At 32.7% G+C, this 72,089-nt stretch overlaps 2 protein-coding genes, 2 long non-coding RNA genes and 1 other non-coding gene across 9 annotated transcripts; 4 read left to right on the forward strand and 1 right to left on the reverse strand.

Annotated features, from left to right (window-relative positions):
* Window positions 1-7,322: 7,322 nt before the first annotated feature.
* LOC128042723 (small nucleolar RNA R71) lies at window positions 7,323-7,429 on the forward strand. Its single transcript, XR_008198236.1, has one exon. It is a non-coding gene; the product is annotated as a small nucleolar RNA R71 (small nucleolar RNA).
* Window positions 7,430-22,105: 14,676 nt separating this feature from the next.
* Window positions 22,106-24,267, forward strand: LOC105799694 (uncharacterized). Of its 5 annotated transcripts, none has more exons than XR_001135649.2 (4): window positions 22,106-22,243; window positions 22,424-22,501; window positions 22,725-22,841; window positions 23,987-24,267. It is a non-coding gene; the product is annotated as an uncharacterized LOC105799694 (long non-coding RNA). The 5 variants fall into 5 exon arrangements; XR_001135645.2 differs by lacking the exon at window positions 23,987-24,267 and adding an exon at window positions 23,869-23,887; XR_001135644.2 differs by lacking the exon at window positions 23,987-24,267 and adding an exon at window positions 23,076-23,541.
* Window positions 24,268-28,522: 4,255 nt separating this feature from the next.
* LOC105763333 (uncharacterized) lies at window positions 28,523-40,693 on the forward strand. The gene is made up of 4 exons (XR_008198009.1): window positions 28,523-29,084; window positions 29,176-29,217; window positions 40,015-40,151; window positions 40,468-40,693. It is a non-coding gene; the product is annotated as an uncharacterized LOC105763333 (long non-coding RNA).
* A 3,602-nt stretch (window positions 40,694-44,295) lies between these two features.
* Window positions 44,296-45,551, forward strand: LOC105799687 (chlorophyll a-b binding protein 151, chloroplastic). Its single transcript, XM_012630361.2, has 2 exons — window positions 44,296-44,505; window positions 44,766-45,551. The coding sequence occupies exons 1-2, from the start codon at window positions 44,360-44,362 to the stop codon at window positions 45,415-45,417; spliced, it is 798 nt and encodes a 265-aa protein (XP_012485815.1). The 5' UTR covers window positions 44,296-44,359; the 3' UTR covers window positions 45,418-45,551.
* LOC105799679 (pentatricopeptide repeat-containing protein At1g08070, chloroplastic) lies at window positions 45,507-47,899 on the reverse strand. Its single transcript, XM_012630352.2, has one exon. It carries the CDS (start codon window positions 47,829-47,831, stop codon window positions 45,783-45,785), a length of 2,049 nt encoding a protein of 682 aa, XP_012485806.1. The 5' UTR covers window positions 47,832-47,899; the 3' UTR covers window positions 45,507-45,782.
* Window positions 47,900-72,089: the final 24,190 nt, after the last annotated feature.

Consider the following 72,089-nt stretch of genomic DNA (forward strand, 5'->3'; position numbering starts at 1 on the left):
TACCATTTGCATGCTTAATTCGGTAAAAAGGACTAATTTGCAAAAGTTGCAAAATGTCAGTTCTATAAGCTAAAATGATTTAATAGCTATGAAATTATATGTTTAAATGCTTTATGTTGTAACTAAACCATTGATATTTTCAGTGGACAATTATGGCCATTAAAAATGAAATTTTAAAGGTTTAATTATAAGGTTATTTTAGTAAATTAATAAATACATGTTAGTAAAATAATTAAAAAAACAAAGGTCATCATCATCTTTATATCTTCATCTTGAACTAAAATTAGGCTTAAGAAAAGCCATTGAATAAGCTTTAACATTCGGCCATCTTTGATAGCTTGCATGGTATGATTTTTCGTCTCGTTTGTAATGATTTCTATGTTTTTAGAGTCGTTGTAACTTAATCTAGCTAGCTCAGGGACTAGTTTGCAAAACTATTAAAGGTCTAGGGTTTTGCCATGAATGAATACATGTTGTTTTGATTTTTAATGGGAAAAAATGAACCTTTGTAGTTAGATAAACAACTTTTGTAAAGTGAATTTTGTTGAAAATGTCAATTAGGGATTAAATTGGAAAATGTGAAATACTCATGGTGTAATTTCTCGAGAGCTACACGGCCCGACACACGGGCGTGTGGCTTGGCCGTGTGACCCAAGTTAGAGAGTTACACGGGTTAGGACACGGCCATGTGTCCCTACTTCGAATGTCCACACAGCTTAAGACACAGGAGTGTCTCTCAACCGTGTGAGTCACACGGCTTGGCCACAAGGCCGTGTGACCCCTACAGTATGGAAAATTTTCAAATTTTTCCCAAAAATTCTATATGTGTCCGATTTAGTCCTGATTCATTTCTAAAGTATTTTTAGGGCCTCGAAGGCTTGTATAAGGGACAATATGTATGAGATTGATTGGTCGATTTCGCAATAATTTATGATATAATTTGAATCTTTTGAATAATTGATTGTTTGATATGTAAACTTCTGGTAATGCTCTGTAACCCTATTTCGGAGACGGATACTGGTTAGGGGTGTTACAGTCAGGCTCAGGGTTTAAGTTCTTCTTCTCCCAAATAGCTAACCCACTAAGAAAACCCTATATAATAATTAGTTAATCTCACTTCCACTCACTAACCTCCCATAAGAGGGTTAGTTCCTCATGAAATCAATAAACAACATATACTTGATAAAATAAATAAACATTAATAGCAGATCAAGAATATAGTTTAAAAAGAATCTTGAATCTGTATTGATTGATGAAGCATAAAATCCACAAGAGTTTGGTCGAATCTACAAATCAGATTCTTTGAAGAACAAAAACGAAAATAACTGAAAATAAATCTAAAGCCTAAAAGAAAGAAAAACTGAAAACTAATTACAGAGAAAATTCTGAACCATGAATTTTTTCCCTAAACAAGTGCCTAATGAGCCTATTTATAGAGTTAGGGTTGGTCGTCATCCTTACCGTAGGTTGACTGCCATTTTTACATAAAAATATGTTGTATGGACCAAAACACCCTTCACTTGTAATTTCTCCCAAACAGAGCTAGTGTTGAGACACTAAAGGCAGTATACTTTGGGCTTTAGGTTTGGCTTCAGGGGCGTGTCACGACATACTCTGGTTGTGTCACTAAACCGATGATAGTATTGGAAATCTTGTATTCTGCTCCCTATGTTGTGACATTAGACTTCCCGTGCTGTAGCATGACGAACAACCTTGAGCTATTATGCCTTTGAATGATGTCCTACAGTACACACTCTCTAAGTACATTAGCCCACCTTTAGGACTCTTTCAGCCCCTATTGTCATAAAATGACTCAAAATGCACTTTTTTATTGAATTTAAAGCTAAGATAGAAAAACTAAATAAAAACATAATAAAGTTGTTCACCTTCAAGCTCCTTAAGCATGAAAACTAGTTTAATCTGCTACACTGAATTACAGTAGATCAAACTCCCCAACAATTAAATCATTGCTTGTCCTCAAGTAAGGAAAACTAAAAATGATACAAAGATTGGTTTTGGATTACATAATTAGGCATATTCATATCTACACATAATCCTGGCACGATATGTAAAGGACTTACCACTTTCAATATCAAACACCTAAGTTCAGTATATTACAAAGTATGCAAACAACAAGGTCCTCAAATATAAGGACCCATCAATAAATCATACAAGTAATTTGATTATCCTAACAGAATACAAACAGTCGTTATTCAAATTATTTAATACAATGTCAATTCATGAATAGGTTTACCTAGGTCACATAGAGATTTTTGGCTTGTAACATTCTGAGGCTTAGGATAGGTATGGAATTCAAGAACAGGAAGCATCAAAATAGTTTCAAGCACGAAAGTAGTTTGGGACATCGTATTGCTCCCTATTCTCCTCCTTTAGTAACCTTTTCCCATTTTTCACCTTATTTCTCCTTCTCTCACCTTCCTTATTTCTCCACATAGGAAGTTACAACATAATAGCACTAGAACTAGCTCACAAGTTTTTATGCACTAATGATTGAGATTTTCTACTTTTGTTACTTTGTCACCTTTGATCCTTTTCAATACATCTCACTCAAAATTCTTTTGTTTTTCACGTACTTTTTTCTACTCGTAATGATTTTCTTTCTAATTTTTTCTTTTGTTTCACACATATAGGCTAACCTATAGTCACTATATCATATTTCTTTTTCCTATTTCACTCTGTTATTACAAAATCCACCGTGATATATCTACTTAACCCTTAATACGTATGGTTGGATGTCTAAATTCGTACATTTCAAGACCAAATAAAATAAGTAAATACAAATTAATACTTTTTGCTCAGGTTTTGCATTAAGGTTCATAAAGAAGTGTTTACTAACTCAGCATAGGTACTAAGGATTGATAAACATGGTTAGTTTTTTTGCTCTGAATTTATACCAAACAATGCCTTAGCTCATCCTAAATATCTCAATATTCATAAATTTAATCAATCAAGCAATCAAAATTTCAACTATTTATCATACATACTAGCATGCTCATTTTCTTGTATTTTCTATATAATTTGGTATATTCAATTACTCAATCCCTATTTACAGTGTAATATATAGAACTTAGTAGTCTAATAATTGAAATTTTAAAATCATCCACTATCATGCCTAATTTATTGTAAACACAATCAACTTATGTCCATGCTCCTAACCAATCACTTGTATTTTGACAAGCTAAAGCACACTTTGACAAGAAAAATTAAAAGAAAAGCATCAAACTCAAAAACAAATTTCCTATGTTTTTCCTTACACTTTAGATAGCACATTGTCCCTAATGTGCAACCTTGAATTGATAAGGAAAGAAGTTACTTGATTGATCGTGACATTTTTGTAGTCTAATGGTGGGTTGCTTCCTTCCTCGTTCATTAAAAGCTCGAAATTGTCGTGCTTCTTTCATGTGGGGTTCCTACAAAGAAAACTTGAAACAGAAAAGAAAACAAGTATAAAAAATTCTATTGTTAATCCTACTCCTAAAACAATAAACTAAAAATTATCCAAATTTAATTACAATCCAAAAAAATGAAATTAAAAGTTTTGAGTTCAATCATTCTCCTCCTAAAATCCATCTCATTTCCTTCCTCTTCTCCTTACTCATCCTTACTTTCTTCCCTTTCCTCATTTCCTCCTGGCTTGGGGTGCTTTGGGCTGAACATATCCAATGGGTAGTTTGGTACTCTCATGTTATTCTGCCACGCAAATTCTTGAAAAACTAGGTTTGTCTCTTGCATCTATTTTATCATCTAATACAATTTTGAATAGCTACTCTCGCTAATTTATTATTGAGATGTCAATTTTTCTTGCCATTTAAGCAAAGCTAGGACATCCATCTTCTCTTTTGTTCCAATCCCTTATCTATTTTTGTTGAAGCTTTGTGTACTGCATGTAAAGGGTGTCTCCTATAATACTTCTGGATGGATTCATAAATTGTTCAATGGTCGTCATTGGAACGTCGACTCTCTTGCACAAGGTTGTCACTAATTAGGGAAGAAAACCCTGACTTTTTACCACTAATGCATCATTTCATGCAATGATAGATCCATGTCCCAATAAACACTTGTTTCTTCTACAAAACAACATACAAGAAAACTGCTCGAAAGGTATTGACATTAAAGACATTTAGTGCACGAGCAATTCGAGTGCATAAGAACTGTATCCATATTTTTGCAATAGGAAACATTATTTCCTAATTAAAGGATGTGGGAATCTCAGCACCAAGGCGACATTTACATTCACCCCTACCCTATATTAAGTGATTTATAGCATTATCCATATTTATATATTTAAAATATTCTAAATCAGTTTCTTCCACAAAATCATTCTCCTAATATAGAGCGTTATAAAATTCACAAGTAGGTCGAGGGGTGACTTTTACCTTCTTCCTACGTACAGAGATCGTTTCCCATGTGGCACCCTCTGGTCTCCTAGAATATTGGTCCTTTGAATATGCATTAAATTCTTGCACTACCAGAACCACGACAGATTCTTTAGGGATTATGCAAAAGTTTTCCTATCTATGATATCAGACCAGAGGTTTTATTTCCTGACATAGACTCATCGACAGTTCAAACTCTCATTCTTGGAGAAATGTCTTCCCTTGAAGTTCTAGAAAATATTTTTCAACGTTTTGATTTAGGAAATTAGAGGGCTTTGTAACCGTTGATTATTCAAGTTTGTTAGTTCTCCTAGTTTTTCTTGGAGGCATTTTCAATAAATTTCCTAACTAGACAACTACTATCAAGCAATTTATTTCACAATGAATTGGAACAATCCAATAGAACAGTAAAAATATGGTTTGGAACCTTGAACCTAATAAAGAATTTCAAAATCCTCGAAGGGATTTTGTTGCGATTGTCTTGTCGGTACTTTGTTTTTATTTCTTGCACCCAAATGAAATCACAAAAAGTAGAAGAGATATAAAAATTAGTAAATAGAGGGTTTTAGGGTTTAAGAGATTTTTAATTTTTTGAAAGGTTTAGGAATTAAAAGAGGTTTAGGGTTTCAAAAAGTGTTTTTAGGTTTTAAAATTAGGGTATTTTAAGGTTAAATTCTAGGTTAAAACTAAGTTTAAGCTACTGGGTCGCGTAATGGGTCAAGTTTGACCCTGCAAAAAATTGTAGCGATGTCGCTACATAGGGGTTCCGTGTCGCGACACCTCTGGCAAGATGCCAAAGTCGTGGCATCGGGGTTTGATATTGCAACACTCTTTGAAATTTTTTATCTTGCCTTATACTGACTTTTTTGTTGTGACACAGAGGTGTTGTGTTGCGACATCAAGCTGAACTGCTCGATTTATTGAATCTTGTTTCAGTGTTGCGACATGGAGGTTTCGTGTTACAACACTGAATCTATTTTGACCCCTCTTCTCAATTTTCAAAGTGCTCGGTTTAAGATTAAAGATAATTTGAATCAAATTAAATTCTAAACTAATTGTTGGTCTAATAAAGTACAATAATATACAAAATTTATATCAGTTCTAAAGATGTGAGGCTTTGCTGCCGGATTCATTCGTCAGCTCCGTCAAGTTATATATGGATGCATATTTGGTTCATGTTCTATCGGTATTCATCCAGCATCCGTCGTGCCACTCCACCTTGCTATGTTTTTCACACTCTTTAAATTTGTACTTTCGACCTGCATTTATAATAGAAAACACATTTTCTGGCTCAAGGTAGTTAGGGATTTTTTTAGATACTTCAAAACATTGCTTTCCTAATCTTTCCCTATTTACCTCATTATTTTGCTAACCACATTTGAAAATTTCAGTATCACAATTAATCATCATTATTAACTCATTATTTTTTAAGTCAATGGTGGATCTCGATGTACCTAAAAGCGGTCTACCCAACAGAATGGGCACGGTCCTCTTTAAAATTTAAAATATCGAAATCAGCTGGGATGATGAAGTTACGCACCTTAACCAACACATATTCGAGTACTCCCTCCGGTTGTACTAAAGACCTGTTGGCTAATTGTAGTGTTATTTGTGTATTTTTAAGTTCTCATAACCCGGGTTTTTCATATATTGATAAGGGCATAAATTGATGCTAGCTCCTAAATCAAATAGAGCTTTACTAAAGTGAATGTCCCCTATCTCTACAAGAATCGTAAAACTCCTTGGGTCTTTTAGTTTTGGCAGAATATGTTTAGATATTATCGCACTACAAGATGCGTCTATATTAACCTGCTCTCCTATTTTAATTTTCCTACGCTTAGACATAATTTTTTTTTAAATACTTAGCGTATTTAGGAACTTTTTCAATCATTCAATTAGGGACAAATTAAAATTTAGAGATTTGAATAAGTTTAGAAAACTTACAAACTCTGTGTCATCTTGTTTTTGCTTATCTTCTAACCTTGAGAGGAATGGTACCTCGGTTAGTTCGTGTTCTTTGGTTGGCTGAGCTTTCGGTTCAGCTACGTTCTCTGGTTCAGGTTCATTATTAGCTCCTTGATGGCTTTCATTTTGAAGATTATCGATAACCCCTTCATTTTCCTCTTGACTTGGATTCTCTAGGCTACTCAGTATTTTTCCCGATTAGAGCGCAATTACTTTCACGTGTTATTTCCCTTCCCTCTTAAGATTATTCTTGGTGTTGCTTGGGATGTCGGTGCCAATTTACTTTTTGATGTCTCCCATCATGCTCATTAATTCGCTCATTTGATCTTCAAGCTTGGTCAATGTCTTTTTTATGGGTGTACTCATATTGCACTTGTTTTACTTCTGTCTTCATTGATTGCATCTCCCCCTCAATCCGATCCAGGCATTGACCACATACAGTATTGTCATTCAAGCTAGCCCTTTCTTGAGGCTTCTATAGATATATAGGTTGATAATTAGTATATTTAACAAGGTTAGAACTATTACATTCTCCCTGGTTTCCACCCCATCTCAAGTTTGGGTGATCTCTCCATCGGGGTTATAAGTATTTGAATAAGGGTTTCCACCCTATTCTCAATATAGTTCACATCCTAGGTTGGATTATTTAGATAATGGCTATGAGGTTTATCTCTACCAAATATTGAAGACATACTAGATGAGGACTTTATATAGTTGAGTCTGTCAAAAATCTTTTGATATTAGTCATCCTCTTGGACAACTTTTACCATAGATGGTATCTGGTCATAAGTATATCTTTCATTTAGCCACTAGCAGGAATCCATCGCCATGTTTTCTATCAGGTTATACGTGTCTTCATCTATTTTATTCATTAAGGCTCCTCATGTGGCTCCACCAAGTCTTGAGCGTGTGTGTGCATCCAACTCATTGTAAAATATCTGCAGCTTTAACTATTCAGGTAGACCGTGATGTAGGCATCTTTGTATCAAAATTTTAAAGCGTTCCTAAGCTTCGTGAAAGCTTTCTCCTTCTAATTTTTTGAATGTGGCGATCTCTCTTCTTAGTAGGACAGTTTTGCTAATAGGAAAGAACTTTTGTAGAATTTTTTTCGCAAGTTCGTTCCCTGTCGTGATTGATCCTAAAGCCTACGAATCTAACCAAGAAAAAATTTTATCGATCAAGGATAAGGGAAACAACCGAAGATGAATAGCTTCATCAATGACCCCATTATATTTAAATGTATCACAAAATTGAAGGACCCGTTTTAGATGTTGATTTGGGTCATCCGTCATGGTGCCTTTGAATTACAGATTATTCTGGATCATCTAGATCATGGTCGATTTTATTTCAAAATTATTTTTCATAATGGTTGGCCTTGTAATGCTACCTTGAACCATCACCAGATTTGGTAGTGCGTAATCCCTTAGGTTTCGCTCTTCTCATGCCATCGAAGGGTTTGCTGGTAATTGCGGTGGTGGTGGTAAGTCTTGGATGTTAGGTTCGTTTACCTCATCAAACAACGAGTTATCGCATGGTAGATTGCTTGCAACAGGTGATTGGTTTTGCATCTGCTATGGCTATTGATGATTCCTACAGATTATTCTCTCTAGATCAGTGACTCGCTCTATAAATGTTCCACTACTACAAGACATACACTGAAACTAAAAAGAAAATAAAAGATGTTAGTAACAATAAAAAAAATTGTATCTACAATTTATAAATTTCCAAATTATCCTCTAAAACTCAAAAATTAAAATCAATTTAGTAGCGTTGCCTCCTCGGCAATGGCACCAAACACTTGACCGCCTCCGGACATACTAACATCCAAAGTGTAAATATTGCAACTAAATGAATGGAATTGAGGTGGTGTCTACAAGTATACGAGTCAGGTTGTAATATAGTTTTTACAACGAATTAGGTGAGTACTCCAAGGATCAAACCCAAGGGAGGCTAATACTAAATTAACTTTAACTTAAACGAATATAGATCTAATTAGTATAGGTGATTGGTTTTGCATCTGCTATGGCTATTGACGATTCCTACAGATTATTCTCTTTAGATCAGTGACTCGCTCTATAATTGTTCCACTACTACGAGCCATACATTGAAACTAAAAAGAAAATAAAAGATGTTAGTAACAATAAAAAATTGTATCTACAATTTATAAATTTCAAATTATCGTCTAAAACTCAAAATTAAAATCAATTTAGTAGCGTTGCCTCCTCGGCAATGGCACCAAACACTTGACCGCCTCAGGACATACTAACATCCAAAGTGTAAATATTGCAACTAAATGAATGGAATTGAGTGGTGTCTACAAGTATACGAGTCGAGGTTGTAATATAGTTTTACAACGAATTAGGTGAGTACTCAAGGATCAAACCCAAGGGAGGCTAATACTAAATTAACTTTAACTTAACTTAAACAAATATCAATCAAGGATAAGGGAAACAACCGAAGATGAATAGCTTCATCAATGACCCCGTTATATTTAAATGTATCACAAAATTGAAGGACCCATTTTAGATGTTGATTTGGGTCATCCGTCATGGTGCCTCTGAATTGCAGATTATTTTGGATCATCTAGATCATGGTCGATTTTATTTCAAAATTATTTTCCATAATGGTTGGCCTTGTAATGCTACCTTGAACCATCTCCGATTTGGTAGTGCGTAATCCCTTAGGTTTCGCTCTTCTCATGCCATCGAAGGGTTTCTTTGGTAATTGCGGTGGTGGTGGTAAGTTTTGGATGTTAAGTTCGTTTACCTTATCAATCAACGGGTTATCGCATGGTAATTAGTATAGGTGATTGGTTTTGCATCTGCTATGGCTATTGACGATTCCTACAGATTATTCTCTTTAGATCAGTGACTCGCTCTATAATTGTTCCACTACTACGAGCCATACATTGAAACTAAAAAGAAAATAAAAGATGTTAGTAACAATAAAAAAATTGTATCTACAATTTATAGATTTCCAAATTATCGTATAAAACTCAAAAATTAAAATCAATTTAGTAGCGTTGCCTCCTCGGCAATGGCACCAAACACTTGACCGCCTCCGGACATACTAACATCCAGAGTGTAAATATTGCAACTAAATGAATGGAACTGAAGTGGTGTCTGCAAGTATACGAGTCAGGTTGTAATATAGTTTTTACAACGAAGTAGGTGAGTACTCCAAGGATCAAACCCAAGGGAGGCTAATACTAAATTAACTTTAACTTTAACTTAAACAAATATCAATCAAGGATAAGGGAAACAACCGAAGATGAATAGCTTCATCAATGACCCCGTTATATTTAAATGTATCACAAAATTGAAGGACCCATTTTAGATGTTGATTTGGGTCATCCGTCATGGTGCCTCTGAATTGCAGATTATTTTGGATCATCTAGATCATGGTCGATTTTATTTCAAAATTATTTTCCATAATGGTTGGCCTTGTAATGCTACCTTGAACCATCTCCAGATTTGGTAGTGCGTAATCCCTTAGGTTTCGCTCTTCTCATGCCATCGAAGGGTTTGCTGGTAATTGCGGTGGTGGTGGTAAGTTTTGGATGTTAAGTTCGTTTACCTTATCAATCAACGGGTTATCGCATGGTAGATTGCTTGCAACAGGTGATTGGTTTTGCATCTGCTATGGCTATTGACGATTCCTACAGATTATTCTCTCTAGATCAATGACTCGCTCTATAACTGTTCCACTACTACGAGTCCTACACTGAAACTAAAAAGAAAATAAAAGATGTTAGTAACAATAAAAAAATTGTATCTACAATTTATAAATATCCAAATTATCCTGTAAAACTCAAAAATTAAAATCAATTTAGTAGCGTTGCCCCCTCGGCAATGGCACCAAACACTTGACTGCCTCTAGACATACTAACATCCAGAGTGTAAATATTGCAACTAAATGAATGGAATTGAGGTGGTGTCTGCAAGTATACGAGTCAGGTTGTAATATAGTTTTTACAACGAATTAGGTGAGTACTCCAAGGATCAAACCCAAGGGAGGCTAATACTAATTAACTTTAACTTAAACTTAAACAAATATCAATCAAGGATAAGGGAAACAACCGAAGATGAATAGCTTCATCAATGACCCCGTTATATTTAAATGTATCACAAAATTGAAGGACCCGTTTTAGATGTTGATTTGGGTCATCCGTCATGGTGCCTCTGAATTGCAGATTATTTTGGATCATCTAGATCATGGTCGATTTTATTTCAAAATTATTTTCCATAATGGTTGGCCTTGTAATGCTACCTTGAACCATCTCCAGATTTGGTAGTGCGTAATCCCTTAGGTTTCGCTCTTCTCATGCCATCGAAGGGTTTGCTGGTAATTGCGGTGGTGGTGGTAAGTCTTGGATGTTAAGTTCGTTTACCTCATCAAACAACGGGTTATCGCATGGTAGATTGCTTGCAACAGGTGATTGGTTTTGCATCTGCTATGGCTATTGACGATTCCTACAGATTATTCTCTCTAGATCAGTGACTCGCTCTATAACTGTTCCACTACTACGAGTCATACATTGAAACTAAAAATAAAATAAAAGATGTTAGTAACAATAAAAAAATTGTATCTACAATTTATAAATTTCCAAATTATCCTATAAAACTCAAAAATTAAAATCAATTTAGTAGCGTTGCCTCCTCGGAAATGGCACCAAACACTTGACCGCCTCCGGACATACTAACATCCAGAGTGTAAATATTGCAACTAAATGAATGGAATGAGGTGTTGTCTGCAAGTATACGAGTCAGGTTGTAATATAGTTTTTACAATGAAGTAGGTGAGTACTCCAAGGATCAAACCCAAGGGAGGCTAATACTAAATTAACTTTAACTTAAATGAATATAGATCTAATTCATACTTTAAATCAATTATATTACATTTAAACATAAATAAAATATTTTAGGTTTTTATAATAAAGAAATAAAAACTGCATAAATAAAATGAGCTTCGGATACTGAAATCTAAACTTAACCAAACCTAGGCATGGGTGATTAGATCGCTTCGATGGTTATAATTAATTCCTATTTTAGTTTTCTATTCAATCAACTAATGGTCACCCTAGCAGGATCTCTCGATCTTCTACTAAACTAATGAGTCGGTAAGAACTACTTATCTTTTGACCTTATAGTCCAGATCGATTCGAGGCTAAGGTGTTTAGGGATATGTCATACCAATTTTTGGTGAATTCCCACCTAAATGAGTTCCTAGGGTTGTCAGGCTTAGGGTTTAAGTTCTTCCTCTCTAAATAGTTGATCGTCTAAGAAAACCTTAAATATCAATTAGTTAATCCCACTTCCACTCACTAACCTCCCATAAGAGGATTAGTTCCTCATGGAATCCATAAACAACATATACTTGATAAAATAAATAAAAATTAATAACAGATCAAGAATATAGTTTAAGAAGAATCTTGAGTTTGTGTTGATTGATGAAGCGCATAATCCACAAAATTTTAGTCGAATCTACAAATCAGATTCTCCAAAGAACACGAACGGGAATAAATGAAAATAAATCTAAAGCCTAAAAAAAGAAAAACTGAAAACTAATTACAGAGAAATTCTAAACTATGAAAGTTGTCCCTAAACAAGTGCCTAATAAGTGTATTTATAGAGTTAGAGTTGGTTGTCGTCCTTAACCCTAGGTTGGCTGATGTTTTTATATAAAAATATATTGTGCGGACCAAAACACCCTTCACTTGTAATTTCTCCCATACAGAGTCGGTGTCACGACACCTAGTGTATGTGTTGCGATATTGAAGCAAGTATACTTTGGGCTTTAGGTTTGGCTTCAAGGGCGTGTCGCAACATCCTCTAATTGTGTCACGACACTAAAGGTAGTATTGGAATTCTTGTATTCTACTCTCTATGTTACAACATTAGACTTCCCGTGTTGCAACACAGCGACCAGTCTTGAACTATTATGCCTTTGAATGATATCATGCACAGTATCTAAGTACGTTAGCGCACTTTTCGGCCTCTTTTGGACCCTAAGGTCATAAAATGAATCAATATACACTTTTTATTGAATTTAAAGATAAGATAGAAAAACTAACTAAAACATGATAAAATTGCTCGCCTTCAAGCTCCTTAAGTATGAAAACTAGTTTAGTCTACTTCACTGAATTACAACAGATCAATTATGGACAAATAATTGATGATTTATCAAGTTGTATTGATCAAGCTACTAGAGGCTCGTGTAGCAAAGGAAAAAGCTTAGTGGGTGGATTTGGCATCAACTTCCAGGTGAGTTTCAGAACTCAACTAGTAAATAAATGTTTTGTTCAGTTTCACGAGTAGAATAGGCTTACTTCAGTGTTATGTGAATGATAAATTCTTCTATAGTTGAACTATGAAAATGTTATGGCGAAGTAATGGTGTATGGTGGTTGCAAGCAGTGTAGTATGTAAATATACAGATGGTTGTGAACTAGTTATGTTGAGTAAATAAAGTGTTTGGAGTATTGTATTATTTTATATTAAAGTGATATGATTGGTTGGTGGTAAGAATTATTATGACATATTAATGAAATGTTTGGCGAGATATATGTCATATGATCCATAGTTCTTATAGGCGGAATGTATGTATGATATGCCTTTTATTTCTGTGGTTTTGCAGAGGTTCAGATGATCAAGCATGGTTGCATATGCATTTTACGTATGTGGCTTTGAGGGAGGTTCGGTTGGATTAAGCCAAGAAAGGAGACTTGAAATTATACAAAAAATGGTGTGCACCAATGTGAGATCCCTTTATAGGAAGATTGAGAGCCCCTTATGAGGGATGTACGAAAGCCCTTAGTGGGACGAATGGAACTCCATGGCCATTACATTACCGTATATGTGGGAAGTTCGTTAGAACTGTCTAATGTAGAAAGTCCTCAGTACTATCTAATGTGGAAAGTCCATCAAGACTATCTTATGTGGGAAGTTCATCAGGACTACCTAACGTGGAAAGTCCATTAGGATTATCATATGTGGAAAGCCTATAAAGACTATCTAATGTGGGAGGTCCATAAGGACTATCTTTTGGAGGTCCATGAGGACTATCTAATATGGGGAAAGCACTTTAGGACTATCGTTGTGAGGAAAGTTCACCAAAACTATCTTGTGAATATGATTCCACAATATGTCCACTGGTATGAGTCCAAAAAAGGGGTGATCTATTATTATGAGAAGGCTATGATGCATATGCTAGCAAATAAGGTGAAGCGGATATAAGTTATGATGGTTCACTGACTTATTCTTACAGATTTACACCTACAGTAGTTATAGAATTCACTTTGGTAAGAGTCGCAGGAGAATTCGAGGATTCGAATTTAACTTTACAAGTCTGCCAAGAATGAATCCATGTGCTAGTGGCAAATCCTAAGCTCAAGCTCACTGTACATGCAAATTGTATAGAAGTTATATCATACATATATGACAGTCCACTAGTTTCTTTTGGGGACGATACAAGGTATTCTCCTATACTTCCAAAATGAAGAACTTATATATGAAAGATACGGTAATCCACATGAATGTCCCATATGTATGATTCCGCAAATAGAGGATTCACTGTTAAGAATCCGCCTACATGTTATCTATTTCAAAGAGATAACCACCAGGAGTGGATACTTGATTATGGAACAAGAGTAAGATGATGTATTCTCCGATCTATCCATTTGATGGGAATGAGTAGACTTTCTATATTATGTCGTAAGGTTGTTTCCCTTAATGATCCAAAACGATCATAATATGAGTCTTAGTTCGGTAAGACAAAATATTATTAATAGCTCGCGATAGACACTATTCGCCAAGAATGGTCTTATGTGAATATTTGTAGCCATTGATGCAAGGAGTGTCATGAGTATTGTTTACACTTTATCTTTTATCGTTCGTAAGTAGGAATACACAAGGATTTCCCTCTAGAGGAGATAAATGCATATAGGTCATGAAGGCAATAAATAAAAATGGAATTTGTAAGTGAAAACCACCAAAGAATCATCTATTGTAAAAAAAGAGGATGTCGTATTGTCTTAATACAGGCACGAAGTGCAATCGTAATAGCATTGTGTTAGTAAGGTATGGAAACTCATTAAGTTCTTTAGAACTTGTGTTGTTATGCATTGTAGGTGAATAGGGGATTTTGGAAGTTCGAGAAGGGACCAGGCCAGAGTTCGCCATACATCGGCAGATATGTTTATTAGTTGTAACTTGCATACAATGGGCCGACCCAGAGGCAGAGTATCAGGGTCTTTGCTGTAGAAGAAATAAATGGTTAGAATATAAATTTTAGCACAAACTGAATACTTTAAACATGTTAAAGATTAATTGGTGAAATTGTTGTATATTAAGTTAAAGTTTTATTATTGACATAGATTCTTGGAAGTTTTGAATTTACTTAGTAGCAATATTAAATATATTATTGTCTTCATTCTTTTATTATTTGCGGATAACAATGCTCAAGGTCTAAGTTAAATTTTAAATTTAAGTGTAGCATCCTATAGCCTGGACCTGACAATCAAGTCAGGTACAAGGTGTTACAAGTGGTGGCATACTCTACCCACATGCGCAAATTAACTAGGATTTCTTTTTGTAGAAGTTTCAAGAAAAATATATTAGCTAATTCTTCATTAAACAGATGAAAAGAGAGTTCTTAAACCTTAAGCAAGGGCAAATGATAGTGTTTGAATACGAGCATGAATTTATTAAACTAAGCAAGTACGCTTGGGAGTTGGCACCAACGGAGGAGGACCTTTGGGTCCGATTTGAGTGAGGTTTAATTGAAGCGATTCATATGTTATTGGCAGCGCTTGAAATCCTAGACTTGGTTGCTTTGACAGCTAAAGCCTAATGGATGAAGATGATGATACAAGAAAAGAACAAAGCTGAAGATCAAGAAAAAGGTAAACAAGGAGCTACAAGCCCATTTCTAGGCCCTGGAATTAAGAGGACTTGGGATAATAGGGGATTCCAAACCACGTTGTTAGGTAGGATCGTGATAGATGCCAAACCACGTCAGTAGCTAGCATTGGAGGGTCGGGGAGGATGTCCAGCCCCACTTGCGAACAGTGTGGGAAGAACCATAAAGGTAATACTAGAATGTGTTAGGTGTTTGCTTCAAGTGTGGAGAATAGGGTCACTTTAAGAGGGACTATCCATAACGAGCTGATAGAAGCAAATACGTGATGCGAGCCAAGGGAGATACAGAGAGTCTAGGCGCTATTGCAGGTATCTCTTATTTGTTTAATGCTAGCTATTTATGTATAAATTGATATTGGGGTGATGCATTTACGGAAAGAAAAAGCTCCATGATGGAAAAATACTTGCACTTATTTGAAAAGTAAAAAAATTTCGGGGACTAAATTTTTCTTAAGGGTGGAGAGTTATCACACCCAAAACTGTTAAATTAAAGTTTGGTCTTGATTGTAGAGAAAAAATTGATTAAAATGATTTTTTGAAAAATCCACGGTAAGCAGAGGTATTTAATTAAGAAACACTTAGTTCATGAGGGCTTTAGTCTGGATTACTAAATCTTGTGAACCAATTGGTAGACAAATTGAATTTCAATTTGGTCCCATTACATTAGATCTAGATGATATAAGTGGGGAACAACATGATTATAGCTTAAATAATTTTATATTGAATGTTGGAATTGGTGAACGGAGGTAAGAGGAGTATAAGTAGAAGAACTAAATATGCTATTCTTCGATTCTCATGTTCTGGTATTCGTCCTCTTAATTTTTCCTTTTTTTTTTTGGAATTGTAAGGAAGTAAGAAGTAGTTTGCATGAAGGAAAACTAGACGTGTTAGGTTGAGAAATTAAGAATCTAGTGAGCCGGTAACCTTTCTAACCCTTCTACACCTTTTGACTGAAAGGAAGAGGTAAGAAACTTGTAAGTTATGGTAGACTTCATGGCTGTGAACATAAGATCTTAGATAGCTTACAAAAATATTCTGCATGTTAATGGATTTCGATTGTCTTACTTATAAATGTTGTCATTTTTATTGACGAATGGTTATTTTATTTAACTAACCAAGGATGAGGCCAAAGTGACAAAGGAAAGGAAAAAACAAGTGTAGGGTTCTAGCATTTGGGTGTTTTGCGAGTGATTTTTGAACTCCAACTTTTATTTTCATCTATATGCTACAGGGTTATGTTTTGCTCGAAAATTTACTCTATAATCTGGAGATGTTTAACTTTGTCGTTGTTGTGTGAAAGTGTTGTCAATGTTGTTCTATTTGAGTGTGAATATGTGGTCTAAATTTAAGACTAATTATGTATATAATTGTTTTCTGCATAAGCCGTTGAAGTATTAATTAGTAGTGAACTATTATTTATTTGTGAGTCCATGGTTATTGAATGAATGTGGTTAAATGGTATATGAATTGCTCTTGTGTTGATGAGCCGTAAAAGTCGAAGTGGATTGCATGTTAATGTAGAAATGCATATGCCTTCTTGATATTAATTGAAAGAAGTATTAGTGTTATGGTGGGACGTTAAATGAATGAAGTGTAATATCTCGTTTTTCAATGGTGTCAGAAGTAGTGGTTTCAAGAACACAATTTTGACAAGAGAGTCCATAGATATATTTAATTAATATTCATGAGTTAAATATAGTATAATAGGAATTTGTGATTTAATAGATTTTATTAATTGATCAATTAGTCAAGGTACAAGTGGTGCATACCAAAAGTCAAGTGGTTTTGGAAAATGAGGTTTCAAGACCTAATTTTTGAAACTCTAACCCATGAATATTTTTATTAAATATTTACGGAGCTGTTATATAGGTGAATTGAAGTTTGGTCCAAAAATTTTAGTGATTGGATGGTTAAATAAGAAAAAAGGACTAAATCATAAAAATAGTAAAATTTAATCGGTATTGGTTTTTATTAGCTAAAAGGCAAAATTAATTAATGATAAGAGTTTTAAGTTACAAATTACCCTTTTATTTTTTGGTGGTCGGTTGTTAAATGTTTTATTTGAATTTTATAATTAAATTTTTATTTAATTTTAAGGTTAAATTAATATTATAATAGTTAAAACATAAAAAAATGAAAGTTTTCACTTTCATTTGTTTTCTTCACCAAATAAGAAACTCAAAAACCACTATGGGAGAAGCTTCATGGTTCGACAACATGTTTCTCTTGCATCATAATGTTTTCTAAGCCAGTTTTTCATGATTTTTTATGTTTTTAAGATAGTTACAACTAGGTTTATCTAACTCGTATTTCCGTTATCAAAACTTCCAAAGATTTAAAAGTTCCCATTGATTTTATTTGAATTTTTGAATGTTTAAGGTATATTTTGAAGCTTAGAAATGAAATAGGATTAATTTATTAAGTAAATTATGTTAGTTTTGAGTTTAAGGACTAAATTGTGAATATCTTGAAATATGTATGAAATTTTTATAAATTGTGATAATATGAGGTTGTATATGGACATAATTGAAGTGATTTTAAAATTTGGAGTTCAAATTCGAAGATATGATAAGTTCGATTTTATGGACTAAATTGAATAAAATGTAAAAGTTTAGGGCATTTGAATAATAAAATTAAATTGATGTGTAATTATAATAGAATTATATAAGATGTTTAGAATTGATAAATTGAATCGAACTGTTGAATATATCGAAAATTAGACCAAATTGAAGATAATTAAGGAAATGGCAAAAGTTGTTGATTAGTGCTTAGAGAGGTTTTTTTTGTCTTGGCTTGGTAAGTTTATACGGTATGTTTGTGTTAAATTTTTATGCATTTAGAATTATAATTTTAATTATATTTAATTGAAATTTTAATTCTTTACGATTTGGTACAAAAAGGTGAGATATAGGATTAAATTGAATACGATGAATTACAAATTGAAATAATTATGGAATTGACCATAAATTAAACTAAAATGAGATATGTTATGTAATGATGCAATGAAATGAGTTGAATTGATTCGATTTAGACAGTTGATAGTGATAAGGACCAAGTGAATATATGTGAAAGAATGATATAATGTTGTAAACATGAAATTGAATCAGTATGATTATGTGATGTGCTATTATATTTGAGAATTGATTGTTTGGTTGATGAAATTATGTAATGAAATTGAGAAATTGTTACCCTATTAATTATTCGGGCTTAACTGGATATAGTTGGCATGTCATAGGATAGGAAGAGTTCAGGGTTATATGACTACGTGTCAGGGAGTGTTGGGAACCCCATTTGTTGATTTTACTGACCAATGTTGAGCACATCTATTTTTTTATTTTACTGACCAGCGTAGGGTGTAACTTATTATTTTTGGATTTATCCAATAGGCACTGGGTGCCAATTTGGTGTGTTGGGTGGATCCATGTATCCATCCGTGTCTGAGTCAGGTTAATAAGGGCATGTATATTGTAAATGGAATAAATAATATTCAAATTAAGTTGATATGATGATCGGATGATACATATATATATTAAGAATCAATTATACAAGCACAGAAGGTTAATATGAATACGTGACAAATCAATGAGTGTGATTTAGAATTCGTACTATGAAACAAAGTAGTGATTGACATTAAATTGACATTAAATATCTATTTGGTATAAAGATTAATTTATATGACACAGAATAAAATTCATATGGATTAATATGAATTGGATTGAGAATTCAAACAATAAAATAAAATAATGATTGCCATTATATTGAAATTGGATGTATGGTTGACAACAAAATGAAATGATACAATATAATCTTTAGATTGATCGATTAAAGCTTAAATATATTGATACATGTGTACCACTGATATTTTTAGTTGTATTTGTGAATTGAAATGTTAATTAGAATGTTATGAATGGTACTGGGTTGTTGATTTCCATGCGATTGGTATTAAAATTATTTGAAATATTAAATGTTCATATTATTATATGAATGGGTTGCGAGATGAACTCACCTTGTTGATATAGGGTTGTTGGATTTAGGCAAAATCGTCAAGTTGAATAACTTATTGCATAAATTCATAAAATGAGGTAAGTTGTTGTTTTAATAGCTATGAACTTACTAAGCATTTGTAATGCTTACTCCCTTTTTTCCTGTAGATTGTCAATTTGCGGAACATGTCAGGCTGATCGACAAAAACTCACACTATTTCGTTATTGATTTGGTAGTCTTTTAATCGTATTAAGGCTCAGTTATGTGTGGCATGTACTTAAGAGTTGTTTTGGTTTCTTTGTATAGTGATATGGTTTGAAATCTATGTTTACATGATTTATGGCAAAGAATATACATAGTTGAAACCATATGCATTTAGTAGATTATTTGAATTGTGCAAATGACTCATGAAATAGCATTTTGAGTATGCAATTACATAGATAATATGATATCATGTTATGGATAAAAGAATTGGCTGGTGAGGTTGTGTTTATTTAAGTTATTTTGATATGTTTTGATGTCGAATTGTGGAAGGGTTGTATTAGATGGTTTGAAAGAGTGATATATGATATTTTGGCATGTTTTTAGAGTTTAAATGTATATAGGGTTGTTTAGTAAGTGTCGTTGAGTTAAATCTTAATGATCTTGAACCTTTGACATTAAAGGAACATATGAAATGGTTGATATTAGTGCTTATATGATATGTACATAAGTTTGAAATGAACATGCACCTATGATGTGGTGGTCAAAGAATGGTTAAGCAAAATGGTGATAGTGAATGATGATGAATATTTGAATAGAAGGTATTGCTTTGTTATAATGCTAAAAAGGTGGTTATTAGATGGTTGGTATCATTTTGGTTAGTTACAAAGTTGATCGTATATTACAATAGGGATTATTGTGATAGTTGATTAGTATAACATGCTCAATTGAATGTTGATTGAATTGGGTGTCATCTGTGGCATATTGGTATAATAATGGAAGGTGATTAAAAATGTTGTTGATTGTATTGATTGGTAAAACTATGTTTGTATACTCTATTTAGTCTCTGTTTGGTTCATAACTTCTATTATACATGTACACACTACAACAAAACAGGTTTTTAGCGGCACTTTTAGCTGCGTTTGGATAGAAAACGCCGCTACAGATCGAGTATTAACGACGCTTTTTGAAAAACGCCACTACAGATCGAGCATTAGCGGCGCTTTTTGAAAAACGCCGCTACAGATCGAGCATTAGCGGCGACTTTTGAAAAACGCCGCTATAGATCGAGCATTAACTGTGCTTTTTTGAAAAACACCGTCAACCTTTAGCGACGCTTTTTGAGAAACGCCTCAAAAAAATTAAGCGTCGTTTTATGTTGAGCTTTTGTAGCATTAGTGGTGCTTTTTGAAAAATACCGCTATAGATTGAGCATTAGCAGCGCTTTATTAGAAACGCCGCAAAATTTTTTTATCTGTTTTAACTTGTTTATTTATATTAATTAAAATACAATTTATTTTTAATTGAATATTTAAATTCTTCAGAAAAAAATAATGACACGTAGAAAAAATTTGAAAGTAAAAACATAGAAAAATATTTGTTAAAAATGAAAAAAATTAAAATACTATTATTTAAAATAATTTTAAAGTTTTTTGAGTACTTGACTGATTGTTTTTAATTTATATATTAAATAATTTCTTATATAATCGTAAAAGAGATAGTATTAATTTTAAAATATTGAATTAATTAGCATTACAGTTTAGGGTTTATGGTTTAGGGTTTATAGTTTAAGGTTTAAGGTTTAAGAGTTACTATTTTAAGGTTTATGGATCATGAGTTTAGGGATTATTGTTTATGGTTTAAGGGTTGGGGTTTAAGATTTAAGGGTTAGGGGTTAAGTGTTAGGGGTTTAGGGTTTATGTTTTATGATTTAGGGTTTAAGGGATAGAGGTTAGGGGTTTAGGGTTTAGATTAATTAGTGTTTTTTAATTTAGATATTAAATAATTTCTTATATAATTGTAAAAGAGATAATATTAATTTTAATATATTAAAATTATGATTATAGTTTAAATTATTCAAGAGATAATTAATTTAATAGATAAACTTTATATATATTAAATGGTTTAGGAGTTAAGGTTTACTTGATATTTGTTAAATGATAAAATTTTATAATTAATACTTTTATATTTAAAAATATTTAATCTAAACCATTTGATATATTTAAATATTAGATTTAAAAAACATTGATAAATAAATAAAAAAGTAACATATAGATATGGATAGGTAAACTATCTATTTTGGATAGGACCAAATGATAACAAATAAAATTAAATACAAAAACTAAAATTATTTCGGATCGAACATCTAGCAAAATAGTTATATTTTAGTTAGGAAGAAATATCTATAATAAAATAGAGATTAGATCGGAAAAGAATAATATAAAATCATGATTAACGTCTCAATCTTTAATAAAAATTTGATATGTGAGAGATTGATTGCTTACATTGAATAATTCTAACTTAATAATTAATTACGACCATTTAATCATTTGGTTACTTATTAAAATATACGATATTTATTTTGAAAGTACTCAGTTTTTTTATTATAAAAATTCAATTTATAAAAAATAGTAATAATAAATGTTTTATAAAATCACTTAACTAATTCTCATAAACACCGCTAAAAGTAAAATAATAGCGTTGTTTTTTCTATAAATGCCGCAAATATTTTTTTACTTTTATTAAAACCGCGTCGTTTTAATTGCATTCATTAACTTTGGTTAAAAATAAAAGCCAGACCCGATTCTATCCTTAAAAATAAAAACCGCCCCTATATAAAGTTCAAAATCCTAACAAATCTAGAACCGGAGTAACATTGAAAACCCCTTTTTGGAGTTGCATAAGCAGAGCAACGCAGTCGCTTTTTTGGCGTTTTTTCTTCTTCTTTTAGACAAACCTTAATCGTCGAAGATGCCAAAGTCCAAGCAGAACAAAATAGGTTTGTCTTCCTATTTTTTCTTTAGGTGTTATAAAGTTCTGAAAATGTTTGAATCTTATGGTACTTACAGTTTCATTATCAAAATAGGTTTCCTCTCTTTCTCTTTCTTTTCTTCTATATTCTTCTCCATGGTTAAGAAACGAGAGATGTAATTGTGTTGTTTTTATCCAATATTTGCAGCAAAGTGAGAGTTCCAAAGAGTATGTTGTTTACTTGGTCGATGCTTCTCCGAAAATGTTCAACACGACATGTCCTGGTGTAAGTTTTTATGTACAATCAAAACAGATAAAGGATACCCATTTCCTTTTCTTTACAGTTTTTTCAGTAATTGGTTTTCTTTTTTCTTTCATGGATTAATACCGTAATTAAGCTTTTTCGCAATGGATATGTTTTTTGATTAACATGTTTTTCTTCTTCTTTTTCTATTTGAAATGTACTGACTAGCTGTTGGTTTTTAATTTTTATTTTTAAATATTGACAGAATGACCAAAAGGATGAAACTCATTTCCACGCCGCTGTCAGCTGTATTGCTGGATCACTCAAGACTCAAATCATTAGTAGATCGTATGATGAAGTTGCAATTTGCTTCTTTAACACTGTAAGTTTTCAAATAAAAAGCATTTTCATTTGTATATCTCAATTTGGTTTTGCCACAATCACACATGGAATCAAAAGAATAGGTAGGAATGCACATAGAACACCAAGTAGCTGCCTTTGTTGGTCAATAGTTTCCATCAATGTGGGATAACTACTCCTAGTTTGCTATATTTTCTATACCAACGTCAACTAGTAAATTGGGTTTACTAGCAAAATATACCACATCTATTTGCAGGGATTGGACTTATTTTCTATATGTTTATTAAAGGACTTGTCTATTTGCGGAGATTGTACTTATTTTCTGTGTGTTTATTCCGACCAGTTGACATTGGTAAAACTTGGACAAGTTTCCATCAAATAGATGAGTCCTTGGAATCTCAATTGACCTTCTCCCTTTGAGTCATCCAGATTCAGAGTTCAATGTTTCTACCTTCTATGCTGTATGTTTATTCATTCATGTTGTGTTTTCTTGTGTTTATTCATTATCATGCACTGGTATAGATGCGTGTTGGTCAGTGGTCACATGTTATGGAATTGAATTAGATTGTACTGACTGTAACAATATATACTTATCATGTTCAAAAAAGCACAACACGTAGTATAACGAGCTTTTGTTGTTGGATGCTAATTAGGAGTCCACTCTTCTTTCTTATGACACAAGAGTTGGCTACTTTCTGCTTATATCTGATTCACTTTTCTAACTGCAAAAGAAATAAATACTCTGCCAGCACTTACACTCCCTTCAAATTTCTGAGTACCTATAAAATAATTGTTCATTTTAGAAGTAAAAAAGAATGTGATAACCAAACATCGTGATGGATTGGTATTTCTAGGCCTTGCGTCTCTCAAACACTGTTTATGATCTCTCACCTCATGCATAGAGCTCATATTAACTTCCAATGGATTGTTTTTTTCAATATTCTGATTTTGATTTAGTTTATGGTATTATTATCAATGCCGATCAGTGTAGAATGATGATGATGATATGATCTGAAAGTTTCTGATGAGTACATTGTTGCTAACTGCAGGTTTTTTTTTATTTTTTTTCACTAATTAATGCTATAATCCATCTCTTCATCTCTTACATATATATACTTCCAATTCTCTGTGACAAACGAAAAAAACTGCACTTTTTACTGTTGCAAGGAGATCAAGGGGAAAAAAACTCAAGCTGATGAAGTAATTAAGGGTTTTGTAAGTTAGTCATAGTAACATGTGATGATGATCATAAATTCATCATCAAAGGATCCATATTGGAGAGTCATTCCAAGTCCAACTAAAACGTGGCATGCAAATGCAAAGGCTGCAATATTTTCTCCCACTTGCATTAATTTCTTTCAAACCTACATTTTGCCAAACTCTTCTTCCAACTCAACATATTATTATTATTATTATTTTATTCAGTATTTTATAATTACCTGTTTTAATCCCTCTTCATCTTCAAGCTTTTATCATTCTCTTTATATTTACTTAGTACATAATCTCAATCTCTCATAATCGCATGCTTTATTAATTTTCTTTTATATTTGGTACTTGAAAAAATAAAAAAAGAAATTGAAAAGCAAAAAATGGAAGATGGGGGAGGAGAGAACAAGTTAGGAGTGGTTATTATCATGGCACTATTGCAGAGAAGGACACAATCTTTTGCCAGTTTTATTGCAGTGTTTCAGACTTTGTTCTAACCCCCCCCCCCCCAAAAGGTCCCATGGCCATGGATGGGACGTTAAAAACACCTTTTAATATATACCTTCATTAAAATAAAAACACAAGAATCTCCCCCCCAAACACAATTAACAAATTAAATCCCATAACAACAATGTTTATAAAGATGTGTGTGTGTGAGGGGGGGGGGGGAAGAAACTGAACGTGTTTGATGTTGGGGAATGTCAAGTAAAAGAGAAGATGGCATAGTGGAGAATTGAATATGTGAACATGCTCTATGCAAGAATCTTTGTTGCCATGGAGCAGCTACAGGGAGTACCTGTCGAAACTATTTTTAAATTTGAAAAAAACAAACCATTTTTAAATTTGAAAAAAAAAGGGAATCGACTTTGGAAATAAAAAATGAGAGTCGCCATCGATCTTTTATTAAGGTGTGATCGGATCACCTAGAAAATAATTTTAGGTTTGCGAATTTTGAGAAAACAGGTTCGGAAGTCGGTTACGCCCGAGGAAGGGTTAGCACCTTCGAAACGCCTAAAAAAAATGGTACCGAATTGATCATTTTATGTCTTAGTGTTAAAACTTTGGAAAGCTTTAAAATACGATTCTTTCTCTTTCTTATTAATTTCATAAAAGATGCATGGATAAATCGATGCGAATACCAAAAACCTCCTTATCTTAGAGTAATAAAATGACACACCCAATACATTAGGGCACGACATTTTTAGTCCTCGAGAATAAGTTTGTCTTTTGATTTTCAAAATTTGCGTGATGAGATTTAAAAGGATATTCAATTGCTTTAAGTCCGATAAAAAAATTGAAACCCAATACGTTAGGGCACGATTTTTCAAAGTTCTGAGCATTGAATATTGCTCTTATTTATTTATTTATTTTTTTAAAAACCACATTTTGAGAAATTGACGCATCACATCCAATACATTAGGACACGGCTTATCGAATTCCCGAGAGTGAGTTTTATATATCTTGATTAAAGAAAAATTTCGATTATTTGGATTCAATGAGGAAAATTAAAACCCAATACATTAGGGCTCAATTTTCTCGAAGATTATAAATGCTAGGCTTTTTTAATATGAAATAGTATGATAAAGGTGCAAAGTTTTAAAAAACGTAATGTAAAACGATAAATGATAATTCAAACCTAAACTAAGATGTAGCCAAATAAGCAATAAATAAATACAAATACAATAGCAACAATAATTTTACTCACATTATACAACATCTAAATATATAATTATGTTTAATCTACCACAATGTGTATTAATAAATTATGAAATTTATAACAATATATCAAATTAAAAAAGTATAATAATAAAAAATTGAAATAATATTTAGTGAATTTAAAACGTATTTAAATATAATAATTTGAAGGAATTTAGGTATCATTTCTAAAAATATATTAAAAGCAAATTCGAAAATAGTATTAAGCTAAATATTAAAATAATATTAAAAATAATGAATATAAAATCGATTTATTAAAAAACTTTTGAAATCAAAATTTATTATGTAAAGACCTTTTTATAATTGAAAACAATAATTAATGGATTTTAAATCAAAGTTTTAAGTAAAACTTAGAATGATAAAAAAATAAAAGAAAACAATAAACCCCAAGTATTAGTGCAACGAATTTAAGACATAAAATACAAGTTAAAATAATGATTTGTTATATTTTAAACTATAATAAAATTAGATACTATTAAAATTAAATACAGTATTAAGTTTTATAATACATGTAAGTATGGTTAATTTGCATTTACAAATATTATTGAATTTTAAAAAAAAAACTAAATTTGTACCAACATGAAATCTTTTTTAATCTTAAGGGACTCAATCAGCAATTTCATGCAAACAATAGCATAATAGCAATCAGGTGTAAAACGGTGTCGCTTAACCTTGGATCGACATGCAAACAAAGTTAAATACGCAGTATAAATTTTTAAAAAAAAAACTAAAGTAACCAAATTGAGACTAATCAAAACTAAGAGGGGCTTGGTGAATAAATAAACCAAACGATCCATGGAGCGCGAATCCTTCCCGGATCGGGTCACCGCTCGGATTGGGTCTTCGAAACGACGCCGTTTCAATGCCATTGTATTGGCTCTGAACGGCGACGTTTTGATTCTTGCTCTTAAAACTAAGAAAACCTTAACACCTATCATTTTAGTAAAAAGAAAAAACCTAATCTAAGGGAGACTCTGCGCCGTTCTGCGTACTAAAGGCAGACGAATAGTCTCCGATTCCGACCTGCTCTCCGATGACGATGAAGGAGGCCGAAATCCTAACGTCAGGTACGCTTTCCTCTTTTCTTTATTACTTTCTTGCCTAAAAATCTAACGATTGAATGCAGAAAAGAAAAGGAAAACTGAAATCAAAACAGGAGGAAAACTGGGGAAATCACCTTTTTCTCTGATTTTTGTATTCGTAATGAATATCAAATGCGTGTGTAACGTTTACAAAATTTGGAAAATGGCTTTATAGCCGAAGATAAAGATAAAAAAAATGAATCCAAAATACAACTAATATCCTTTTTTTCTTTTTTCTTTGCTGCCATTTTCTGCTTGTTTTTTTGTTTGTCTGCTTTTGTGCAGGTACGGAGGAGTCTAGCTGGTGGTACGGAGGCCAACGTGGCGTGGAGGCGCTGCATGCGTGGGGAGTGGCTTGGCACGCGAGGAGGGTGGCTTCGGTGGCTGCGGCGCTGGTGAAAACCCTAGAAGCCTCTAGGGTGCTCCATTGATTTGGGCCGAGTTTTGGGCTTGAGAGATCCGAGTTTAGAAAGTTGGGTTTAGGGTCTGTTAAATTTGGATAGTTTAGGTTAAAACAGTTTGGGTCATATTGTAGTTGGGTCTTGGGCTAAACGGGTTAGTTATTATTAGGCTGGATGTAAATGGACTTTAAACATGGACTTTTAATTTTTATTTGTTTTTTGTATTTATTATTTAATTTGGGCCGGGCGAATTTGGGTTATTACAGTACCTAAAACTGAAAGCTAGATATGAGGAACTAAATCGAACTCAGAGGTGTTTAGTCTTACAACCATACCATAGCTTTGGACTTCCATATTAATTTGATAGGCTATTAGTCCATTTAGAAGTGTATATTAATTTGATTGTAATTACTAAAAGTATTTGAATAAGAGCAATTTTATGTGCTATCTGGTTTGGTCCTTTGATTCAACAGGAATCTCCTTGGTGAAGACTTGGGTCCATTGAACTCAAAGGAGCTTGAGCATCAACTAGAGTCATCCTTGAAACATGTCCGCTCCACCAAGGGTAAGTTTTGATTACTGCTTACATATATCTTTGATATGTTTGAGTTTATACAAGTGAGAATTTCATACAATTGTTCAGCATAGTATATTTATTTTTTATCATTTGTTGCACATCTGTTATATTCTGAATTTTTAAGATAGCTAGGAATAAATATGAAACTAGAATGTTATGGTAAATAAACTTTTTTTCTGATTTAATCCCATCCAATTTAACCAGACCCAACTTGTCAGCAAATCTATCTTTTACAAAAGTTGTGTTCTTTTTAGAAGAGTTTTTCTTCATCAGTAATTTATTTAAATTACAATTTATTATTATTAGCTTTGCTTAAAATCTAATGGAGGGGTTAAAACTGTCTCTTGAAGCTCATTAACCACAAATAATATTAGAAGTGGCTAGAGGAATTAGGGAAACAGTACTATATAATAACATCTTTATTAGAATAATTTCGTTTCTACTTTAATAATACTGAAAAATTAGTCCTTTTTTCTAATTTATTTAAATTTGATTTAGTTGGTAAACATATAAATTTAAATTATTAACCGTTGCTAATTTATTGCCTATAAATTATTAGACAGTTGATATAAATTGAAAATTACTAATTTTCATATTAGCTATTTAACAATGTTATCCAATTGGACTAATTTTTCAATTTTTATAAAGTATGATGATCAAATTTTGACAAATTATAGGGATTAACTTTTAAATTTTATTAAAATAGAGGATAAAATTCAATATTAAACCAGGATAAAAAAAAATGTGAAAGTAGGCTATACTGTTTTGGTCAGTTTAATACCTTTTCTTGTCGGTGGGTTTCCTCTTCCCATTTCAACTATTAAGAAAAACCCTAAAGCTTGCAGCCTCAATCTTTTTACTGGTCATAGCATTCATGTACTAATTTAGATGATAAGTACACATGAATTAAGGATTTAGATTGTGGTTGTAGATGAGTTTTTGGTTGAATTTGCCATTTAAATCCTTATGGATTAGAGGTTTCCAGGAGAAGATGAAACTTAACAGCAAGTTATATCTACTAGTGGAAGCAAAATCATAATCCATTTTGTTAGGCTTTAAGAGATATCATAGAGCAGTTATAGTGGGTATTTTTTTCCATGAAAAGATTAATCATACCTGTAGTAATTTTATGGTATAACTAACTTGTCAATCCACCTCTTTCTTGATTTCTCTTTTAGCTCCTAATATTTTCAACTTTCACAAATTCTAGCACTTTGTTTTATTTCAATCTTCTTTTGCAGACCCAATATATGCTTGACCAGCTTTCTGAACTTCAGAATAAGGTAATAAACTGAATTTTGGGTAACAAAAAAGAAAAAAAATACTGCTAAAGTTTTTCTATGTTCTAAAATACTAACCGGCTTTTAAATGCAGGAACAAATGCTAATGGAAACTAAGAGGGCTTTGTCAATAAAGGTAAAGTCAATATCTTAAGTAGTAAAAGTAATAGCCTTTTGTTCATCAACTTTTTGACTGTATATGATATGTGAGTTTGAAAGGACAAAACTCAAGCTGCAGTGACATAGCTTATCTAATCAAGTAACAAATTACGGTATACGGCTGATAAAATTTTACTTCTTGTAGTTCCAGTGTCAGGCGAAGTGTGTAAAGAATATTTTTTATATTCTCTAAATTAAAATGTGATTTTAATATAAGTATAATATTTTTAGCTTAAAATTTGAAAATATGATTATATCATTTTCCCAATTTTTATTTGTTGAAGAACGATTTTAATTTTTCAATTCTAATATTTCTAGAATTTTTAATAAAAATATTTTTCATTTTTATCGGATTCAATTTTATAAGGATTAATTTCCTTTTATAACTTATTTCTAAATCTTGTTTTTCAAGACTATTAATTCTTTTCAACTTCTTTTCTTCTGTTAGAAAAGTTTTTGACTATATGTCCTATCTTAATATCTAAAATATTTTTAAATTCTTTAGAAGTTTTTCTTCTAGAAAACTGATTCTTAATATGACCAGAAAATTTTTATTTTTAGTTTCTCTTTGACTTGTTTATTATATTTTTCTTTTTATGCCTATGATGAGTATTAAGTTTTACACCTAACCGTCCTAGTAAAGTTCTATTAATAAATTTTCTTTTATTTTTAGGATCTTTCCCATCAATAGTGAAATTTTTTATATTACTGGTCAACATATTGGTTGTATATTGAACTTTACTTAAATCTTTAATCAGATAATCATTTGTTTGAATATGTGACTTAATTTTTCTTTTTCCATAAGGATCTGTTGGTTCAGTATCCATTGGTTCAAGAATATTTATTTCTTCGTCTATATCTTCAGATGAAGTGGTTTCTTCATTAGAATTATAAGTTGAGACTTTTATGTCTTCATCTTGATTTGTTGAAGTTTTTTCTTCATCAGATTGTTTCTTAAATAATTCTGTTTTTTCAACTATCATCATGATATCCACGTTGCCAAACTTTTTTGTTGGTATGTGGATTGCCTTTCTTTCAGGTTGCCATCTTTGTTGACATCATCCCTAGTGATGAATTGTAGATATATCTTGATGACAATTTTCCCATATATTTTTGATTTGTTGCAAAATATGAGATGGGAAATCTTCTATATCCATTTCTGCTATCTTTTTTAGTAGACAAATGGATTCTTCATCTTTATCACTAATTCTTGAATAGTACGCCATTATTATTCTTCCATCAGTTCTAAGTCGATAATTTCTTTCTTGAAGAAGATATCTTGCTTAGCCATTAAATCAATTCCAATTTGGATTTGATAATAGCTAAAATCTTTCTGACACTTGTCAATTGTTGTTGCCAAGTGTTCCTTATCTTCATTTAAGGCTGATAATCAAGGGCTGTCGATCATAGTATGAATATATCAAATTTGATATGGCTGAAAAAAATTTTCTTTTTCAGGAATACCAATAAGAGTACTAATTTGGATATAAAAGTAATAGAAAAAATCATCATTGTTTATGATGGATTGTAAAAAAGATTTTACTATTGCTGGAAAATCCATTAAAAGGTGAAAAGAGAAATTTTGTATTACTATTTCTCTAACAAAACCCCATTCAATACTTGTTATATCGAATGGTTCATGATCCAATCTAAATTTTATAGTTGGATAAATTTTACCAATAAAATTAGTAAAAACATAAGATTGTAGAAAATATTCGAAAAAGCTTTTGGAATTTAATCATGATTACAGATAAGTCCATTAATTTTGTTGAATATTTTCATTGGTAAAATCTGTCTAGATTTGTTATATAAATGATTCTAAATACCTTATTCACGATAGGACTGGTTTTTCCTTTATGAATAAAATATTAAAAATATTAAGAAGATTGTTTATCTCCTCAATATCCATGAATTCTAATTAGAATTCATCCCATTCTCTATATAAAATAGATTTTAATAATAAATCTTCACTTCATTTTCTTTAGTCGTTTTTCAACTAAAATAATGAAAATCGTAAGAGCTCTTCCGAAATTGGCTCTTTGATTAGAAATATGGGTTTTCCATATCTCGCTTATAAAATCATAATTTTCGGTGATAAACCAGGATTATAAAAATCTTTTATTTTTGAAAGATCTTTTTTTTCTTTAATTTGTTGTTTTTCAACAAATTTTCTGAACTTTTGATGATTTCAGCATAACTGGTTTGTGATGCCAAATTCATATCTTGAGACATTGGTGATTGATACACCATGTTTGAAAAAGAGGTTCCAACTGGTTGGTTTACCATTGGATATTTTAAAACATTTGGTCCAAGTGATTGGTTTACCATTGGATATGATACATAATATCCTTGATTAGGATAAAATGATATTTGTGCAGGTACAAATCTTTTTTTGGAGTTTGCTTCTGCTTTCCCTTTGTTGGGTTTTTTGTGAATAGTAGTCCATTCACCGACTATTTCTTTTAGAGGCTGTTTACCTCTATCCATGAGGCCTGCTAAGATAATCAGCAAGAAGACTTTCATCACTTTTTATATAAATAACTTCAAAATTAAAAGTGCATAAATCATTCTACCACCTAATTCTTCTTGGTACAGTTTCCAAACTGTTGTTAGTTAAAAACTGTTTAACTGCATGGTTATCAGTTCTTATGATGAACCTTTTAGGTGCTAAATAAATAATGAAAGTTTTTATTCCTTTTTTAATAGCTAAAAGTTCTTTTTCATAAATAATATAATTAACCTCATTAGGCTTAAATTTTCTGAATTATATCCACATATTAATTCTTCATTATTATTAATTGTTTTAGCTTTTAGAATACATCCCCAATAACATTGTGATGCATCGGTTTCTAAAATTAGTTTATCACCTTTTTAGGTAAATAAACTTTTAGATTGTAAGTTATTTCGCTTTTATATTTTTATAATTTCGCATCTTGTTTAGACCAAAAAAAGAAATATTCTTTTTAATTTTCCATATAATATACCTATTTTTCAGATAATTTTGGAAAAAAGTTTCTCCCATAATTAACAATTCCTAAAAATTGTTGAAGATGTTTTTATCTTCTATTTTTCAGAAATTCTTTTATTTTTACAATAATATGATCTTGGAGTTTAAGACCATCTGTAGATAACTTTAAACCTAAAATTCTATTTCCATTTTTCTAGCTCTATTTTTTAGGGCTTAATATAATTCCATGTTTTAGGAATTTTGAGAAATAATATTTAGATGTTTTCTATGCTTTTCTAGTGTTTCGAAAAGACTAGAATATCATCTATATATACTACACAAAACTTTTATACTTATTAAAGATGGAATCCATCCATCTTTGAAAGATTTGTGGAGCATTGCATAATTCAAATGGCATTATCCTTTATTGATAATGACCATTAGGGGCACTAAAAGCAGTTAAAGATTTTGACTCATCGGTTAGCATGATTTGTCAGAATCCCGATTTACAATCAAATTTACTAAAATATTTGGCTTGTTTAGCCTGATTGATCAATACTTCTTTTTTTGGGATAAAATATCCATCAAAAATAGTGTTTTGATTTAATCTCTTATAATTAATAACCATCCTAGCTTTTCCTCTTTTAATTTCAGATGATTTATTACCATAAAAGCGGGACTTGAATGAGGACTATTAGTTTTTTCTATTAATCCTTTTCTAATAGTTCATTTATTTGAACATCAAACTCATCCATATCTTGTTTAGCATAGATCATAGGCTTAACCTAATTATTTTATTAGGATTATTTAATTTTATTTCACAATATCTTGGACTATTTTTCCATAACTTTAGTGGTTCATCACTAAAATTGTTTTCTAATATTTTAAACAACCAATGATTTGTTTCTAATTGTTTAATTTGTTCTTTTCTAGTTGGTGTAAAGTTTTATTACACACAAACTTATGGTTTTCTACCATGGTATTTCCACAGAGAATTTTTCTCTGAGACAAAGTAACCAAATTTTTATCTATTGAAAATGGTAGATGATGATATATAAAATTATTTTCTAGTAATATATCTCCATGCATTTCGGAGAAACATAACATCTTAGGAATTACAAATTTAACATTGTTTATGTAGATTGGTATATTTCTTGCCTTATATTGGATTATAGTTTCATTACCATCTATTCCAATTGCATTAATAGGATTTTTCATTAATTCCTATTTTTCTATAAGAATAGCATTTTTCTGCAACTACTTGTTGTAGCTCCAAAGTCAAGCAAAGCGTGTAAAGAATATTTTTTATATTCTCTAAACTGAAATGTGATTTCAATATAAGTATAATATTTCTTAGCTTGAAAATTTGAAAATGTGATTATATCATTTTTCCCAATTTTTATTTGTCAAGAACTGTTTTAATTTTTCAATTCTAGTATTTCTAGAATTTTCTAACAAAAATATTTTTCATTTTTATCGATTCAATTTTATAAGGATTTATTTCCTTTTTATAACTTATTTCCAAATCTTGTTTTTCAAGACTATTAATTCTTTTTCTAACTTCTTTTCTTTTGTTAGAAAAGTTTTTGATTATATGACCTATCTTAATATCTAAAATATCTTTAAGTTCTTTAGAAGTTTTTCTTCTATAAACTGACTCTTAATATGACCAGAAAATTTTTATTTTCTAGTTTCCTTTGACTTGTTTATTATATTTTTCTTTTTATGCCTATGATAAGTATTAGGTTTTACACCTAACTGTCCTAGTAAAGTTCTATTAATAAATTCTCTTATATTTTTAGGATCTTTCTCATCAATAGTTAAATTTTTTTATATTACTAGTCAACATACTGGTTGTATATTGAACTTTACCTAAATCTTTAATCAGATAATCATTTGTTTGAATATCTGACTCAATTTTTCTTTTTCCATAAGGATCTGTTGGTTCAGTGTCCATTGGTTCAGGAATATTTATTTCTTCGTCTACATCTTCAGATGAAGTGGTTTCTTCATCAGAATTATAAGTTGAGACTTTTATGTCTTCGTCCTGATCGGTTGAAGTTTTTTCTTCATCAGATTGTTTCTTAAATAATTCTGTTTTTTCAGAATTACTTGAACTGCTACTATCATCATATTTTAACATATAATGATAATTAAACATACTAAAAAGATATTTATGTTTTTCATAAAGTTCTTAAATTAATTTTAAATTTTCAACTCTTTCTAGTTGATCATTAGTAGTAGTCAATTTTTCTTTCCAATGTTCTATAAGGGTTTTATAGGACTAGAAATCATATTCTTTTGTTTAGCATCTTTTTACGTTTTTTATGTTTTTATAATTTTTAACAGAGATGACTCATCGAAGTGTTTTCTTCTTGAGATAAAACTAAAATATTTTCTTTACCATTACCATAATATAAATGACCTAGATCTACATCGGACTCAATATTATTATTAAAAACTTGTTCTAATTTATTATTAATATTAGTTAATATTTCTTTAGACTCATGGTTTAAGTCTAAATTTTTATAAATCCTAAATTATTTATCTTTTCTTCTACTTTATTGACCTTTTACATAACTTAGAAAAATAAAAGAAGTCATATCAACAAGCGAGATAATTGGGGGTTCCAATCATCTTTTAATAATCCAAATTTGATACTACTGATAAAATTTTTCTTGTTCACTATACCAATTAGACTACTAATTTCAATATAAAATAGTAATCAAAATCATCATTGTTTATGATGTTTTGTAAACTGTCTTTACAATAGTGGAAAATCTTTTAAAAGATGAAAAGAGATTTTGCACAACTATTTCTTTAGTAAAACCCCATTCAATATTGGTTATATCAAATGGTTCATGATCTAATCTGTATTTTAAAGTAGGAAATTCATTATCTAAATAATCATTAAAACATATGCTTGTAGAAAATATTCGAAAAAGCTTTTTGAAATTAAATTTCTTTGTCGCAAATTATTTCATTTATTTTGTGAATATTTCTACCGGTAAAAATTTCCTAGCTTTATTAAACATACATATTCTAAATACTTTATTCATAATAAAGTTGTTTTTCTCTTTATGAATAAAATATTGAATAATATCAATAAGATTGTTTATCTCCTTAATATCCATAACAAAGAGTTGGAATTCATCCGAATCTCTATATAAAATAGATTTTAATAATAAATCTTCACTTCATTTTCTTTAGTTGTTTTTTCAACTAAAAATAATGAATATCTGGTAAGAGCTCTTCTGAAATTGGCTCTTTGATTAGAAATATGGGTTTTCCATATCTCGTTTATAAAATCATAATTTTCTGGTGATAAACCAGGATTATAAAAATCTTTTATTTTTGAAAGATCTTTTTCTTCTTCAATTTGTTGTTTTTTCAACAAATTTTCTGAACTTTTGATGATTTCAGCATAACTGGTTTGTGATGCTAAATTCATATATTGAAACATTAGTGATTGATACCCATGTTTGAAAAAGATGTTCCAACTGGTTGGTTTACCATTGGATATTTTAAAACATTTGGTCCAAGTGGTTGGTTTACCATTGGATATGACACATAATATCCTTGATTAGGATAAAATGGTATTTGTGCAGGTACAAATCCTTTTTTGGAGTTTGATACTGCTTTCCCTTTGTTGAGTTTTTTGTGAACAGTAGTCCATTCACTGACTATTTCGTTTAGAGGCTGTTTACTTCTATCCATAGAACCTGCTAAGATAATCAACAATCATTAATAATAATTATTAATTATCTAGTAGTTTAATTGGTGTAAAATTTTTATTACACACAATCTTATTATTATTATCAAGAGGTATTTCTAAAAATCTTTTTTACTGATAACCAAATAGAATGTTTATCAATAGTAAAAGGTAAATACTTACATATAAAATTATTACCTAATAATATATCTCCTTCATGTTAGGAAAACATACTATTTTAGGAATCACAAATCTAACATTGTTTATGTAGATTGGTATATTTTTAGCTTTATGTTTTATAATAGTTTTACTACCATCTATTCTCATTATTTTTATGGGTTTTTCATTAATTCCCATTTTCTCACAGAATCGCATTTTCTCTGCAACTTCTGATTGTAGCTCCAAGATCAATCAAGGCATTTAGAGAATATTTTTATATTTTCTAAATTGAAATGTAACTTTGATATTTATTCCAACTTTTGACTTTTTATCAATTGTTGAAGTTTGAATTTCTTCCATTCTAGTTTTTCTAGAATTATTACTAGGTTCGAGAGGAAATATAGGAATTTGAACAGTTTTAATTCCTATTGGTGTACTATTTGAACTAATATTATCTTCTTCTTCGGTTGAGAACTAGAGGATAAAACTAAATTTTCATTTGTATTTGTTATACAATTGTTTTAAAATACAATTTATTGCTTGATGACATATATTCTATATTAAACATAAATATATATTCATCGTTATTATCGAATCATTTTCGAAACTAACTCATATAATATTTCTTCAGATTTATTTCCTTTTGAAAACATATTTCTAAATCTTGTTTTCAAGACTTTTTATCATTTTTCTAGCATTTTTCCTTTGTTAGGACAATTGCTAGCTATATGACCTTCTTCATCACAAATAAAACATTTACAAATTTGTTTATTTGGTTTAGAAGTCTTTTCCTAACCACTATTTTATTATTACCGAAAATTTTTTATTACGGTTTCTATTTTCTTAATTTATATTTTTACGCTTTTTAGGATATATTTGTTTACATCCAAATTTGCATTCATTTTCTAGTATTTTATTACAATATTTATCACTTAATTTATGTTTGACTTGTTTAGCAGTTTTACTTTGCAAACAATGTAAAGTTATTCTTTCACGTGCAAAGTTTATCCTATTGCCTATAGTATCCAAATTTTCTGCTGGAAGTCCAGATGTTTTACTGTGCTTCTCTAAATAAGACATATTTGTTTATACATATCTCATCCCAGGGTAGGGGTAATTTATAAAAATATTAGTTTTTCCAAAATTCTATATTTTCATTTTTTAACTTTTGATATTCATGAAGAAATTTTTTAGAAAAATCTTCTAAATGTCTAATATCACATAATTTAATCTTAGAAAGGATGTAACTAGATGTACTATCTTGATCTTTTTTATCAAAATATCCACAAAATTCTATTTTTAGAATTAAGGTTAATCCTTTTAAAAGATCCTTAGGGGTTCCTATCTGGTTGATTAATTGCCCCTTTTGTTCTTTACCTTCTCAGACTCTTCCCAATGTCTAAGAAATTGTAGAACATCTCCTTGAAATGTTCCAACAAAGTAATTTAAAAAATTTTCTTTTGACCACGTGTTGCTGTTTACAACAATAGTCATAGATTGTGCCCAATCATCAATAGTTTTTTTCATAATTTGAAATAGGAGTATTAGTCAGATCTAAATAAATTCCTCCTTCGGCCACATTTCTTTTATTTAAATCATCTATTCTTTGTTGAGCAGGTTGATTAGAAGTTTCTCCTGGATATTCAGGTTTTACTTCATTAGTTGCTATATTATCGGTTTTATTACCAAAATTTCATCTGTTTATTTAAAGACCTAAGATAATCATCTGTTTGACTATCTGACTCTATTTTTCTTTTTCCATAAGGATCTGTTGGTTCAGTATCCATTGGTTCAGGAATATTTATTTCTTCGTCTACATCTTCAGATAAAGTGGTTTCTTCATCAGAATTATAAGTTGAGACTTTTATGTCTTCATCCTGATCTATTGAAGTTTTTTCTTCATCAGATTGTTTCTTAAATAATTCTGTTTTTTCAGAATTACTTGAATTGCTACTATCATCATATTTTAACATATAATGATAATTAAACATACTAAAAGGATCTTTATGTTTTCATAAAGTTCTTCAATTAATTTTATATATTCAACTCTTTCTAGTTGATCATTAGTAGTAGTAAATTTTTCTTTCCAATGTTCTATAAGGGTTTTATAGGATTGGAAATCATATTCTTTGTTTATCATCTTTTTACGTTTTTTATGTTTTTTATAATTTTTAATTGCGATGATGACTCATCGAATAAGTATTTTCTTCTTTAGATAAAACTAAAATATTATCCTTACCATTGCCATAATATAAAGGACCTAGATCTACATCAAATTCAAGATTATTATTAAAAACTTGTTTTAATTTATTATTAATATTAGTTAATATTTCTTTAGACTCATGGTTTAAGTCTAAATTTTTATATCTCCTAATTTATTTATCTTTTCTTCTACTTTACTGATCTTTTTACATAACTTAGAAAAATAAAAAGAAGTAATATCAACATGACTATTTATACCCTTACTCAGAGATGAAATGTTGTTTTCATTTCTAGAGTCTATATGCGTAATATGATTACAAGTTTTATCTTTAAACTGACACTCGATTTGCTCCATAATGTTTGTCTCGGGTACCTAAGACCGTCTATTATCTATATCGTCTTCACACAACGCCTAACGTCCTCCCTGGACTCAACGGCAACAAGAAGACATAATAACAGATATATGAGTTTTGAAACAAACAACAGTGAAACAAACAGAAATGTAAATCAAAGACAAAAACTTACAATGAATATTACGATATTATTTCTCCAGAAAGTCGTTACACCAGCACCTCTGATACCAATTCTGGGGGGAGAAGGGACTTAGAGAGTATGAGCGGAAGGGAATATAGACTCTTTTATTAACAAAAAAGAAAAGGTTTACAAAGTAGAAAACTAAAGAGTAAACTATAAACAAACGATGCCTATACAATTGAAATTTCCTCCCTATTTATAAAGGATATTAAAAATTCTATACAATTGTATTTTGAATCCCGAACAGTGTTTCTGATAAGGATTCGGCTTTAAATGGATGTGGCTGCTTCCACGTCTCATTTGTCTTCTTGTAATTTTAATTGCATGGTCATGGTTGTTTCCACGTTGCATGCTTGAATTAATGACCGCTTCCATCATTTGCTTGTGTTATGGTAGCTTTTATCATTGCTTGCATCATCATTGGTTTGATGAAATCTTCCACGTTGCAAGACTTTTTTTCTGCATCTGGGTGTCATTGATTAGCCTTCATGGTTGCTTCCATCATGGCTTATGTCATCATGATATCCACGTTGCCAAACTTTTTTGTTGGTATGTGGATTGCCTTTCTTTCAGGTTGCCATCTTTGTTGACTTCAACCTTCTTGCATATTATTGAGATTCATTTCTTCAATCTCGTCCAAATGTAAAGAATCTGATGAAAGTCTTGGTGGTGAGTTCCAAGTCTCCCATATATTTTTGATTTTTTCTGTAATATGAGATGGAAATTCTTCTATCTCCATTTCAACAATCTTTTTTAACAGCTTCACAGATTCTTCATCTCTTTCCTCCTGGATGTTTCCATTGGGAAATGCCAATATCCTCCTTCCATCCGTCCATAATTTATAAACATCATCATGGAGAAGATAATGGGCTTGTGATAATAAATCAATTCCTGTTTGGACTTGATAATGATCAAATTTATTATAACATTTATCAATAGTTTTTGACAAATGTTCTTTATCTTCATTAACAGCAGATAATTGGGGGGGTTCCAATAATCTTTTTAATAATCCAAATTTGATACGGCTGAGTAACCAACCCTAAGTAAGCATTTCTAGAGGAGTCAACCACAAGCTGATATCAAGTTGCTTGGAGGTTGGTTTGGGTCATTTTAGTTACTTGCCTCTCTTTGGGGCCACAAAACTTTAGTATAGCATTTTATTGAAGGTTTGATACCTAAATTCCCATAATCGGCTGACTACCTTTTCTTGTGTTTTATAGCTTGAAGAAATTAGTGCCAGAAACCAGCTCCGAATATCATGGGAAGGTGGTGAGCAAAGTGTAGCATTCACTAACCAGTAGGCTTAATCTATGGGGTTGTTTCAGCCATTGGAATGCAATCCAACTTTGCAGATAGGGTAGGATAAAATCCCCTTAATTCTTCTTTTTTCCCTTTCCCCATTCTATCATATTATTGTCCGTCCCAATGTTATTTAGACTCTTCATTTAGTATCCATGTCTAATATTCAAATGTAGTGCGTATTTGGATATAAATGTCTATGCCAGAGGTGCCTTATGCTTTATTTTGTTTATTTTTTGAACCTACATGACCAGAACTTCTAAACCTATATGTTGAGGTTGCTACACACAAGTCCCTTCCTTTTTTTAGTTTATGTGCCATGTGATGATTGTGTTTTAAAATTTGACTTGTTTTAGTTCCTTACATTCTTATAGGATTCACATTCAAGGAGCAAGAAACATCGCAGCAACTCATTGGGATCGAGCAGTCAGAATTCAGAATCAAGTGACACACAAGAGCTAGATTTGGAGCTTAGACTATCAATGTAATCAATAATTTTTTTTTGCCACTTTAAATGCATGCTCATGGAACTACATTTTATGCTTTCCTAGAATTGTAAGTTCAAATAAGGTGTTGATCTGCAAGTCATACATACAATATGAGCAAGTTGATATGAACTAGTTTGAATTTTTTTTAATTTTAAAGGAATCTTATGTAATCAAAGGCATTTTGACTCGCTACATGAGATATAGTGAAAAACATTGATCTTCTTGTTCATGAATTTCCATTTTAATACGTCTTCAAATTAAATTATGCATTTCTAAATTGGTGGAATTCCACTTCTGCTACATTCTCTAACCAAAGAATGGAGTGATGTATGTAATAATAACAACATTTCTAAAGGATTTGCTTAAAGCAGGTAAAGGGATAGGAATGGATTTGTGGCGTTTTTATGATATTTTGATTTTTTTTTATTTTTCACCCAAAAACGCCGCTGAAGGTTATATTTTTTAGCACATGTTCTTTAGCTGCGTTTTCGAGAGAAGTGCCGCTGAAGGTCATGTTTTTTAGCTGCGTTTTTAAGAAAAGCGTCGCTAAAGGTCATGCTTTTTAGCGGTGTTTGTAAAAAAAGCGCCGCTAAAGATCATATTCTATAGCGGCATTTGTCCACATAAACGCCGCAAAATTATAGCGACGCTTAAAGGGCCAAAAAAATGCCGCTAAAAACCTGTTTTGTTGTAGTGACAACTTGTTGATTTAAATTGAATTCAATGTTATGATTTGCGTGTGAATGTTCAGATAATTGTAGTAGCATCCTGAAACTTGGATCCAGCGATCAGATTGGGCGAGGGGTGTTACATGAAGTATCGGTGTTGTGGCGGGACGTTAATTGAAAGAAGTATCAGCGTTGTGGCAAGATTTTAATTGAAAGAGAAGTTTCAGTGTTGTGGAAGGATGTTAATTGAAAGATGAGTGGCGTTGTGGTGGGATTTGTCTCCAAGTCACAAGTTATGACAATCCGTTGGGAGTTGTCCTTACATATACAGGTTTATGATAGTCCCCAGGACTTGTCTTTAAGTGTACAAGCATGTGTCTGCACCAGAATGAATCTACGTGTACAAATTCACTAAGTATGTATTCGCAAATGGGTTTCTCTAAAAGAGAATCCGTGGTTGTGAGTCCGCTAAGACCATTATTCAAACAAGAGTCCGCCTGGATTACCATCCAAGTATGAGTTCACCGGATCAACTGCAAGTATGAGTCCATAAGGACTATAATACAATCTAAGATAGTCTGTAGGACTTGTCCTCAAGCTCCTAGGCTAAGTCGGTCTTCTGGGACTCCGTTATATGAAAATTAATGAAAATAAGTCTGCACTAACAATTCGCATAGTGTGAGTTTGGGAGTCTAAGTTGTCCAAGCACAATTGCACGAGAAATATTCATCGGACGTAAGCCCGCAAGAATTATCTTTAAGAATAGATTTGTATATACGAGGGTAGGTATGAATCCACAAACCTGAGTCTGCAGGTATGTATCCGTGGACATGAATCCACAGGCATGTGTCTGGTGTGTATTAGCAGAGTATGACTCCGCTAAGATCTTTCACCTGTATAGGTTGCATTGGGTAAATTCAACTATACTTACCGTAACACATATGTTTGCAGAGAGTGAAGGTGAACTGTTTATTTGAGCGAAGTGTATTGTATGCTTGTTGCTTATATTCTTACGTGAAATGTTTAACGTATTAGTTGTCCTTATGCGTTTCTTATATTCCACGCAAGTTGTATGTGCGGGCAAGTAAACATCATGGGAACTCACTAAGATCATTTTGAACTTACCATGCTTCTTGATTTATCTCTTCAGGTATCAATAGCCGTTTTGAACGATAGGAAAAGGACTAAGCCAAAAGCTGAAGTTTTAGTTGTGAGCCTTTTAATTGTATTTTTGTAACATGTACATATCGTGGTAGTCCACACGCTAGTAAACTAAGAATCTGATTTTACTATATTTAGCCGAAACTCTTTTAAACACAAGGCAGTATGTACGGTTGGATTAAATATAAAAATTAAATACATATTTTGTAAACTTTTAAGTAAGTGCCAAAAACAAAATAAGCTATCAACTCATGTTGTTGTATATTCCAATTAGCTGAATGTTTCAAAATCATTTAAATATTTGGTAATAACATTATTTTGTTCGACTCCGGTTACCGAACCGAGCATGAGATGTTACAATAAATAATAAAAAATATATTGATCAAGCACATTATCACTTATCTTGCCAAATTGAGACTGCTTCGCCAGTACCTATCCTCCACCCCGTTCCCATATCTAGCAACCGTCACAGGCTCCATATGCTCCACCAATATCTATAAATTATTAAATGTTAAAACTTTCTTGTAATGAATTTTATTAAGAATTTAATCTAAAAATTTTAAAATTTAATTAGTTAATTGTAAGTTAACCTACTAGATATTAATTAAATTAAGGAATTTTATTTTTCATATATTTAATTCCTTTATATTTAAATAAATTAATAAGATTTCATATTTATATTATTTTATCTTTAAAGTGAATTATTATGTCAAGTCTATTATTAAATATTTCTTTAAATTTAAAAATATATATATTTAAATAGAATAATTTATTTTATTTTAAAATTTTAAAAGATATTTTTTATCGTTCACTAATAGCTGCTTATATGTATGAAAATAGTGAAATTTTGAAGAAGAAACTTGTGATCATTGTCTTGTCTATCATAATTTGCTAATTTATCATGAATTGTTATTGACTATTTTATATATTATTTGTAATATTAATTATTTAGGACGTTAAGTGAATTGTGCTTTAACATGTAAATTAAAATAATTTCAAAACTTAAAAGTATAATTAAAATATCATATTACAAAAAATGATATTTGCAAATATAGAAGTTACTTATTTTTTACTAATAGATTATATAATTTATATAATTCTAATTATGAAATTTATTATTACGTTGTCAATAATTTAATTTAATTTAATTTTATACAAATGTTAGTTATAATTCTATTTTGATAAACATCTTTTAATTTTAAAAATATAATGTAGACATGATTGTGAGTCACCCTATTAAGTTATCATAATTTCAAACTCAAATATGTTTTAATAGTGGTATCCTAAAGAAAGATGATTATGTTTTTAAGTGTACAACTTTTAAAAGTTATATATAAATTTTCTATTATATATTAATTTATTATAGTTTTATCTATAAATTAGTAAATTTTATTAAAAAATCAATTAAAAGGTTCAAAATTTAATATTAACCAACTTTATTTTTTTGTATATTTAGTCCATTTATATTTAAATAAATTAATAAAATTATTATGCCAAACTCTATTCTTACATATTTATTAATTTAAATCTAAATAAATATATATGTTTATATATATTTAAATTGAATAATTTTATTTATTTTAACCTTTTAAAAGATATTTTTATTATTCACTAATAGCTGCTTATATCTATACGGATGATACAAGAGATACTAGAACATGAGAAATATTAGCAGAGTTAAGTGGCTATATATATGGCTTTAGCTTCACCACCAAAAACATCAAGAAGATTTTTCCAAATCCACGCGGCATAAAATCAACCTATACAACTCTCCAAAAAATCCAATTGCAAATCCACACCAATGCAGCAACCAATAGACTGCTGCTGACATGTACATTTCCTGATCCACAACATCTTCTCATTTCCATTATAACCCCTTCTCTCCAAACCAAAATAGACTACAATAACCATCGGCAAACAAACCAAGTCAACCTAAAGCCTTAGGCACCATGGCAACCTCTGCTATCCAACAATCTGCTTTCGTTGGCCAGACCGCTTTGAAGCAGTCCAATGAGCTCTTACGCAAAGTCGGAGCTTTCGATGGTGGTCGTGTTACCATGCGCAGAACTGTGAAAAGTGCCCCTACCAGCATCTGGTATACTTTTGTTACTACTTCCTAGTACTAACTAGCAGCATTTTGTTATAAGGATCTTTTTAGTCTAATCATTGATGGTTAACCCAAATATTGTGAAACAACAGACTAAAAATTTCAATTTGTACAGTACATTTTAGCAGCAATCTGCCTTATTTTAAGCCATACATTTAAAGAGAAATAGCATGTACAAGCGAAATCATGCAACGGAACTATATTTCTGCTTCTTGATCTGATTACCTACGGTTTGGTTTTAAAAACAGGTATGGCCCTGACCGCCCAAAGTACTTGGGTCCATTCTCAGACCAAATCCCATCATACCTGACAGGTGAATTCCCTGGTGACTATGGGTGGGACACTGCTGGGTTATCAGCTGACCCAGAGACATTTGCTAAGAACCGTGAGCTTGAAGTGATCCACTGCAGATGGGCAATGCTTGGTGCCCTTGGTTGTGTCTTCCCTGAAATTCTTTCAAAGAATGGAGTTAAGTTCGGAGAGGCAGTTTGGTTCAAAGCTGGATCTCAAATATTCTCCGAGGGTGGCCTTGACTATCTTGGCAACCCAAACCTTATCCATGCTCAGAGCATTCTTGCAATCTGGGCTTGCCAAGTTGTGCTCATGGGATTTGTTGAAGGATACAGAGTTGGAGGGGGACCACTTGGTGAAGGACTGGACCCAATTTACCCAGGTGGTGCTTTCGACCCACTTGGACTGGCTGATGATCCTGATGCGTTCGCAGAATTGAAGGTTAAGGAGATCAAGAATGGCCGCCTTGCAATGTTCTCCATGTTTGGATTCTTTGTCCAGGCTATTGTCACAGGAAAGGGTCCCATTGAGAACCTCCTTGACCACCTTGCCGATCCGGTGGCCAACAACGCATGGGCTTATGCCACTAACTTTGTCCCCGGAAAATGAACTTAGATTATAGATATGTCTCTGAAAGCTGTAACATTAACTGCTATGTAGCATCTGTTGCTGTGTACTGATGTAATTCACTGCTAGTCTTTTGAGCTGTTGTATCATTAAATCCATATCCTTTTTCCCTGAAATAGCACCTTTCTTGAAATGAGATGAGATCATAAAGCAAATGTTTTATTTTGTAGTAAGAGGCTGGTTCAGTTAGTTGATATAAATAAAGCGCAAGAAACATATCTAGCCATTTCTATAAACCCTCAAACGTGATGACAAAACACAGCCTGAAGACCTTAAAGTTATCATGAGGGTCTTCCCTTTCAGTTCCGTTGAAAGATGGCAATAATACCAGCCAACATCTGAGGTAATCACCAAAAATCTTTGCAAGAACACAATCCATCTTTAAAATGATGAAACCGGCTATTATCTCTCACAATAATCTCACGACTATAGATTTTAGAAAGCAGTTTAGTGATGGAATGGCAATCACTACAAACACGAAGGTTCTTCATGATGCGAATGGGACATCCAGCTTCAGTATTGTTGAGACCAAAGGCAATAGCCAACCTCTCACTATGGTTTTCCAATTCTGCTTCTTTCTCTTCCTCCTCTTCGATATACAACAACACTTGGCTTGTGTCAGGAACATGTCCTGCCAATTTCAACTTCTCTCTCATCTCAGCCAATTTGGAATAAATTTCTTTTGTTTGCGGATGTGATTTATCTCCCACAATAAAGTTATGAACCACCCCTTTATGCTCTATTGAACTGCAGCCGGGATCTTTTCTTAATCCTCTCTTCTTCATCATTTCTCTTACCTCAGAAACTTTCTCCCACTCACCTGCTACAGCATACATATTGGAAAGGACAACATAACCACCAGTAGTCTCTGGATCCAATTCAATCAAATGTTGAGCAGCATATTCACCTATTTTTGTGTTTCTATGGTTCCTAGCACCACTAAGCAATGTCATCCAGATTACTTTGTTTGGTCTCATGGGCATTTCTTCAATGATATCTTTTGCTTCTTCAAGACAACCAGCTCGGCATAATATGTCCACCAAACAACCATAATGTTCTATAGCAGGTTTAATTCCATATTCATTTATCATCATATTAAAATATTTGTGACCATCGTTAATCAATCCAACATGACTACAAGCATTAAGCACACCAACAAAAGTTATAGCATTAGGCTTCACACCAATTCTGCGCATTTCAAGAAATAGCTTCAGAGCATGGTCAGCCATGCCATGAATACTCAAGCCTACAATTATAGCAGTCCAATGCCCCAACTTTTTGTGGCTTATTGTCCGAAAAACAGTTACCGCACTATCAATGCCTCCGCACTTGGAATACATTTCGATCAGCACTGTCCCAACCACCCCATCTAATTCGATTCCATTTTTAACAATATACGAATGTATCAATCTTCCCGTGCCAAGACTCGCTAATCCAGAGACAGCAGAAATCACACTAACTAACGTAGCGTGAGTGGGCCTAAATTCCTCCTCCAACATTCTCTCAAACATTTCCAAAGCTTCCAAAAAGCGCAAGTTCAATTTGAATCCTCCTATCATTGAATTCCACGTGATCAAATTTCTTGTGGGCATTTGATCAAACAATTTACAAGCGGAATTAGTATCTCCAGCTTTCATATACCCATTAATCATAGTATTCCACGAAACTAAATTCCTATTTGGCATGTTCTCGAATATCTTTCTAGCAGTCTCAACCTCCCCACATTTCGCCAACCCATCAATCAAAACCGTCCATGAAAAACAATCCTTTTCAGGCATTTCATCAAACACCTTCATGGCAGCCTTAACTTCTCCACACCTTGCATACCCATCAAGCAAAGAATTCCATGAAACCAAATCTTTATCATCCATTTGATCAAACACTGTGTAACCAGAACCAATCTCGCCGCACTTGGAATACAAATTAACCAAACTAGCCTGCACAAATTTATCTAATCCGAAGCCAAGCTTCAAAACCAACCCATGTATTTGTTTGCCTTCTTTCAAAGCAGTTAACTTAGCACATGCCTTAATCACGCAAGGAAACGTGAATTCATCTGGCGGAAAATGACCAAGCAGAAGGACGAACAGGGAGATAGCTTCATGGGATTGCTGGTTTTGTATGTAGCATTTGAGGATGATATTCCAGAGAACCAACGAGGGGTGTTGGATTCGATCGAAAACGGAGCGAGCGTAGCGGAGGTTGTTGATGTTGGGGTCGGCATAGAGAGAAAGGAGACGAGAAGAGAGTGAGGGATGAGAGAAAACGGCGGTTTTGAGGGAAAATGCGTGGAGCTGTTGGGTTTCTTGGTGGGTTTTGGAGGATTTGAGAAGCGAAAAATGGAGAGCATCAGGGAAGTGCTGGTGGAGCATGTTGGAAAGGGTTAGAGTTTGCATTTTGGGATGCCAAGGGAAGAGAATCGCAATTTCACAAATTCATTCTAGGTGAACTTTTGGAGGGAATTTTGGCTGGCAGAGTGTTAACTAAATATGCTTAGAGTGAATTTGGATAGGCGGTGCCTTTAACTGCGGTTAGTGTAAAAACAGCGATGGTGGTGAGATTAGATACTGTAGCGATACTGTAGCGTGAGATAAAAAGTAAGTTAAACGTACCGCATTGCACCTAATCGCTCATCCAAACCTACCCTTAAATAGGTATGCTTCCCATAGTACTCTAGTAAGATTTTAAAATTTTAGTTTGTTTATGAGCAAGGCTTCTTTTTTTTTAACTTTTAAATTATCTCTCTCATTTCAGTCCACAATTAACGTTGAAATGTGATCCATTATTTAAATTACTTGGAAAGGATGATAGTGGTGAGTGGCTGAAGAAAGTTAACAAATACTTATCTAAGCCACCAATTTTAATCCTTCCTATGTGAGGAAGGTCTTGATCTTATAATTATTGGTGTTCGGGAGATCAATGCGATGCAGCGCACGACAACAAAATGAAATAAGTAAGAAAAAACACACAAATTGAACTGTGAAGTAAAGGTGTGACCATCCGAATTGGAAATTAAAAGAATGTTTGTTCATTGCCTTGACATTGATGAAGAAGTAGATGGACGACCATAGTATTATTATATTGTGAAATACTTGAATTTTCAGAAATTCCCTAAACATACTTATGAAAATGATAAGCAGATTATCAAAAGACTATCTATCAGTTTCTTCTTAGATGTTGAGGCGTTATAAAAAAAATCGAGATCATATCTTATTAATATGTGTAGATTTTAAGGAAGCTCAAAGAACATTAGAAGTACATGATAGGGTATATGGTGCACTTGCAAATGAACATATGATGGCTAGACAAATCATGAGGGTTGTGTACTTCTAGGCTACCATGGAAAGAGATTGCATTGATTATGCTCAAAAATGGATTTTTTTCTTAAATAATATAAAAAAATTAAAATTTCCAAAATGGTATACCATCTAAATTATTTACGGAAATGGTATACTAGGGGTGGTGGAGGGTGGTGCATAGGCGGCACCACCCCTATATTTTGACACCAATCACTTTTAATTAAAAAAAATCAAATTTTTAATGGTGCAACCTTGTTGATAGATGTAACACCCCAAATCCGGCCTAGAAGTTAGGCTCGAATCTGGCGTGTCACATTGAAGTGTTTTTTGAAAACCATGTTTTCATTAAAAACCCTTTTTGAAATTTCAAACTTCTTGTCATTTAAAACTTGTATAAAACCTCAGTTTGCGTTTGTTTATTTTCAATCGAGGTTAATTAAAAAGTTATTACCTTCAAAACCTTATTGTTGCAGAAGCTTAAGTTAAAGCAAATGATTTATGAAAACATGATATTTAAAAATTAAGGTGCGGAAACATAGTGTTAGAAAACAATTATTGTTTTAGAAAACCGTGTTCTACTTCTAGCAGATATAAATCACAATCACATCAAATCCCAAATTTAAAATCCAGAAAGTATAGAGGCCTTATTACAACCTGAATCAAAATCAAATTGCTTAAGTAAATGAGCAAAATAGAATAAAACAAGTGCAGTTGTGTGGCCACCTCCAAGTCCCTCACAGCTTTGAATCGTCTAACGCTGGGGATTACCTGAAAGGTTAAAAATGGGGTGAGTTTACGGAAACTCAGTGTGTAATCCCCTTATTAAAGAAACAAAATCAGTCTAGGCCTGAGCCCTTAACAGTAACAGTATCAGTGTGGGCCTTAGCCCAATATGGTAACGGTGGCAAATGGCCTTAACCACCATTAGCCTCGGTTGGGCCTGAGCCCATATCAAATGGCACATAACACATATATCTGGGCCTAAGCCCATCTCAATATCAGAATCAGTATATGCAATGCATAAATACCCATACCAACCCTGCACTCTATCTCCTGTCCAACCCTACACTCATGTGGGGATTAAATCGACCCACCCATCCCTACACTCCTTATGTAGCACCGATTGCGGCACTAACCAATATTGCAGAAGAGCTGCCAATCACATAATCGGCTTATAGCCCTCGGTGGGTCCACAGTCGTCACATGCGACCCGTGCGACCCTCACATATCAATCACTTCCTCCAATACAAGATCCCAACCCCATGCAGTATGTCGTGTATGCAGTATGCCATGCTCAAAATCAGTCATATCGTTAATAGTTAAGTCAATCAAACCATAGCACAAATCAGTCATTTACCCACGAGGGGCAAAATAGTCATTTACCCTCTAGGGGCATTACGATTATTTTACTTATAGGGGTATTACGGTAATTTAACAACCTTTTCGAAGGTCTATAGTCGCCTCGGGCGACACAGATAACCTAAATGGTCCTAATAGTGTAGATGGGTCCAAGTGGGCCCACTCGCTCGTGTGGCCCATTAAGCCCAAAACTGCCCCTGGTCATGCGATCGTCATGTCCGGCTCATTATTTCCTATCCATCCAGGAAAATTTACTCGCGTAGGGCCCATGGCCCATTGGGCCTACTCGGCCCAGTCCGATCCATTTGGGCCAAAAATAGCCTAAGACCACGAGATCGCTCGTGGTGACCTCTATCGTTGTATCAACTTATCCACACGCGCGTTCGTGCGCTCGTGTGATAGCCGTAGCCGTACTTTCAACTTTTCGACTTTTCGGCATTTCAGGATTTTGGCATTTGCCGATCTAAAATTGAAGTGGTGTGTGTACACACCTTGTTGAAGAAAAATGCAGTAGCCCACGAGCGTTGAACCTATATTCGATTAAGGTACTCGGTTTGTAATGGCCCAAATTCAAAGTTATCGGAATAGTGGTTTCGTAACCACAAATCCAATTTAAAGATAAATTTATTTTAATATTTTTGCATGAATATTGGTATGATAGAAAAATCGTATGAAAATATCGATAGAAAAATTTTACCGATTTAGTGGTTAGTTAGAAAAAGAAATTATAGAAGAAATTGGGTAAAATAAGGTATCGAGACTTGATCTCAGAAACCGAGTCAAAAATATTTTTATAAATATTTATGAAGTGTTAGTAATATGATATTAAAATTTCGTTAGAAAATTTTAATGTTTGGGTAGTCAATTAAGTGAAAAGGACTAAATTGAAAAGGTGTAAAAGTTACTAGAAGGATAAAATAGCTCAATTGTTAAATGAAGAGGGACATAAATTGCAAATAATCCCAAAAGAAGATATTTTGGGCGGCATACGTTGAGAAAAATCAGGAGAATTGAAGAATGAAGGGTAAAATTGGAATATTGCAAAAATTGCTTTAAAAGTTAGGACTAAAGTGGAATATCTAGAATTCTCTTCATATTTTCTGCATTCTCATCAGAAAAAAACTTCCTAAGGGTTTCTTCAAGCTGGTTTTTCATAATTTTTGCCCCAAGTGAGTTAATTCTTGCCTTTTTCTTGTAATTTTTGTGTTTCTAAGACTTTTACAACTAGGTCCTATTACTAAATTCATTAGTTTTTGATTTCATGGATGAAATTGAAAGTCACTATGGTTGAGTGCTGTAAGTTCATGATGAAATAGCATGAAAGTGAAGCTTTAATTTGTTTATGAAATGATTTTATTAGGTAATTTCAATAGAAATTGATTTATAGGACCTAATTGTGAAAAGGTTTGGAATTAAAGTCTAGTGCTAAAATTCTGATTTCCAAAGGTTATAAAGTAGTTTAAAGTGATGGGATAAAGTGTTAATTGAGAAAAATCAGCTCAATTGAGAGGTTAATTGAGCAGGGATGAAATTATCATTTATTGAAAGTTTAGGGAAAAATGGTAATTAACATCATACACTAAAACAGTTTTGGACAGCAGCAGTACTCTAACTTTGAAAAATCACCAAAAATTGTAGAGATTGAATTAGAGGATGAATAAAATAGAAATTAAATATTATTGAGTCTAGTTTCTTATAAAAGAAACGGTGTAAGCAATGGAATTGTAAATCATGAGATATAATAGATTTTGTGAGACAAGGTCAGAATGAATTCAGGTTCCCCTGTTCTGACTTTGGAAAATCATTAAAAATTGTACAAAAATGATTATGAGTTATAATTTATATGGTTAGAATCCTTAATGAGTATATTTTCAGAAGAAACAAATGGAAACATCATCCTAATTCTGTACTATGATATAACTAATTTTTAGTGAAGAGACATCGGAACTGTCGAACAGTGAAACAGGGGAAACTTTAAAGAATAAACTGTACTTATTGGCTACACGAAAAATTCTGAAACTTTTATAGTAAGAGGATATGTGAGTCTAGTTTCAGGAAAAATTAACGGATCTTAATTTGGAGTTCTGTAACTTAAGATATAAATAATTTAGTGACTGTGACTCAGTGAGACAGCTTTAAATGCACTATAAATAATAATGGAATTTTAGAGAATGTTACATATGAACATGAAATGTATTAGATTAATGATTAAATTTATTTATTTAGATCCGGAAAATTCAAATATGAAGCAAGATCGAGGAAAAGAAAAATTTTGGGATTAGTAGATTTTTGGTTACGAACAAGTGTCGAGGTAAGTTCGTGTAACTTGAATTATATTCCTAAATGCTTGAAATGTTTGTTATTGATGTGAATATGATTTGGATGTTTATTGTATGATAATTGATGAAGTATTGATATTCTTGATGAAAAGAGGAAATAAATCTCGGTTGAATGAAAGGAAAATTCGATGGATCTCTGAAAAGGAATTGACGGTAAAAGGATCTAGCCGGACGGGTGATCCTATTCGATATAGCCTCCCAAGAATATGTGGAAAATAGATTTAGCCCGGACGGGTAATCCAATTAGGGTCCAATTTAGCTCGGACTAGTAATTCAGATCCAAGCTCATTAGAGTAATTGTCGCTGCGAGGATTTAGCTTGGACCGTAATCCCGACAATACTCTATGAGTTTATATTACTGGATTTAGCTTGGACTGGTAATCCCGCTGTAAGGATGAGGTTCGCGGGAGTGTGCTCTCTGAAATGGAAATGTGCGCACATGAATATGAATTGACGGACCCGGATTTGTACACTAAAGTGTACCCCTGAAAATCCATCGAAATTCCAAGTAGTTCAACGGGATAAATATGGAAAAAATAACAAGGAAATAGAAATCATGGAATTGATGAGCTCATCAATCATGGTATATATATTATTGATACATGGAAATTATTAGACTAATTTGAATGTTGAGTTTGTGCATGATAGGGGAATAATGTATGGAATGGGTGTATGAATGTTTATTACATTGTATGGAAAATATTAGGTAAGTATAATTCTTGTTACATGAGCTTACTAAGCACAAAGTGCTTACCCTGTTTCTTTTTCCCCTGTTTATAGAGTTAAGAGCTCGGAGGTCGGATTTGGTCGGAGACGCATCACACTATCAGCCTCAAGATCTCGGTATATAAAGAAACTTATTTTGGAAATCAATGGCATGTATAAGCTAGTAAAGTAGATGTTAATGTGAAATGAATGTATGGTTAGCCATTGGTATGGCTAACAAATTTTGGTTTTGGCATGTGATGAGATTATCTTATGAATACAATAAATCTATCTTGAAAATATGTTGAAATGGATTGGTTGTGTTGGCTTGGTCTCGGTTTAAAATTTGCAGGGAGGATTAGATATTTATAAAGGGGTTATATTGAGTTTAAAAAAAAATCAGTAAAATCTGATAATACCTCGTATCTTATTCCGGCGACGGATACGGGTAAGGGGTGTTACACGGTTAGCCATTCCATTAATAATATTTAACAAGCCTTTTTAAGACAGAAACTGAACCCAAGATTAATACCTTCCTTAATTGAATCGGCTTATACTTCCTAAGCCGTATGATTATGAATCGATCTCACCTCCCTGTGGTTTATCTATACCACAACCTCTATTAAGCATCAATATCCAAACCAAGGTTAATCAAATACTTACCTAAGGAAAACACACGACCAACAAGAGAACTAGCATTCGGCCACAGAACCAACAAACCTTTGGCGATGCGGATTAAAGCAAATGGGAAAGAAGAGAATCAGTCACGAGCAACAATCAAAAGTCAACCGAATTAGAAGAGAAGAAGAAGAAGAAATGATAACTAATATTCGGCCTAATTCCAGATTAAGAAAGAATACTCAAGGTTGACAGAGATGAAAAGTTGCAGAAAAAGAAATAAAGAGAAGGAAAATTCGGTTTTAGATAAGTGAGAAGAATAACTTCGAATGAGTAAGAAAGGATGGAGAGAAGGGATTGGTTCGGTCAAATTGAGAAGCAAGAAGAGCAGAAAAGTGCCAAGAGGAGGAGAATATAGGGAGAATTGGCACAAGCAGCAATTGTTGAAAAGAAAATAGCACAGAAAATGAGTATTGCTCGATTTTGGCAAAAGGCAAAAAGAACTAAAATGAAAGGAATGACTAGAGTAAAATCAGCCACCACCCATATCACTATTTCAAAACCGAACAAAATGAGCCAAAAGCCGAAATGGTAAAAGAAAAACAGCATCCCTACAACACACTAGCCGAATTTCCAAAAGTAAAGACCCTATTTCGGCACTAACTTTCACCTACCCAACTTCCCTTGATTTCCTCCCCTTACCTCACCATGATCCCCTCCTTAAATCACTCATTTGACCCATTCAAACTCTCCAATACAGAGTTCAAATCCAACACCAACTCTTGCCTCCTCATGAGCAAAATAAATAATCCCATTTGCATGTAATGAGACTTGAACCTCTGACCTCCTTATCACACCTGTGACGCCACCTCCTAGCCACACCTGTGTCGCTACCTTGCCACTACACCACAAACTCTTTTTGTGTCACATTTTATCTTCAATTAATAAAAAGGTCTAAAGGCCAAAGTCTAGGTTCCGTTAAAAGAAATCCAAAATAAATTGCAAGAGCCAAGACTTGAACCCAGGCTCCCTTGCAACCTTAATGATGCCACAACCACTAGACCACAAGCTTCCTTATGACATTTTTTTAACAAAATAATTTAAAAGGCCTATATCCAAGCATCCAGGGTTTTATCCGCTTAAAACCAAAATTTTTGCTAAGGCCCAGGTTTGAACCCAGGACTTCTCAAACACTTCAAAACACTCCTAAATCACTTAACTACTGAAGCAGACATTCATTTATGCAAAGATTCCTAATCGTTCCCTTACTTAAGGCCCAATACTTCTAGGCCTAAATTCTGGGGCGTTACAATAGATGGTACCAAAGTATTTTCCCTTACGGTTCCAATACATGGGTTAAATACGGGCTTGAGGACAAGTTTTGGTGGTGGTGCCCATGGGAAAGGCGACACCAATGAGTGGTGCCCATGGGAAAGTGACACCAAAGTATGGTTCCAATGTTATAGGCGGTACCAGTGGTGTCAATGTTGTGGGTAGCACCAATTCTCAGCCTTATTTAAGTAGTGTTTGGGAATAAAGTTTTGAGAATTCAAATAACAGCAAAAAATAATTATGTAGAAGAATAGTAAATGAACAAAGAAGAATTCACTAGGTTAGTAGATATGAAATTCATATTTTATATTACAGTAATTATTTTGCTTGAAATTGTATTGAGAATTTTTATTTCTTTTTTAACAGATCTAATATTGAAGATGGATAATCAATTTTTCGTATGTGTTTATTTTGATGGAGTAATTTTGACAATAATAGTTGGATGTATATTTGAATGTCACCAACAAATAGCAATGAGATTTAATAGAAATGTCTCAGTTGATGATATGAAGGAAATGATTAGTGCAAAAATTGTTAAATGTTGTGGGAGAACGATCTCGAAACCTTTCTACAAGTTTCCAGTTTTGACAGATCCCATCAAATTCACCGAGATAGAACTTGTAAACGATGAAGACGTGGAGACAATGACCACTCTTTATTGTGGGAATTAGAACCACCAAAATACATTGATTCAGTTATTTGCTGAGTTAGCTGATGTAGAGCCAACTGAAGATCCCACTCCATTACGTGAAAAACATAGAGTTCAACATCCGTGTATGGTGGTTCTGATATCCTATGTTGATTGCCAACCAATTTTATGCGAGTTTGACATCGATCTTAATGTTGCACCTAAGAATGATACGGATGCTGATGATGGATATGATAGTAGTGATCCTTCTGGTCATGAGGTCGATGGTGATAGTGATCCCAATGTGTACAAAGTTCCGAATGATATAGATGATGAAGGCGCAAATGACGATGGAAATGTTAACAAGTCTTCAGTCGAGAACCTGGTTCGATGCATTGTGATATGCAATGATCTTGGGGGACACATGTTGTTAATAGACCTCGATGCGACGCATCCAGTCAAGTTCTCGGAGTATCCTGATATATTGCCTACTCAATAGTTGGCCATAGATTTTGAACCTGAGGAGTTTTTCGTGGGTCAAAAATTCGAAACCAAAGAAAAGTGTATATTTGCCATTAAGCAGTATAGCATGACTGTGTCAGTAGACTACAAAGTCGACGTGTTTAAACTGACATTGTATATTGGGGAGGTTGGAGGTCGACGGAAGGCTGCAATTGGTGGGTATGAGCCATATTTATCCAGAACTCACAGATGTGGGAGATACTAAAATTTGTTGGGCCTTACACATGCATTTCAACATGTATGACAAAAGACCATTGAAAACTTGATTCTAAAACTATTTGCACATGCATCATGCCAATGGTGAAGGATATGCCAACCATTAAAGTTTCGGTATTGATTGGAAAAATGTAAGGACGATTCCAATATCGAGTATCGTACTGGAAAGCATGGATAACTAAATAGATGGCAATAAAACAATTGTACGGGGATTGTGATGCGTCGTACAATGAGCTACAGGGGTAGATAGCTCCTATGCAGGAGTACATGCCAGGTAGTTGGAGATACAACCTTCTTACGGCCTAGATGATCAACTAGAACTGGGAAGAAGAATTTTCCATTAGATGTTTTGGACATTTGATCTATGCGTGCGGGCATTTCCCACTACAAACTGCTTGTGCAAGTAGATGGGACCTAACCATACGGGAAATATATGCAAATCCTACTTATTGCGATTGCTCAAGACAAAACAAGAACATGCGTCTGATAGCATTTTCCATTGTGGACAAGGAGAACATCGAATCATAAGAATTCTTCCTCACGAACCTACTAAGGTATGTTATTAGTGAAAATAATATTTGCATCATTTCTGATAGAGGGAAGAGAATAATTGTCACCATTAGGCATTTTGGTGTACCATGGAGATTAGTTTGCTGTATATGACACATCGCGACTAACTTTCACCGAGAGTACAATAATGCAGACTTACGGAGACAAGTTGTGAAAATGGGTAAAATTTAGTTTCAATATATGTTTTAATATTATCAATACTAGAACAAATTAATTCGAGACTGTAAGTTGTCTTTTCTTAATACATACACAACGTACAAGCTAGAACAACACATTTTCTGACAAAAGATGACCAGTCTTGAGGGTAGAATGCAAGGTGAAACTAACACTCCTTTCTGACAGTGGTTGGGTACCACAAAGCCGTGGCAATGGGCTCAAAGTTTCAATAACGGATTCCGATATAGTCCTATGACCACCAACCTGGCAAAGGCAATTAACTCTGTGTTGAAGAACACACGACATCTTCCGATTTTATCTGTGTTCTCGATTGCGTTCTACTGGTTGGCTACCTTGATGCCAAGAATGGGGCTGAAACAAGTCAACCAGATTAATGTGGGCCACGTGTTTGTTAAAGATGTCAGGGATGCAATGGATGCGAACCGTTGAAAGGCGAGGTCGATGAATATAGAAATATATTCACAACAGTTTGAAACATTTCGAGTTACAGAGACCATTGGTCGTCGACCCGGTATCCCATCTAGGTCCTACGGAGTTGATCTCTGAAATAGACGATGCGATTGCGGAAAGTTCCAGGCACTTCATTATCCCTGTGTGCATGTCGTGACAGTCTGTGCTCGCACCTCGCTCAATGTTGAATAGTTTATAACTGAGGTGAATACTATCGAGCACATGTTGTGTGTTTGGGAAAATGAGTTCCCCGTCCTACCTGATCTTTCTACATGGGAGGCGCTTACAATGACTTTTGAGCTTGTCCCAGACAAAAATTTGCGTAGGAGTCCACAATCAACCAGAATCCGTAACGAAATGGACATTAGAGAGAAAACTAGTGGGAAGCTTTGTGGCGTGTACAGATTAGCTGGGCACAATCGAAGTAAATGCCCGTAACGAACCTACCATATTGGTTAGTCGTCGTGGTCAGGTGGAAATTGAGCCAATGTACTCTAATGAATCTAATTTATATTACAACGTTTGTATTTTTGCATTTATATTTCAAAGTTTATATTTTTGCATTTATATTACAAAGTTTGTATTTTGTATGTATATAAGTCGATAATTTATACCTTAAACACCATTTCATTTAAATTTAGTACCAAAAAAACCTGAAAGTTAAGTAAAAAAATAAATTTAAATGCTCAAATTTTACTACAATTAAATACATACAAACTTGACCATTGAAATGACAGAAACTTCTAAAATTGATGGTTTGATGGTGTTGTCCTAGGGGTAAATTGTTGTGGTGGTCAGCGTTCACTTTGCTAATACTCACGGTGATCAATGCGGTCTTGACCCGAACCTGTGGGTGTGCTAAACATAGTGGAAAAATTGTATGCCCCAAACGTTTTCCCAGGAGGAGTGAAGTACTGCGGTGGTAATGGGCTGAAGATATCAAACGTCATCGATGACATCAGATCAAGTATATCAGAACTGGATTTTAAAACTCTGAATGATATTTATGGCCTAACGAGCACGGGAAATAGTCATTGACCCCCAGGTTTGGATGATAAGAACTATCCCCAAACTGTGTATGAGACCGCTTGGGTTCGAATGTCAACTCGGGTTTGAATGAGGGCTCTGGCTCAGGTGCAGGAGGCAGATGTGGAAGGGGATGGGCGAATTGCCGAAGTCATGACATGTGTGGGGGGACTACAATCTATTGCCCACCAAATAAATACAGTTTCCCCTTTTTGGAGTACCATTGTATGTACTGTAAAGAAGGATGCAAATCGAAAGAAAGATCCATCTGAGGTCCCTGCCCCATCCAGTTGTTCCATACTGCAATATATTGTTGATGCACTACTGTCCAATTATTTCCCTATTTTCCCCTTTTGTTAATCTCGTGGATCTTCCTCAATTACACTAGCGGTGCCGAGGTATATTATATGCATCCGAACTACTGGAGTACTCAATCCCTGTTATACCACTCCATTGTCTGGAAATTTATAATGGGTGCATTAATGCACCACAGGTGTGAATGGATATGGGTAGACAAAGGAATCACAGCCGCAGTTTGCAGGAAGGAATAGGGCATCTAGATGAACTACAGAATTAATAACATGGCTATATTAACACGGTTCGAGTAAGATAGATAAAGTAGTTATATGTCACAAATATTAGAATAGCTTAACCCTTCCCCAGCATGTGTCTCAATCATTAGATGGTATATCAGAACCGTGTATAACCTCTCGATACCCGAATTAGTACTCCATCTACGGAAACAAAAACTTGTTAGAATAATATCATTAAAAAAGAAATGTCAAATAATTGCTATAATGGGACAAATTTTTGTCACCTATTCACAAGTGGAAAGACATATGCTTCATGACTAACCGATTCCTGGAATGGCATCCGGTAAAGCGCCCAAGACTGCACCAATATGAGGCATCTATCTATGTCTACAGCAGAAGGATTTGTCATCTAAGAAAGCTTGTGATACAACATAGCTAGTACTGCGAAACCTCAACTATACGAACAAACGTTATGCAAATAAGTTAACAAGGTAAGTACATCAAATGGACCTTGTTGTTGTTTGCATCTGGCATGAGTACACCCCCTATATGTGCATAATGTACGCTCGAGCGGTGCACATCACCTCTCGCTCAGTGGTATTAATCGATAAATGTTTGAAATTGGCCTTTAGCCATGAAAACCTCAAACCCAAAAATTTCGACTCAACATCATCGAGCAAGACTCCTAGTAGGTTATAGCAAAGGGTGACCGGCTCAGAGATCGAACTTACGCCCGTTCCGCACTCCTGTCAAGTGGGAGCCCGAGTTGTAGTGCAACATTCTCCAGAGTGATGGTGCACTCCCCACACGACAAATGTAAAGTGTGGGTCTCTGGGCGCCATCGCTCGACCGAAGCAGATATTAAGTCGTACTGTAAATCAAACGTCCGGATCAATACCGCTGATCTGAATCCAGCTAACTCAAAGTATGGCCTTAGTCGTTCATCCGGCAGATATCCTAAACCGTTCACATGACTCCTCAATGTGCAGTACGGGCCCTGATACTATTAAATTACAAAAATGGTTAATATAACCTAGTTTAAATCTGTAAATGACTTGGAAATTTTTATAAGGTAAGAAATAACAATTTTATTATCATCATATTAACCGTTTTTGATATGTGATTATCATCTTTAATCAAAGAACCTATTTTGATAATTGCAACCTAAAAAAATTGAATTCAATTAGTTTTTTGCAAAAACACATTTCGATAAGTAATTAATTTCTATTTGGGCCTTTTATCCCAATAATAAGAGAAGAAATATTAAAATATAGAAATGGGACACCTAACAAAAATAATTATCACATTTTAAATAATTATCAAAAGCAGTTAATATTATACAACAAATATAGTACACTAATAATATAATTACAAAAATACTAAAGAGTTTGGTGCACATCACATTTTTGTCATACTATTTTAGTATATAATAAATGCTTTTATACTACTTAAGTTAATAAAGAACATAAAAATATCTCATAAATTTCAACTCAATGGTCTCATCTTGTACCTACATAAAAAAAAGAAGTTAAAACAACAAAAATTATCTCAACATAATAAACCTAATAAGACTAATGTTGTTATTTGAATCTAATAAAAATATAAAAAAACATACAATCAAAAATAAAATAGAAACATACCTTACCATAATACTACCTATCAAAACCTTCCTTTCTTACCAAAATATTTCCTTATAAAAATAAAAAAGAATTAATCAAACTATAAATTAATCAAAAACATTTCTAAAATAACATGGTTAAACAAAACAAAAACATTTATAACCTATAAATAAAAAAATTCACTAAACTAACAAATAAGGTATAAATACTAAAAAAACACCTCTTTTGAATTTTTTTAACCCTAAACTCTTATAACCCCAAACTAAATACCTTAATCCCTTTTTTCCAAACCTTAAACAAAATCCACTAGTATTTTTTTCAAACCCAAACCCAAACTAAACCTTAAACTTAACTACCTAAAACCCAAATATTTTTCCCTTTCTTCTTTCCTTCTCTTTTATTCTCTTTTTTTCCTTTCCCCTTCTCTTCTCTTCTGTTTTTTTCCCCTTCCCCTTCTCATTCTCTTTTCTTCTTTATTTTGCTACTCTCTTTTTCTTTATTTTTTCTCTTCCCGTTCTCTTCTCTAAATCTTCTCCTTCCATTTTTTTTCAATTAGGGGACCATTATAAGGTACCCAAAAACTATTTTTCATGAGACCCTTAAAGAGTCTCGTCTAATCACGCACAGAGAAGCAGAGGAGGGCAGAAGTAGCAAGCTAGTGCCACCTGTGGGGTACCCTTCACCAATCCTACCTATCAACTAGCCTCCTCAAGTTTCGTTGGGGTAGTATTCAGGTTGGGGTTGGTTGTATTTGGGTTGGGGTAAAATACTTTGGTGTCGCCTACCAAGAAGGTTGCACCATTAAAAAAATTGTTTTTTTCTTGTTTTTTTAGATGAAAGTAATAGGTGTTAGAAAATAGGGGTGGTGCCGCCTATGCACCACCCTCCACCACCCCTGTTATGCCATTTTCGTAAATAACTAATCTTGTATACCATTTTGGAATTTTTTATTTTTTATATTATGTAAGTAAAAAAGTCTCAAAAATGTCATAAGTGTCAAATAAATGTCATAGCCATTTTTGATGTAGGGCATGGATGTGATTGGTCTAATTCTTCGAAGGCTTCTAATGAACACAAGTTCATATTTATGGTAATCGATTACTTCACAAAATGGGTAGAAGTAGCTTCTCATGCTAGTGTGACAAGGTTAATAATGTGCAGATTTTTGAAAAACGAAGTTATTTGCTGATACGAATTGCTAGAAAGAATCATTTCAGACAACACCAATAATTTGAATAATACAATTATATTTGAAGTTTGTGGTTAGTATGAATTCGAGCATCATAATTCTATGCCATACGAACCTAAGATAAATAGGGCGGTAGAGTCAACTAAAAAGAACCTTAGAAGAATCGTCTCTAAAACCAGTAAAACTTACAAGGATTGGCATGAAAAAATCACCTTTACATTTTATGCTTATCATAGAATTGTGAGGACTTCAACAGGGGCAACACCCTTTTCAGTGGTAATGGGATGGAAGCGGGTTTACCGGTTGAAGTTGAGATAGAGCCTTTAAGATTTTTGAGGGAAGTTATGTAACAATCTACACCTAACTTAAGTAGATCTAAATGCAAGACACCACTTCCATTTTCAAAGCAGCTTAAACAAACAGTCATCAAGCAATAGAAATCTATCATGAAAAAAAAGCAAATATAACTTTATGCAAACATAATTTACGTGGCCCACAAACGAAAGTCTAGGGTCAAAGCTTACTAATCCTGGGTTGAAAAGTTAAGTTACACATCAATGTCTCAAGACAATGAAGCCATGTCTCGAGACATGCCTCCCCTGAATCACATTTTTGCTTTGAAGTATTGGAAAAATCCAATTAAGAAAGAAGTTATCTTGAATTATAGTGCAAAAAAATCTAAATGTATGCAAACATGCATTTGTTTCCCTTCTTTCGAAGCAGTTAACTTAGTACATGCCTTAATCACACAAGGAAACGTGAATTGATTAGGCGAAAAGTTACAAAGTAGAAGGACTAACAGGGAGATAGCTTCGTGGGATTGTTGGTTTTGTATGTAGCATTTTAGGATGATATTCTAGAGAACCAATAAGGGGTGTTCGATTCCATCGAAAGTGGAGCAAGCGTAGAGGATGTTGCTGATGTTGGGGTCAGCATAGAGAGAATGGACACGAGAAGAGAGTGTGGGGTGAGAGAAAATACCAATTTTGAGGGAAAATGAGTGGAGCTGTTGGGTTTCTTGTGGGTTTTGTAGGACATCGCAATTTCACAAATTCATTCTAGGTGAAATTTTAGAGGGAATTTTGGCTAGTGGGGAAAGGTTCAACTAAATTTGCTTAAATATGACCGCTCCCCATAGTACTATAGTAAGATTTTAAAATTTTAGTTCATTTATGAGTAGGGTTTTAAAAAAAAATTAAATTATATTTCTCATTTCATTCGACAATTAACGTTAAATTGTGATCCATTATTTAAATTACTTCAAAAGGATGATATTGGTGAGTGGGCTGAAGAAAGTTAAGACATACTTATCTAAGCCACCAATTTTAATCCCTCCTCTATGTGGAAGGTCTTGATCTTATAATTAGTGGTGTTCGGGAGATCAATGCGATGCGGCGCACGATAATAAAATGAGATAAGTTAGAAAGAGCACACAAATTGAACTGTGAAGTAGAGGTGCGACCATCCAAATTGGAAATTAAGAGAATGTTTGTTCATTACCTCGACATTGAAGAAGTAGATGGACGACCATAGTATTATTATGTTGTGAAGTACTTGAAATTTCAGAAATTCCCTAAACATGTTTATGAAAATGATAAACGGATTATTAAAAGACTATCTATCAGTTTTTTCTAAGATGGTGAGGTGTTATATATAAAAAATTCGAGATCGTATCCTATTAAGATGTGTACATTCTAAGGAAGCTCAAAGAATATTAGAAGAATTACATGATGGGGTCTATAGTGCACCCACAAATGGACATATGATGGATAGACAAATTATGAGGGTTGTGTACTTCTAGACGACCATGGATAGAGATTGCATTAATTATGCTAAAAAATGTCATAAGTGTCAAATTTATGCTGATAGTATTAATATCGCTGCGAGTAACTTGTATGTATTAGCAACACCATAGCCATTTTCGATGTAGGGCATGGATGTGATTGGTCCATTTTCTTCCAAGGCATCTAATGAACAAAAGTTCATATTTATGGTAACCGATTACCTCACAAAATGGGTAGAAGTAGCTTATTAACCTAGTGTGATGATACAGATTTCTAGAAAGAATCATTTCAGACAACACCAATAATTTGAATAATACAATGATATTTGAAGTTTATGGTCAGTATGAATTAGAGCATCGTAATTCTATGCCATACAAACCTAAGATAAATAGGGTGGTAGAGTTAACTAAAATGAACCTTAGAAGGATCACCTCTAAAAGCACGAATGCTTACAAGGATTGGAATTAAAAACTCACATTTGTATTTTATGCTTATCATACAATTGTGAAGACTTCAACAAGGGCAACACCTTTTTCAGTGGTAATGAGATGAAAGCGGTTTTATCAGTTGAAGTTGAGATATCGCCATTAAGAGTTTTAAGGGAAGTTATGTAACACTCTACACCTAACTCGGGCAGATAGAAATGTAAGACACCACTTTCATTGTCAAAGCACTTTAAACAAACAGTTATCAAGCAATAGAAATCCATCATGAAATAATATGCATATATAAATTTTTACAAACATGATTTACGGGGCCTACATACGAAAGTATAGGGTCTGAGGTTACGAATCTTGGGTTGGAAAGTTTAGTTGCACATCGGTGTTTGGAGACAATGAAGCCATGTCTCAAGACATGCCTCCCCGGAATCACATTTTAGCTTTAAAGTATTGGAAAAATTCGATTAAGAAAGAAGTTATTTTGAATTCTAGTGCAAGTTTAAAACTTTTTCTTAAAATCGAGCATGCTGTGTTATTTATAGCAATAAACCAAAATTAAGATGTACATGTACTTTATGCGAGTTAAACTTAAGTCGATCCTAGCTTTCATTTGAATGATCTTCTCTGCTATCCTCAAACCACAAATTACCTCGAGTGTGGGCTCGAGTAACATGAACCAAGTCATGGAATGAAAATAAAATATTTACTTTCAGTAGGAAAATAAATTCTCTTTATAAATCGATAATTGAGCTACCACAATTTTTTGTGGCAAATTAAGCTCTTTTTAACACTTAATGAGCTGGTATTTAGTTTTTATACTTAGTTTTGCATTTGAATTCAATAAAATGAGCTTTTAGTGTTGTTTTATGACCTATTAGGCGATTCAGGGCCTTAGGAAGAACTAACATGTTGGTTAAGTGTGTAGGACGATATTGTAGGTCAATAAGTCAGAAGACTACCCCGGATGTCGCAACATTAAAAGGGAATGTCATGACACCCAACTTCAAACCTAGATGGGGAATATACATCCATCGATGTTGTGAAAACCACAATCCCATGTTGTGACATCCAACTTTGAACCAAGCATACATCCATCAATGCCACGAAACCCATAAGCCAAAGTCGCAACATCCAACTTCGAACTAAAGGGGGGAGCATACAACCATTAATGTCACGACATCCAGAAGCCCATGTCACGACATCTAATTCAAACCCAAAAAGGGGAATATACGACCTTCAATGTTGCGACACCAGTTATAGGGTGTCGCAACATCAATCTAATGAGGCCTAATTGGCAACCAAGGGTAGCATTTATAATATTTGACAGTTTTACAAATTAGTATTTGGGTTAGATAGATTAAGCTACAACAATCTCAAAAACATAAAATTTACAAAAAAAATGTGCTTGATTTTCATGGCATGCAATAAGAAAAAGCTTAGCTGAAAACTCCTTAACTCAATAGTGGTGATTTCGGGTGAGGAAGAAGAAGAATGAAAGTGCAAAATGTTGTTTTCTTTATTTTAACATATAATAATCTTAACTTAATAAAATTTTAACATATAAAACCTTTAAAATTTAAGGTACTAACCGTCCATCCCCTTGAAAGTGGTTTAATTACCACTTAAACCCTCAAACAAATATTAATTAAGCATTTTAACTAATAAAATCAATAGTGATTAGTATTTACAGTTTTTACAATTTAGTCATCGTATCCTAATTAATCATCAAATCACCAAAATTATAAGACCAAAATATAATGTAACACTATAATAGACTCATAAATACTAATAAATAATATTTTACTGACTCGATCATCAAAAAATGAAATTTCAAAACCACCATTTCTGATACCACTGAAAACAGGTTGTTACATTAATTCCACGTTTGTTGTTTCCATAATTGCTTAAATAGATTCAGAAATTATTCAGATTCTTATCCAAGTTCTATTCAAACATCTCCAAAGTCCTACCAAACCTTACATTACATCTCGCCTCTTATAGATGATTGAATTTAGAATTCATGTTCTTATAACATCATTAGTTAACCTTGATGGCTCTTAACCGATATTTCTTATCTGAGCTTAATCTACACATATAGGAATTTATAACTCTTTAAGAGCCTCAAGGGAGTATCATCATTCGTTTTATCGATTGTGCCATACAATTCACAAAATCTCTATGATTAAATCACTTATTCTCACGATAACTTAATAACCACTGCTTCTTAGTCATCAATTTTCAATTATTTATCTCCCCCACTAGGAAAGGCAGATAAAAATAACTTGGAAACTTTCTTTTCTCTCATAATAACAATAAAGTTTATCTTTTTTAAGTAATTCTAAGTGCCAACCTTACATAATTTTGCAATTGGAAATTATTAGTTGATAAGATTATGACTAGGATTATTGTTCCATTTTTTTAATTTTCTACTTGTAAGAGTTACCTTTTCTAGTGACGAAAGTTGGGAAGTGGCTTCTTTTTTAATGTATGAGGATTATCCTCCTAAATAAAGTTATTTACAATAATTAGATAAGTTGGTGTAGTTCTATTTATTTCTAGAACTCAAATAAATAGTTTGATCTAATACTTGTTAGCTTATATACTCTACTAAGTTGAAGAAATATGTTTTCACCATTTCATAAATTTTAATAAGGTATGGAATTACACTGAACAAAGTAAAAAAAAAAAACAAAAGCAATGAGTTTTCCTAATTAAATCTAATTTTGAATCAAATGTAAAACAAGCCTAGTTTGATTTAACACTTCTATAATGTTGGCTTTATTTATTGAACCAAAAGAAATTAAGAGAATGGACTAGTAGCTACCAAAATATAGATTTTTATTTAGAATATTTAACTTGCCTTATTGAATCTTTTGTAATTCAAAATTTATTCATTAGAAAGGGTGGATGTTATGGATCGAATTGTTATGACTTTTTTTTTCTGCTTGATTTGAAGAACTCAATGAGTTGTACTTGTGTTTATTATTTACAAGTTCAAGTATGTGTTTGTAATTACTAACTGGCATTGGGGCTCAAGCAAGATGGATGATATGTGCAAAAATTAGATATTAGAATTCAAGATTTCTTTACATATATATGAGCTTCCTATATTTCACTTACTTTTTTAAGATCATAAATAATTTACTATGTGTTCCAATTGGTTGTTTAATTTCTCATTGCTTTATTTGGAATTTTTTTTGATTGTATTTGGACTATGTTGTGTGCATATGATTTAATTGAATTTTGTTTGAGATTATGTTCGAACTATTTTTACTTTTAAATTATCTTTGTAACAGCCCGTCTGATGTAGATCATAACGATATGTTGTTGGCGTATAATTGAGTAAGCTAGTGTAGTAATGGGGGAATTATCAATTAAAGTGTTGGGTTGGCATGTTGCATGAATTTATCAGTATGCCCTTGTAAGGGACGCCTTATTGGAATTCGTCATTTGGTGAACTCTAGGGTTTGACGGACTCTTTTATGAGATGATCCGCCAACCCTAGTTGTTCTGAGTGAACTTGTTAGTTCGCAGAGTGATAAGGTTGTTTTATGTGGAAACAATAGCTCGGTGAGTATTGTTAGAGTTTAGTTGAGACCTATTTGGAATTGAACTAAAGTACTTCAGATGACAACTTGATATGTTTAGGTAGTCAAATGACCTATTTAGTTGGTTGCTTAAGTGTACAAGCAATGTTTACCACTCTAATTAGTGGTGGTAGTTGCGTTTAGTAAAAAAAATTAGACATCAAATCTTGTTAGGTAAGTTTAGCCTCAGTTTTCAAGGGTGATAGTGGGATGTCTGACCTTCCCTCTAAGCTTATTTTCCACTGTCTGTACTATATAAGGATGCCTATAGCTACCATGTTTTACTTTTGTTTCTCTGTGTTCTTCTATTCATTGTAAAACTTTTAGTTATCTTTGCTAGAGGAGACGAGGAAATTTTCAGAAGCTTGTCAAAATGTCATTGATAAGTACTAGCTGACTGGTAAATTTTTGGGAAACCCTTAGGATGATGTCGAGGGAATTTACGTCTTTGCGTTAGTGCATGCATGATCAATTGTTAGTAGATAAATGGTTTGATGATTATGATTGTTTCTTATTTAGCTTAAGAAGCTAGTGAAGGCCCTAGCAATTGAGGCATGAGACCAATAGAGTAGATTCTTTCCTGAGTTTCCTAGTGAGTTCCTTCGTGCTTCCTTTGAGTAATGAAAATTCTATGATATGTGAGTTATGAAAGGTAAGTTTTCCTTACTAAATATGGGTCGATGTGTCTTGTATTGACGAGTGTGTAATAAGTTTGTGTTATGTGCGCGAGCATGGCTATGGTCGAGGTAAAAATAACCACTTTGTGTGCGAGCCCAGTGCCATACTGTTTGTGATATGTTGAAATGTGGAAAGAAGCTTTAATTGTGATGTATTCGGTAGGGCAGCTTTATTACAAACTGAACTGGCAAGTCATGGCTCAACCTTGCGGGAGAACACATGTTCAATTTAACAAGGAATGTGAAAACAAATATGATTTGGTTGATATGCGATTTTGGATTATAAAAATGGGCCCGAGGCTAGCACAAGGTTGGGTCGATTGCAAACTGAACTTGCAACTTGGCGTAATGTGTTTAAGATTGAGTCTTGAAAATGTCTTTATTTTTTGGTCGATTATTGGTAATTTGATAAACAGTATGTGCCTACCTGAAATTTACTAAGTTCAATTTTAACTTTGTTACTTTTTTTTTCTTAGGCTTTTGAGTAGTAGAAGAAGACCAATAGAAGGGGACTACATCAAATTTGCGTCTGCAAGTGAGTCACTTATCTATTTCGTATCATGCATAGCTAGTTGGTGGATGACGTATGTATATGTTTTGTACTTGACTTTTGTTTTTACCCCCACAATTGTATTGTCCTGTCTTAAAATGGAATTGCCCCCTTTTTTTTCACGTGTATGCCAAACTCCATTGATTCGCAATTTATAAACTTGCCCTTTTCTATTAAGTGTATTCTTTATACATGACAGCACATGTTTTTAAGATTACGTTTATTAATTCCTATTATTTTCTTTAAAGATGTTTTGCTAAATTAACCAAGAATAATGATCTTTAACTAAAAGGATAACCCTTACAACTGATTTCTTAAGGATTTAAATTAAGCCAAAGGATTTGAGTCTATCAATAAGGCCCTGATCAGTTGAGCAGTTTGTTTGGATGATTGATATACGTTATGTCTTCTTGACAGGTTAAGGGTGCAACAATCTTAAATTAAGATCATACATAAATTAATATTATAAAATTAAAATTAAAAATTTTACACTTGGACCTTATATCAACATCTTATGTTGTCCCCATATGTTTAAGGATATAATTGGAATTTCACTCTATACGAATGGCAGAAAGTTTATTAGTAAATTTATATTAATACAACTCTTTATCGATGGTTTATATTGTCACTATATGATTAGAGAGAAGATTAGAACTTGAGTTTATACCTATACCAACCGAAATGCACACCGCTATATGTATGAGCATACTAACGTTTGCAAACAATATCTGTATCGACATTTGCTACTTTAGCGACACTATAGGCTTTTGCACCTATTTCAATGATCATGTTTTCAATGGGCATGAATGTATATCGATGTTACATCTATCAACGGTAAGCTTTTTGTTGAAATTGCCCTTTTGGCCATCAGTATAGGTTTTTTATACTTATAGCGACAAATTCTTTTAGTAACGATTTTTGAGCTGTCAGTATATGATAATTTGTTTGTAGTGCCATTTTGTATAAAATATAAAAATAAAAATAGCATTATAATAATATAATTTACTTTGTGAAAAAAAAAGCTTAAGTCGTAATTTTAGCCCCTAAATTATACCCATTTCTTGACATTGGATTTTTTTCATCTTACTTTGGCATCTAAACTATCATTTTCGTCTCAATTTTCCCTCAAAATAAAAAGGTTGCTAATAAGAACATGACCCATGGTATTTTCTTATTAGACTCCAATAATTTTTACAATAAAATGGGACAAAAATGAGAGTTCAAGTACCAAAATGAGACAAAAAATATTTCATTACAAAAGTGGGAAAAACAATATAGTTCAGGGTCCATTTATGAATTAAGCCTAAAAAGAATAACTTTTTAGTCATTTCCCAACTGAGTTGATTTTAGTTGACTCGTGATATCAACCCGATTGAGTTGGTGTTAAGAGCCAACTTGATAACAACTCAATACAAAAATATTAAAATCAAATTTTAAATTAATTAATAAATATTATTAAAGCGATATTTATCGCTTTAATAGTTTTATACAATATCTTTTTGAAAAAAATATTTATTTTAAAAAGGTTAAAATATGCTCTAAGTCCTTATACACTTCATACATATAGAATTTAGTCCCTTTACTTTTAATTCTAGGAATTTAGTACATTTACTTTATCATATTTCAAAATTCAAGTTCAATGGTTAACACTATTAAAATTCTTCATTAAATTCACCAAGTGACATTTTGAAATTAAAAAAATACTCACTTGATAACCATGTAATAAAAAAATTGTGTTGGAAAATATGAACATCACATATATAATAAGAATAATTACATGTTATTATTTACTATCATAAAGGTTAACCAAAATTAAAAGTGATTTAATTTGGTTAATACTTATTGAGCTTCAGTTAATAAATAAAGTATGGACTAAATATTTGTAGATGCTCTAGTAAGTAATTTCTAATTGATGATTGGTTGATTAGAAATTAAGGTTAATGCACAAAAATTATATATTAAGGTTATGGTTCCTGTTACACATATATAACTTTTTTTACATCCCATCTCTAGAAAAGAGAGGGTCACCTTCTCTAAAATACTTGTGTGTTCATTTGGAAGATCTAAACCACAAGATTCAAAATCTCAACATATCAATGGATTAATGTACACTTATGCACCTAGTTTTGTTCTTGATGATCTGATATGATAGATTCTGGTTTATGATTATAAGTTTTATATAAGAGTTTTAAGGTTTTAACAAGTTGAATCCGGATCTTGTCATATCAAATCATTGAAAATGAATTGGTTTTTTTATTATATTTGAATTGATTTGTTATTAAAATTTTATAAGTTAAAAATTTCAAGTTAATAATGTAAAATTTTTAATGTGCCATCACCAATTTTTCAAAATACTCATGTGCATAAGGGGTTTCATGCGAATTTGCGAAGTTAGTAACTATAATATTATGCTTTGAGATTTATATTAAATTCAATACATAAAGAAAGACTGTTAAATTCAATATATATATATATATATGTTCTTTCATATAGGAAACAACTGCTTTGGTGCAATTTATATTTATCCATAAGAATTACTTTAGTGGTTTGGTGTACACATAATTCAAGTTTAATGCTTTCGTATTGTTATTTTATGAATATATTATTATATTATTATATAGAATTGAATGAATTAATTAAATTCAAATTAGTCAAAGATTAAAGTTCCGATTTTGATTGTCATTTAGATAATTTTATTTTGGGTAGTTTAAAATTGTAGGGTGATAAAAATTTCAGTTTTAACCTTTTACTGTTATGGAAATATTCAATTTGAATATTTGTATATTTATATATTTTAAAATAACTTAATTAAAATAATAAGTTGCCAAAGTGACCTCTGTTGTTGAAATTATTTTATTTTAAAATATAAAAGGTTGTGTGCATGTAACTTAAGTCGTGTTAATATTGATCAACCCAAAGGAGGGTTAATATTTAACGAAATTACATGTGCAATTGTGGTAATAAACATGTGACAATTATTTGAAATATTTATTGTTTGACATGTTCTTATAGTCAATGTTTTATTACTACAACA

Source organism: Gossypium raimondii, chromosome 7, assembly GCF_025698545.1.
Source record: "Gossypium raimondii isolate GPD5lz chromosome 7, ASM2569854v1, whole genome shotgun sequence".
In the NCBI taxonomy this organism is placed as follows: domain Eukaryota; kingdom Viridiplantae; phylum Streptophyta; class Magnoliopsida; order Malvales; family Malvaceae; genus Gossypium; species Gossypium raimondii.

Excerpts from the sequence above, each read along its gene's own strand:
- LOC105799687 (XM_012630361.2), top strand. The coding sequence starts at position 44,360 with ATGGCAACCTCTGCTATCCAACAATCTGCTTTCGTTGGCCAGACCGCT. Across the intron at positions 44,506-44,765 it reads AGTGCCCCTACCAGCATCTG|GTATGGCCCTGACCGCCCAA; the intron begins GTATACTTTTGT and ends TTTTAAAAACAG.
- LOC105799679 (XM_012630352.2), bottom strand. The coding sequence starts at position 47,831 with ATGCAAACTCTAACCCTTTCCAACATGCTCCACCAGCACTTCCCTGAT.